The sequence below is a fragment of the Ruditapes philippinarum genome, unplaced genomic scaffold, assembly GCF_026571515.1.
Source record: "Ruditapes philippinarum isolate M1 unplaced genomic scaffold, ASM2657151v2 ctg1498_1_1_1_1, whole genome shotgun sequence".
NCBI lineage: Eukaryota > Metazoa > Mollusca > Bivalvia > Venerida > Veneridae > Ruditapes > Ruditapes philippinarum.
In genome coordinates this window covers 478-72,566 of record NW_026862112.1, presented here as the reverse complement: position 1 = coordinate 72,566, position 72,089 = coordinate 478, and the positions used below count along the sequence as shown (strand labels likewise).

The 72,089-nt window shown below is 33.3% G+C and overlaps 3 protein-coding genes across 3 annotated transcripts; 2 read left to right on the top strand and 1 right to left on the bottom strand.

Moving 5' to 3' along the window:
* Nucleotides 1-29,497: 29,497 nt before the first annotated feature.
* Nucleotides 29,498-43,264, top strand: LOC132717975 (uncharacterized). Its single transcript, XM_060701583.1, has 5 exons — nt 29,498-29,772; nt 32,015-32,191; nt 32,562-32,702; nt 36,538-36,736; nt 43,215-43,264. Exons 1-5 carry the CDS (start codon nt 29,770-29,772, stop codon nt 43,262-43,264), a joined length of 570 nt encoding a protein of 189 aa, XP_060557566.1. The 5' UTR covers nt 29,498-29,769.
* Nucleotides 43,265-44,357: 1,093 nt separating this feature from the next.
* LOC132717973 (uncharacterized) lies at nt 44,358-47,541 on the bottom strand. Its single transcript, XM_060701581.1, has 4 exons — nt 46,574-47,541; nt 45,831-45,867; nt 45,391-45,600; nt 44,358-45,100 (listed from the first exon to the last, which is right to left on the bottom strand). Exons 1-4 carry the CDS (start codon nt 47,162-47,164, stop codon nt 44,886-44,888), a joined length of 1,053 nt encoding a protein of 350 aa, XP_060557564.1. The 5' UTR covers nt 47,165-47,541; the 3' UTR covers nt 44,358-44,885.
* Nucleotides 47,542-69,115: 21,574 nt separating this feature from the next.
* LOC132717972 (zinc finger protein 454-like) lies at nt 69,116-70,188 on the top strand. The gene has a single exon (XM_060701580.1). It carries the CDS (start codon nt 69,124-69,126, stop codon nt 69,826-69,828), a length of 705 nt encoding a protein of 234 aa, XP_060557563.1. The 5' UTR covers nt 69,116-69,123; the 3' UTR covers nt 69,829-70,188.
* The last annotated feature ends 1,901 nt before the right edge of the window (nt 70,189-72,089 follow it).

The following is a 72,089-nucleotide window of genomic DNA, read 5'->3' as shown; positions in this document are numbered from 1 at the left end:
TGTGGTTGTTAATGTATGTTGCATTGTTTGAATGGCATAGATTAATTTTTGCTATACGCGAACTTCCGGTCTCCTTGCACCTGCTTTTAGCTATACGAAATAGGCGACGAAGATCGGTCTTCCTATCCGTGTTTTCCTTATTTTCGCTTTTTGTAGCGCAAAAATCTGGTTCCATTCATGCCTTTAGTAAACAAATGCTCAGGATATGTTGCTAAACTGTTCTATTTGGTATATTTGTTAAAAATCGTAACATGTGTCATCTCAAAATAGTCATGATACCTGATTGACCTGTTCACTGCGCCGCAAATTCTTAGAACGTCGTCATTTTAACATTCCTATTTTATACGAGATATTTTCATTTATTCGTCACTTTTTTGTTATTTAATTTATTTGACTAAAATTTTCTGAGATGATGTAAACATAGCAGCAGAGGAAGTCACGTGACATTGTGCAGACACATCATCAGATATTTGAAATATACGTAATTAATTTTAGCCTATTCATAACAAAATGCAAATTATTTGACGTGCGCCGGCAACTCAACCTTATGTCGTTAATACTGAAAAATTCTAAGTAACTCGAGTGAATATTTTGTAAATGATTTGTTGTAATGTTAAATAATAAAGTTAACGGTTATATGTGTGAATTATTTTCAATTGGCGTTAAAAATGAATCGTCTATAAAATTTGTCACGGACTTTTGGGACAACCCTCGTATATTAATTTATTGAAACACTATTTATATGAAATACGAGAAGAAGAATATTTGATGTTAATCATAAAGTGAATGAAATTGTTTACGAAGGTCGTGTTAACAATGAAAATCTTAATGATACAATGAATTTTTATGTAACAAATATATGTAAAAACAAAAATATATTCAAGCTTTTTTTTCTAGAATATATCGACCCTCCTTTAAAACTGACGAGATAAATGTCATTTATTATCCATCTTTAAGAAGTTCTAAAGTTTAAGCTTTATTGTTCTTTTACGTTTAACATATTAAGCTCTTTCAAATTTGAATATTCTTAATGTGTCAAAAATGAAAACAAGGATCTGTTTCAACATTGTATCGTATACGTACTGGATGGTGAAAATATTCAAAATGGACTCAAAGAAGACCTGACTGAAAAGATAGGACAGATAAAAGAACATATTAAGGACCTGTCATCAGGTAAACATATTTGGACAATCTTGTTCCTAAAATTGTGTATAACACAGTATTTTCTTTCAGCAGTTCTGTTATGCATATCAAGAACAGTCTTTAAGCTTCTAAATTATATCGTTTCCAGATTTTTGTACCATTTTTGGCCAAATAATTTGTGTGCAAACTTTCAGATCATTCGCTCACTCATTGCTTCGAATACATTTATACAATAAAAGAAATAAAGTACAACTCTTACAATATGATAACCAACAAGTGGATGTCTAAAATGTCTTAAATACTTACATATGTAACCAAATAAAATGAAAATGAATAAGGAGAGAAAAGTTTGGTGGAGCTGCATGTTGATATTGTTATGAATTAACTATGCTGTTTATGGATTTATTTCAGGTCCAAATCGAGTTGTTATTGTAACACATATAGATAATGTGTGCCCAGAAATTAAAGACGACCTTACGAAAGTTTTCAAAAGCGCAGCGGTTTATGAAGTGATTAAAAAAGCGCATAATGTAACTGGAGTTACAATTGGTAATATCTTCCCAGTAAAAAACTATACTGAAGAACAGGATTCCGTTGAATACGTGAATATACTTTTATTGCTGGCCTTGCAAAGAATTGTCGATTTTTCTATCGATGCAATTGAGAGGTCCAAAAATGACAATTATTCCACAAAAGGTTCTAAATCTATGGATTGAATACATTGAAGCGGCTGCTTTAAGTCATGGAACATTAAGCAGTATTTGATAATATTAGTGCACCCATAAACAATAAAAAAATAAAGAAATAAATTTAAAAGTTATAGATTTATTAGCTCAATTGTTTTCTTATTAAGAATAAAATACAAAAAGCCGATAAAGTAAAGCATCATGTTGTCGCATATCATATTTCAATTTCTGTTAAAACTACGTTTAATTTGACCATGACGTCTGCCTCCCAAAACAAGGAATGGTAGGTACAAGCTCCGATAGAATCATGACAATGTACCTAGTACAACACCAGTCATGTTCCCAAGAATGGTCGGTAGAGTAGTTCTTACAACCGAGCTGAAATAATAACGCATAACCTAAATTGATCTGATAACAACGAAATGAGTCTATTCCCCTTGTCAACAAAATGTTGCCTGAAATGGACCATCAACAGGTTAAAACTCAAATTTGTGTTTTTTGTTATTAACATTTCCAAGGCGTTGTCTTTTCCCTTTTTCTTCTTCTTTTGCTATTGCATGTCAATATATACGTATGTTATTTATCGGAGCCAAAATGTTTGATCACAAATTTTCCCGCTTCCTCCCCTCCCCCTCTCCTCTCCATCTATTATTCTCTCCTCCCTCATTCTTATAAGGTATGATCAAAACGTTCTCGACCCGATATACTTCTAGCCACTACACTGATATTTTCACACGATACGTCGATACCGATATCTTGTTGAAGATTACAGACCGAGTTACATGAGGGTTTACACAGATTAAGTAACATAAAACACATTTTGATCAGTTGAGGGTGTGTGTCATTTAGACCAAATGGACAAAGTTAAAATCAAAGCCGTAATTAAGTACCTCTGTAAGAACGGGTTGTCCCCCAAGAAAATCCATGAAGACTTCATGGATACATTTGGGAAGGTGTCCCCATCCTATAGCACTTTGAAAGAATGGGCTGCTGAATTTAAGAGGGACAGGGAGAGCATTGAAGATGATGAGCGGTCTGGGCGGCCAAAAGAGGCCTCCTCACATGAAAGAATCCAAAGTCCCTGTCGGATTTCGAGGGGCAAGTGGTTTGAAGTAAACGACGTTAACCATTCGGCCACAAAAATTAAGATTAGTAGCGCCTTATTTAAATAAGTAGTAAGTGAAGTCATGGGGGCAGTTAACTCGTTTAAATTATTCAAAAAATGTCTTAAAAGACACGTTCGTTTAAAACGAGCATGACCATGGACGGTTTCATAGTAGGTCCTTTGGAATGTAGACTGTCAGTTACGAAACTGGTTTATACTACGCAAATTTCAAAATTTCTAAAGATTTTCTCGACATATTTAAATTATTGATTTCGTATGCTTAGATTGTCTACACGTTTTCGATTTGCAATAATTGTGTTGTTGTTCTCAAAGGAAATTGTCTTCGTTACGACGGAGAACTATTTTCAAGACATGCAAGTTAAAAATAATGCATTAGCGTGTTTTGGTCACGTGACCAAATATGTTAACTGAATGAAATTACCGTCTGGTCTAGTTCATCAGAGAATTCACTTTTGGTTAATCTTTTATTGAAATTCAAATATCTTCATAAGTATATTACATTTTATATACGCAGTGGTATGTTTAAACTTTGTATACGCCCGAATATTGTTATGCCCCTGTTAGAAAGTCAGTCAGTACGTCCGTCCGTTTATTACCACATTTGTGCCCCGTCTTTATCTTTTGAACAGGTTTGAACTTCCTCAGTTCATGGTTAAGATCACATTTAGTCAGAATGTATTGATTTCAAAATTTCGTGTCCCCTGTATATCTGTTAAACCGATAAAAGGAAATCAAAACCTTATGACAAAAATATTTATATCAATAGAGTGATGTGCAGAACGCAGGTTTGCACTTTCATTGGTCAGTGTCAAAGCCACACTGAATCAGTAAAACTCCTTAAAAAGTATGATAAAATTAAAAAATATAATTATCATTTGTTCTAAATGATACATATAAAATATTAAATAATAAAGGCAGGTCTTCAATCGTTCCTACTTTTTCCTACTTTTTATAATCTTCCTACTTTTTCCTATTTTTTACCAAAACCTCCTACTACTCATACTTTTTGCGTGAAGAAATTAAAATAGATAAAAAATTTAATAAAATGGAATAAACAGAAAACAAGATATGTCCTAAGAAACAGACAATTGTCCCCCAAGTAGGGCCTGGTAGAGGAATCATGATCTTTGACTCACAACAAAGACATGATTACAATAAGAGGAGTGTTACAAGAATATAGAAAAAATAACAAATACTTGCTCATATTCTCAGTTTGCCAAATCAATCGTGGAATGACAGCATTGTTGACCGGGCATTCGTGTAATTTTATAAACATTCATATTATAACTTGACCTTTGAGCTGGGGACCTGATTCTGCATGTGACATATTTTCGTTATGTTGAATACATTTATGCATATAATTTTTTTCAATCCATCCAGAAATTGTTGATGGAGCACGAACATCATTTTAAAAAAAATCTCCTTTGAAGGGTGTGACATGTACCTTTAAAGTATAAACCTTGATTTTGCTCACAACACATCATGCCAATGTGATTTATATGTTATACAAAATTACTTTAAAATCTTTCCAAAACTGACAAAAAAATGGACAGGACACAAAGTTGAAATGGATGCTGCAAAAACTATTATGCCTCCCAATACTGGTGGACATTTAAATAAAATAATATATTTAAAGATAAGATCGTAATGCTGTCAAACTGAAAATTTGAGTGCAGCAAATGGTCATACATTTCACCTGCAGAAACTTTGCAAGTGACAAACTTTCTTTAATGGTGAGAACAACCACCAATCCAGGAAAGCATTTTGAACATGAAAAGTACATTACTTATTATGGTCCATTCATGTAAAATAGTTCCTATTATTTTTACTTTTTTACTGAATATATTCCTACTTTTTCCTACTTTGCTATGAAACTTTCCTATTTTTTCTAACTATTTTGATTCAGGCCAGTTGAAAGCCTCTAAAGGCAATATTAAATCAAAACATTTGACATGAAAAAAGGGATGTTTTGAGTACCGATAGTTGTTAATTTTGACAATACTGCCTATGTCTTGCTCTAATGGAAGTGCTGATCTTGGTTTATCGGCTGATATGAAATGGTTGTATCTGTTTTACTGTATATTTGCACAAAATGTATGTTCAAAAGAAGAAATACCAATATAATAAGTCACAATGACTTCCACAACCTTCTTGAAAGGCTGATTTTTAAAGGCTATCAAATAAAGGTAGGTGGCTGGAACATTTTACCATATGCCACAAAATATGTAAAATGTAAAAGCTTAGATACTTGGCATTAAGCAACACCTTCTTGACTTCTACAAAATCATATAAATCATGCTCCTTGGGTCAATATTGGCCCTGCCCCAGGTGTCACTTAGAAAAGAAAACTTGTGAACAGATATCATCCTTATTAAAGTAACAATGCCCATATCTAAGTTACCTTTCACTTCAGTGTTGTCATATTATTCCGCTCCTTTGGGATCATTGAGTTGAGTACTTTTAAGTGTTGAGAATTGAGTACCGCACAAGCCGGTGTTAGGGGGCGTGAGGGATGTTGCATCTTTTCATTATCCCTCATGTACAGACTCAATCAAACCGAGTCTGCAATTTTCACTGAAGTGGGGATTGCGTTTATTGAACGCCGCCTTTCCTTGTTGATCCTTTCCTTGTTTATTATATTTCATGTAATTTTGCTGTTTTAAGCTTCCAAGGGATCACTTTTTCCTAGATATTTATATATCACAACAGCAAGTGTTGTGTGAAAGCCGTACAAAGTTGCCCAGTACCTCACAGTGTCGTCTAGTGTTGTTAAATTTTCTGGTCCTTTGGGATCATTGAGTTCAGCACTTTAAAATTGTTGAGAATTGAGTACCGCGCAAGCTGGTGCTAGGGGGCGCGAGGGATATTGCATCTTTTCATTATCCCTCATGTACGGACTCAATCAAACCGAGTCTGCAATTTCTATGTAATTTTGCTGTTTTAAATGCTTCAAATGGATCACTTTTTTCCAGATATTTGTTAATTATTATTCTAGGAAAAGTCGGGGCATTTTATTTTTTTCGCTTTGGCTGCGGAAACACGTTTCCTTCTGTTTCTAGATTAAGTAAAAAAATAGAGAAAAACAGAATCCCTAAAGACAGTCCAACACAACAAAATTGAAATTGTTGCAGGCTTTGTTAAGCATTGGTCTTGCGGCTTGTTTCTGACAAAGAAAGATACACAATCGAAATGTAATGTACAACTTTATCTTTTCGTTAATCGTTTAGTTGCTTAACCTTAAAGCATTTTTTTTTCAATAATAACCATGAGGAACCATGTGGGACATACAATTTTAGATACATGTAGCAAATTGTGTAAAGCATAATAAATGGATATGATGCAAATACAGTTTAAGATATATTATATCATTGATATATGTATTTCTATGAATAGCTAATTGTTTTTTACAAGCTGTCAATTTGGCCATAAGTTGGTTTTCTTTCCTTGCACTAATTGTTTCACTAATCTATTTATTTCTAATTTGACCAGTTTAATATATTGGTATCAATATTTATCATAGTCAATGATACATATATACATACTCCTTCATATAACATTAAGAGTTGTTTACTGTTCATTATCTTTTTCTTTGATAAATGTTATTATTTCTTCTTTTTGTGCTATTATTTTTCTCTTTATTTTCCGTTTTGTAGAACCAATCAGTTATCAAACCCAGTTGTCTGTTTCTTTTCTTGTCTTGCGATTTTAAAGCTCTATCAGAATCACCAGGCTCCGAATAATCATCCACCTTTATATGCAAGGTAATTAAAGCAACTCGGCCCATGTCTTCACCTGAAATGTTACGTAACATATATTAAAGGTATTTCAATTGTGCTTAACATGGTATACAATTGAAGTAAAATTGGTAAATTCGTATCTTATCGTTAAACAAAGTAAATAATCAACGAGTTTTATTATTGGACAAGAATCTAGATAAAAAAAAGAAACTGCTTAACGTATTAGATCACAGACAAAGTCCGAAGAGTCTGCCAACAGCATGATATTATCATGTCTTTAGTTGCTTTAATTAAAAAAGCCAACTTAAAGGTTACGACATTCCTGTGAAAAGTAAAACAACATACGTTGTACTTTTCAAGAGAGTTATCAATATCCGTTAATAATCTGCTATCATTTAAACAAACAACTATCAACGGGTAGGAGTTGTACTCATTCTGATGATCCTCATTAATTGTGTGGACATTAATGTCAGATTCACAAAGAAAGCCACTCAATTTGGAAACGAACTCCTTAGAAATATCCGTTCTAGCGGTGTCTAGTAAAGCGACGTTATCTGAAATAATATCAAATGTTGATAAACATAATTATAATGGAAGATTAAATGAACATTAAATTTGCTTTGCACATATATAAATGATGTAATTTTGAAGCATTAATGAAATTGTCGTATATAATATTTTAGTATTACAAAGAGACAGTTATATTTCTTCAATATAATATTATTCAAAATTTTCTATCATCTAGTTCAATAAACACTTCAAGTGAAATAAAACGTATACTAACGTTGTGGCTTTCTCTTGTTTCCACATACACATAAGTTCTAAAATAAACAAAAACTGTAATATGTGTTTTTACTCATTAAATAAAAAACAGGCAGTTAGGTATAGTTTGCCGATAGTAAAATTTACACACACAGCAATGGAAATAAAGAATAATGTCAGTTTAGGATAATGTTAGTTTTAATTTAGCACATTATACATAGCAGATTGCTGATAACACTAGAAAATACGTGTACCATTGTTCACTTAGTGATAGTAATCTGTATATATATTTTATAGGCACTTCTTATGCACGTTGTTACTTTTGAGTATTACTTTCTATTTCAATTGGGTAAAATCAGTAAAGCCTTTTTATTGCTCCTGTGTTCAATATATCGTCGTAAGTATGTTCATGTTTAAATTCAGTTAGTAATAGAAAGAGCACCGAAAAACGGGGCTATCTAATTTGTGCCCCCGAGTATAAATCAGATTGCCGAGTGTTTGGGTGTTCTTTCTCTTTTTTATCATAGTCAAACATAAAAACAAGTTCCATAATGTCACAATATGAAACCCAAGAAAAAAGTAACAAATGAACGAGCATCTGAATATGATATTTCTCTCGCTATCCCTTTCTCTGTCGTTACAATATGTTAACCCCAGACAAAATGAACCAATCATTGGACATGCTCTGGAGTGCGGGTAACTATGATACAATTTAAATTTATAGTTCGGTATTCAAACAATAATGTTCATAAATCATGTAAATCAATGTCTTACCATTGCTTTCAAATTTTTATATCTTTCCACTGTCTATATTCACCAGGAATGAAGCTGGAGAGATCTTTGTTTAGAGTATTTTCTTGATTTCTTTAATTCATCCAGAAATTCCTTGTCAATTGCTTTTCCAGAATAACATTCAATATAAGCCATTAGTCTGAGGCATTTACTTTCCATTTTACAACAAGTTACTATTTTATCTTCTTCTTCTTGCGAAATAGACGGGGACAGTGCGGCATCTGTATTAAATATTAGACAGCTCTTATAATTTGACAAATCTAAAAGATATTGCTTGAGCTGCAAGTTTTCTTCTTCCGATAGCTCTACATTTTTGCACGCAAATTTACATTTAGCACAGTCATTTTTCATTTCGTAGTATTTTGTAACTGTTTCATTCTGAACGTTACAAGTACAAATTTCTTCCCCTTCATCGTCAGTTGCCTTTAGAACTGCATCGTCAAATATTCGTCCTAAAATACAAGCACACCGGTATTTATCCTGATCATACCGGAACATGACTGTCGACTTATTAGCTTTAACATGTTTAAGTTTGTTAATTACGTTGCTCATATTTGTCTTCTGTATTCATTTCATATATTATTCCCATAAAATATATATAACAGTTATTTTACAGCAACTAGACGTTGAAATACATGTGCTAATAATTATATCTGAATGTATTGACTTTTTTATCAAAACTTATCTAATACACTCAGTAGTATGGTCGTATTTAGTTTTCTTGTACATTGAGTGGCCAATCTTATCTCACTTAAACAAATCATTTCGTCAATAATCAGTTTTATACTCCGAGGAGTACAAAATAGAGATATAAAATATCATTGATGCTTTAATTTTGTCAACCAAAATAACATATCGCAAGTCAGGCGGACAAGGTTAGAGCACTTACTTTTCGCGGGAACCACTGTGATTACAATACATATAAATTCTGAAAGCCGGTCAGCGCAGACTCACTTTGATTGAGTTAATAAAAGAAAGTAATTAACAGATGCACCCTTTTCCAAGCCTTTATCATCCGCAAAACAATATTCAATCCACTACATTAGTGTTAAACTTTCAAAGATCTAATGTAAACTTAAGAAATACAAATGTATATTGCTGCGCTTTTTGATGTCTGTCTGTCGGTAAAATATTTCAAGCCATAAAGTCATATCCAATCTCTGTTAAAGTACATGCATATATTTTAGGGGGTAATATGCTGTCATTTCTTTCTGTTTTGAAGAAAAGATTACTAGTTCTATATAAGAGTAATATGTACAGTAAAAATTCACATCTTCAAAAAGGGCCAGTATTTAACACCACACACCACAAGAACTCATCTCTGTGCAACTCTTCCGACATATATATATCAGCTTTGCACAATGTCTCTGTTAATTTATAAAAGAAAAGCCTATTATTATTGGAGTATAACCTAGTTTTCGACACATCAAATGGCGAAATTACTTGACTGGTGGTCATGGTCGTTACATGGCACGATTCATTGAAAGAGCTCAATCAAACCGATCCTACTCTAGTTTTTGAACGTTTCTTTATAGATTCCTTTTCTCTCTGTTTTACAGTCTATACTACAAACATTATGAATCAGACCTTGAAACCTCTACACATAATTGTGTTTAAAAGTATTTTCAGATTTCTTTCATCTGATAGTAAGTAAATATATATTCTTGTCCTGCCACTGATTTCTATAATTGTAGTGTTGGGAAATGAATGCCGCTTAAGCTAGTGCCAGAGAAACAAGCACATGTTGCATTTTTCAATACCCTGGTGAAGCAGGATCTACTTTTAACAACTTCTTGAAGTTTCACACTTTGAGGGTATCAACTAATTATATGTATTACAAGGCATAAAGTGCCTTCATTAGTTATTAAATATCTTGCTTTGAATTCTGTTAAAATTCAGGAAATGAACACGTTATTAAAAAATGATTATATCAGTCTTAAGCTATGAAATCAGCTCTTCAGTTTAGATAAATAGAAATAAATGAAGTAAAATTAAAAGGTACATTATAGTTATTAAAATACAGTGCTTTCATATTACTTTGTATTTGATAACTGAAGCAATTAAAATATAACTATATATTTACAATTAATGTATTCAATTGCCCGGCTGTAGTGTGTATATCATTTTGATAACTTGAACACATACATGTACATATAAAGCAAAATAGTTTAGAATTTTTTTGTCCAGTATTGATTAAAAATTTAGAAATTTAGCAAACAAAGTATGTAACTTGTAAGCTATTATATGACAAAGATGCTGTTTCATAAGATCATACATGCAACAATTCTAAATTCAAAATAAGACACCAAATTTTACTTTTTAATCAGACTTATATTAGAATTAGAATAAACATTTTAACATTGAGCGGTTTTACATCGTATTACATTATTCATTTTCTTCTTTTTTCATAGTCTCAATCCGTGAAATCTATAGGGGTAGTATGATCATTGCTGTTATCTTGGTAATGGGCCTGTCTGTTATTCGTATTATATACAAACTGACTACAGGATGTGCAAATGGAATAGTTTAAAGCTTACTATTTGCCCCTTAATTGAAGTTGTAAACATACAATTATATCGTATTAGGCGATGTAACTCTAAACATTCGTATAAATAGACAATAAGGAATAACCCCCCTCCATTAGCGGGTAGGAATACGAAAATAAGTAATTTTCGTTAAAGTGTCAGGCAATATCATATGAGTGACCTGTTTAATTATTATAAACATTATTCCTTACTAAATGAAAATTTTACAAGACAATTAGAAAAAGATAAAAAATTGACTGAAGGTCAAATCGGCTTAATGAGAATAACAATAATATTTGAACACTTAAAAATCAGAAAGAGCATCGAAACACGATGATATCTGATATTTACGAGGGGGCGTAGCCCCCGAGTATTTAACAGATTGCCGAGTGTTTGATGTTATTTTTCTTTTGTATCATAGTCAAATATAAAAACACGTTCCCTGTTGTCACAATATGAAACCCCAGAAAAAAGGAACCAAACAACGAGCAACTGAATATGATATTTCTATTGATTTCACTTTCTCTACCGTCACAATAAGTAAACCCCAGCAAAAATGAACCAATCAATTGGCATTCTCTGAAGTGCGGGTAACTAATACCTGCACGCAGTTAACGCACTGTGCATGTATATGTATATATGTATACGATTTAACTCTGACATATTTTCAACAAAAAGGTCCCCAAACTATGATGTATATAAAGTTAGTTCCCTATTCCTTTTTGAATAAGGAATCAGTTCCTTATTCCTTTTTCGAATAAGGAATAGGGACCTTGTTCCTGATTCCTTATTCAAATCTTAAAAAGGAACAGCAGAACTAGTAATTACTAGTATATAAAATAAAATTATGGTTGATCAGAAAACTAGAACGGTTCTTTCTTTAATAAATCTGTTGAAAATTGCACAAATCAATCATCAAAATCATAGAATAAAATCTTTCTCTTTACGAAAACAGAATGGACCAAAAAATATCACTGGATATTTATTCAAAACAAAAGTTTTGCTTCCCTTGCTTAAAAGGAATTAATGTTTATACATGATGGAAAAATTAAAATATTCGAGATTTAATTAATGCATAATGTAACGTGATAAGTATTAAATAACAAATTGACGAAACTATAACCCTTGAGGTTTTATTGATTAGTACAATGTATATGAAGCACATTTTATAATATGACGTCGCTTGTGTTCTATGCAATTAAACCGTTAAGTAATTTTGTTTAATTACACACGTGTTACAGGCGGTCTCACAAATTCAATTTCAAAAGAAAACGGCGTTCAATAAAAAATGAGTTGTAAGTCAAAGCAATATTATTTTCATAAATTTCAAATTCATTTAGTACTGTGATTAAAAGAATCTTACATTGGTGTACCAAAGCACGCCCTCCAACTCCTCCCTAGCCTACATCTTATGCAGAACTCAATGTTAATATATGAAATAGAGAAAAACAGAATTCCTAAAGAAAGCCCAAAACGACAAAATTGAAAATGCAGGAAATCGTGTTATGTAAATAATTTATAGATATCAGTTAAAACGGTCTACCCAATAAAAATGGTGTATCTACAGCGATCTATACACATTATATTCAAAACACCATTGTATTTCTTATATTTTGTAATCTGGAATTCTAGGAGAAATTCCATCCTCGGTAATCCAGGCTATTTACCGTATACATGTATCGGTAAATGTAGTATATACGGAAAGTGTACCGTGGGTTCCAGCGATAAAGAAATTCATACAACACTTATTTGTAAGTTCATTAAATAGTGCATTCATAACAGCTCTCCTACACACAATAGAGGTACTGTAAAAAAGAGTGACGAGAAAAACGAGTGACTGTCCGTAAACAGCCACCGTATGCAATTTACAATTTACACCATCTAGCATCGGCTTTAGAATTTAAACATTTAAATAGAATAATGGTGGGAAAATGTATCAATATTTAACCGCAGATGTGTTTATATGGAACATTCTGCATATCAGTCATTCAATCGAAATTTGAAACTATTGGTTTTTCATGGCTACCAATATTATTAACAGTTATAAATAAATTATATATGGATGGTTCTCCTTTACACTCTCGTGTGTCCTTCCCATCTTGGCATCTGCACATTATTTCAATTTGATTGAAGAAATAGCCTTAAAAGAAATTCATATTAATACGAAATCATTAAAATGAAAAGAAAGACAATAAAGTTTTACACATTTTACAAGATTGCTTAATATGATCTAGCACCAAACAACTTTTCTTCTCTATTTCCGCTGTCGACAAATACTGCGAGATACAACTACGTCGGGCCCTTGTAGGTGATTTTCTTGTTGCTCTGTCTTCCTTTTAAGACATCGAGTACTTTTGTTATGGTCATTGGGTTTACTTTTATATGTTTCTACATGATCATTTTGGTGTTTTACTTATTTAACCTTTTGTAACCATAACAACTGTTAGAATTTCACTTGGCGGGGATTCATTTTATTTACACTGTCTCGTTTATAGGAACATGGTGGGGCTAAGAGCGAGGTTTGGTGCACCATTAACCGGTTTAAACTCCCCAGCAGTATTTATGCTGCTGACCGTTCCAAGGCGGCGCCCCTCTGTGTTCCTCAGATGTATGTCTATGTTGTTTTATACTGTTTTGGTGACACTTTTGTGTCTCTTGTTGTTTCTCGTCTACGGTAAGTATCTTCCCCTTTGCCCCTAGTTTTTATTTATTCCCCCCCCCCTTCCCCGGGTCTCATGTCCCCTTCCCCTGTGCCTTTTGACTTTATGGGTCTAATATTCAATCAATTAAATGTTTTTTTTTTAGTTCCTTATCAGTTACTAATTATTTATTCTTATGTAGTGGTTTGCCTGCCCGTGCTCTGCCTTATGCCCTGTCCTATTTTGTTTGGGGTCCTCCTGGGCTCCTTGCCACTGACGCTTGTTTTGTGTCGGGTAGGGGCTGCGTTCATTGAACGCCGCCTTTCCTTGTCGATCTTGTTTATCATATTTTACGCAATGCTGCTGACACTAAAACATTACAGACAAGAAAAACGCAAGTATTTAACTTCCCTTTTGCCGTCTAAAATACTGAACTATAATATTTTTTCAAGTTGAGATCAGCTCTACAATCTTAGTTGATTTTGATGAAATGGTGACAGAGGTATTTACCAGTGGTGAGGTCGTACAATCTTCGTAAGAAACACCTACCCGGTTTGACAACCTTGCAGGCAAAGTTTAGGTGGCCCAAAATGGACAGTTTAGGTGGCCCAAAATGGATTGAAACTCTTTAAGTCTGATCTTTCGTTTGTTTTGGTATTTCCTGAGTAAGGTACGCAAGAAAGAATTTTATCATTTGGAAGACTAGCAATTTGAGTTGAAGTGTCAAGGAGAATACCATGAACTTCGATTTAAGTGGAAGGAAGGACTGTCTTCTCATAAAATAGAGAAAAGCAGAATCCCTAAAGAAAGTTCAACACAACAAAATTGAAAATGTTGCAGGCTCGGTTTGATTGAGCCTGTTCATGGACGGTACTAGAAAGTGCTAGTTACCGTCCACGCCCCCTAGCACCGGCTCATGTTTGATAGGAATGCCTAATGCATAGATAGAAAGGCATTGAGGGCAGACTGACATTCATTACTGTTGGGAGCTCCAATGAATATAAAGCCATCTATGAAATGAGACACACATCTGATTTTAAGTTTGTTAAGAATCCATTGTAAACTAGATGAAAAGGATAAACAAGAGGGCCATGATGGCCCTGGATCGCTCACCTGACACAACCGCATCCAAGCAATGTCTTAAACAAGCATCATGACCAAGTTTGATGACAACTGAGTCAAACATGTGACCTCTAGTGTGTTATAAAGATTTTTCAATATTTGGGCAATGTGACCTAATTTTTGACCGGACACGACCCATATTCAAACTTGACCTAGAAATCATCAAATCAACCTTCCTGACCAATTTCCAGGAAATTTGGATGAAAACTGAAGCCCCTAGAGTGTTAAAAAGCTTTTTCTATTTTTAGCTCCTGTGGCCTAGTTTTTGACCGGACATGACCCATCTTCAAACTTGACTTTGATATAATCAAAACAACATTCTTGACAAATTTCCAGAATATTTGAATCAAAACTGCAGCCACTAGAGTGTAAACAAGCTTTTTCTGTTTTTAGCTCCTGTGACCTAGTTTTTGACCTGAGATGACCCATCTTCGAACTTGACCCAGAAATCATCAAAACAACCTTCCTGACAAATTTCCAGAATATTTGAATCAATACTGCAGCCACTAGAGTGTTAACAAGCTTTTTCTATTTTTAGCTCCTGTGACCTATTTTTTGACCGGAGATAACCCATCTTCGAACTTGACCTAGAAATCATCAAAACAACCTTCCTGACAAATTTCCAGAATATTTGGATGAAAACTGCAGCCCCTAATGTGCTAACAAGCTTTTTCTATTTTAAGCTCCTGTGACCTAGTTTTTGATCAGACATGACCCATCTTCAAACTGGACTTAGATATAATCAAAACAACCTTCTTGACAAATTTCCAGAATATTTAGATGAAAACTGCAGCCACTAGAGTGTTAACAAGCTTTTTCTATTTTTAGCTCCTGTGACCTAGTTTTTGACCTGAGATGACCCATCTTCGAACTTGACCTAGAAATCATCAAAACAACTTTTCTGACAAATTTCCAGAATGTTTGGATGAAAACTGCAACCATTAGTGTTAACAAGCTTTTTCTATTTTTAGCTCCTGTTACCTAGTTTTTGACCAGACATGACCCATCTTCGAACTTGACCTAGAAATTATCAAAACAACCTTCCTGACAAATTTCCAAAATATTTGAATCAAAACTGCAGCCACTAGAGTGTTAACAAGCTTTTTCTATTTTTAGCTCATGTGACCTAGTTTTTGACCGGAGATAACCCATCTTCGAACTTGACCTAGGTATCATCAAAACAACCTTCCTGACAAATTTCCAAAATATTTGGATGAAAACTGATAACCCATTTTCGAACTCGATCTGTATTTATTAGCGACAAACATTCTGACAAAGTTTGATGATTATCCAATCAAAACTGTGACTGCTAGACTGTTAACAACCAAATTGTTGACGACGCACGACGACGGACATAGCCCCATCTGTATTTCTGTTACGAGCCAGGCGTAACGAGAAAGAAAAGCCAGTATCACCGATAAGTGACACGGAACCGTCCGAAAGGAATGGTTCATAAATCTCCATTATAGAATCAGACTTGGGTTCTTTGACCTTCAAAATTGCATTGTTATCAATACAAGACTGAGGTTCAGACCTTGAAGTGGTAAGACCTGTGGTTTTGGCCTCATCACGTTGTTGTTGCCTCCTTTTTAAGGTAAAGCAATCAGAAATAAGATGTCCAGTTTTCTTGCAATAATTGCATGTAGGACGAGATAAGGGACTATGACCTTTATGTTCATCAGATGACTTTGGTTTGGGAGTATTTGACTGACTAGATAAGCCAGATAAATTACCAGAACTGAACTTGGAATTAAAATATGAGGGTGTGGACTTCCCTTTATTTATAAATGAGACTTTGTGGGTTAAAGAATAATCATCAGCTAGACGGGCAGCTTCTTCTAAAGTCTCTACCTGTTTTTCATCTAAGAAAGATTTAACATCAGAGTGAATACAACTTTTAAACTCTTCAACTAACATGAGCTGTCTGAGCTTTTCATGATTTTTATTTATTTTTTTAGATAAACACCACCGATCAAAAAGTTGTTCTTTTCTCTTGCAAATTCGACATGGGTTTGACCAATTTCTTTCTTAGAATTTCTGAATTTTTGCCTGTAGGCCCCTGGTACTAACTCATAACCTTTCAGAATTAATTCTTTTACATTATCATAATTAGAGCTTTGTTCAACAGTAAGTTGTGTATAGATTTCACGAGCTTTACCAGTTAAGACGCTCTGTAAAAGTAATGTCCAGTGCTCTCTTGGCCATTTTAAATTTTCAGCAACCTTTTCAAAATGAAGAAAATACTTATCAACTTCTTTTTCTTGGAAAGGTGGAACAAGCCTAATATTTTTAGTGACATCAAATTTTGAATTTATTCTATGTTCAAACTGATTTGCTCTCTCTTTGATTTCTAATTCTCTCATTTTTAACTGAAATTCTCTCTCTTCTCTTTCTTTTTCAAACTGCCTTTCCCTTTCTTTTTCTTCCCTTTCTTTTTCTAACTGTCTTTCTTCCCTTTCTTTTTTCTAACTGTAACTGCCTTTCTTCCTTTTCTTTTTCTAACTGTAACTGCCTTTTTCCCTTTTTTTTCTAACTGCCTGCCTTCTTCCCTTTCTTTTTTCTAACTGTAACTGCCTTTCTTCCCTTTCTTTTTCTAATTGCATTTTTTCTAGTTCAAATTTAAATTGAAGTTCAAGCTCTTTTATCTTAATTTCTGGGTTTGTTTCAACAATCAGAGAAAGTGCATCTTGTCCAAAAATATCTTCATCCACAAAATAATGAATCAGAAGATTTTTAATTTCTTGTTTACGCATTGAAGATTTAATTTCTGATAAATTATACTTTTTTGCAAGATCGAGCAAATCAGTTTTCTTAGCCAAATCTAATACCTCCTGGGAAGGTTCAGCTACAAACTTTTCTAAATTAAAAGACATGACTGCTTGTTGCTGGTTTTAAACTCAGAAAGTGATGTGTTTCAAAAATTTCAAAATGAAAGGTACACTTAATAGAACAACTATGATATCAACTCAGATGAGTAAATACGGTAATAATAAAATGTAAAATAAACAGTAATATTTTCCAATATTGTAGCCAAAAAGAAATATTCAAATCCCGGACGAGCCCCCAATTTCTGTTACGAGCCAGGCGTAACGAGAAAGAAAAGCCAGCAACAAACTTGTAACAATAACAAATTTATTACAGAAAAATTATTAAAGAAAAATAAAATAACAAATTATGTTAACAAATACCTGAAGTCCAAATGAAAATGAAAAATTACAAATGCCTAGTCTGATCCTGGAATGATCCTTTTTAATAGCACAGTTAAATCCAAGTTAAATCCAAGAACACTTTAGAATAAATTCCCACAATAAAATCCACGAGAATAATTTATTTTAAAATCCAAGCTCCAAAAATTCACTTAATATCCAAGTTGAATAATACTCCAAATATATTGATTTCTTAAAAGGTAACTGATGACTTAATAGATCACTGATGACTTAAAAGGTAAAAGAAAAGAAAAATATGCCGTAATATATATAAACTAGGAACATTCCAGAATAGTCTATTATGTTCTAGTGTAATCATAATCTAGCACTTTCAACAATAAAGAACAGTCCGGAAGTTTCTAACTAAATATAATGCATGAGTTTATCTACAACAATTAAGAAAGTTCTAGTACATACATGTAGTTTATGTTCTAAAAATAGAACAATGATAATATTGGAAATACCAACTGGTCAGATACAAACTATATACATGTAATATGTTGCATACATAACACATCACTATACCTCACCTTGACCACTTCGTGGTCAGGTGAGCTAAAAAAGGCCACTGAAGAACAGGCACCCATAGGTAAACGGTATCAAAGTAAAATGTCCTGGAAAATAAAACCTAGTTAAGAGAAATCAGTGGGAGGGACGGGGATAATACAGAACACCTCCTCTATGTCAGCCTTAGCAATGAGGGAATTGCGATCTGCTCTAAGCACCTAGTAACATGGTCAAAAGTTTCTAAAGTAACGGTAAAATTTTCAGAGGGAATTAAAGAATTTATTGACCCATGACCTTTAGGAAAAGAAAGGTTATGTATGAGGCGGAAACTATTTTGTGATTATTTTGGGACTACACCTAGAGGACTACAAATAAAGTTAACTGGAGGAGAGAAAGAGAAAGGACCATTGATGCGTTGTTAAGCAATCTCTGCATCAATTTTTGTACGGACAAAGTCATGATGGTAAGTGATTCAAGCATGATTTGGTGTAATGCTAGCAGGTATAGTGTCTGTAGAACCGAGAAAAAAATCTATAAAGAAACCTTTGATAAGTCTATCTGCCATTGCCTTTTCGTAACCTTGAATATAACAGACTAAGCGCTCTGGTGAAACAAGAGATGGAAGCAGAAATTAAGGTTTTCTTGTCTGTAGAATGTTTGGACTATCTTGATGTGTCCAGTTGTTGGCGTTCGATAACCGGTCTACGGCACCTTCCCGCCCCATGTGATTTATCTTCGCAGTTTGCACATTTGTGCAACACACTGCATTTTGATTTTCCACAGGAGTTGAAACGTTGGAAGTCCCAGCAGTATCCATTACGGAAGATAGTACTGGCAGGTACTCTGGAATTAGATCCTGATGTTTTAATACCATGTTAATGACGAAAAGTCTGTTAAGGTTGGGCAATACTACAGAAGAGGTAAAAACATTCTGGAAACAAAATGATCCCTCGCAAGCATCATACCAGTATAGTTGAGATTTGTTTAGGGGAATCTTTATGTATTGATGTAACCGTTCCTGAGTTGTTTTTAGAGATTGTATTAGTTAGTGTCAGTAGTTTTAGACGAGTCTTTATTAAAGTATAGGGAAGCTAAAATAGAGATAATATGCATCCTTAAAGAAAGCCAAATATGGCAAAATTGAAAATGTTGCAGGCTCGGTTTGATTGAGCCTGTTCATGGACGGTTCTGTCAAGTGCAAACAACCGTCCACGCACTCTAGCACCGGCTCAAATAGAATTCAACATTAAGCATGAACTGGTACAATTTGGAATTTTGAAACATCCGCAAATGTGTTCATATGGCGGTTATCATGGAACCTTCAATGTGACACGTAAGTGCCATTCCATGCAAAGCGGCATATGGTCCCCAAGTTAAACAAATGCATGTGCAAGTCAACAAATTGCATACTCCAGATTCTTTTCTTTGATTTTTTTGCTTACTGTTGGGTGGATGGCAGAGAAAGTCCCCAAATCAACAAGCTCCAGTTTGTTATGTGGTGGGTCATGAGTATTATTATCAGAGTCAGAAGCAGAAGTTTGGTCGGAGCCTGTTGAAACAGGGACTTTAACATCATCAGAATCCCCTCCTCTTTTGGGTACCTCTACGTGGTGAGGAGGAGTAACATATGTCCGTTATGGGGTGCGCTGCTGTGCGTCTGTATGACGGACATATGGCCAACACCCATACTGCCTGTTTGCCGTGGACAGCGTCCCGTAACCTAGATAAGAGAGTCCTGGTAGTTGAAGGATACCCAGGGATCTCCAGTACTCTTAACACACTGCTTTGGCTTCTGATTTAGTGTAGACGGGTGACCAAGTGAGCCCGGCTTTTTGATCAATCGGCTGGTCATGCCTTGCCCTTTGAAATAAATTTTTTAAATACTTGAAGATTTCATTGAACTTATACGGTCCCAAAATGAATACAATTCAATGCACATAAATTATTAAAAAAATCTGAGTAAATATTTTGATTCCTACTTGTGATTCTAGTATACCTTTAATTCCTACTGAAACTGTAATGATGGGTGCCGTTATTTTAAAACAATCTTTCATATATGCATTATTAATACAGAATAACATATCCAAGAAGGCGGTGGCTAATGGGCTAATTGTGTAAATTGTAAATATTTGCAATCTATACGAGTATATCTCTCTGGTATCCATGTTGTGCGGAGACTGGATATTCGTCTTCATCGCACATCCCCATGTTGGAGTCCGAGGTGGCTGGGGAACCCGGGAGACGAATTTTCATACTTTTAACATGGATACACACACAAAAAAAAACGAAAATCGCAAGAAGATTCTAGTTGTAACATTTCAGTTGATGGGAGTTTTCCCCGTTTCCTGATAATCAAATCAAAGAGCACCAAATCACTCACTGAACTTAGCCCCTTTATTATAGAAAAACAACTTTCGGCTTTAATTGGTACGCCTTAATCTGTCAAAAAACTCCGCAATGGTGGACTCTTGATAGAAATAGAGCGGAAACAACAAGCAGAAATTATTCTGCAATGTACCAGCTTTTTTAACATTGATACAACTGCCACACCATACCAGTCTCTAAACTCCAGCAAGGGTGTTATCAAATGTTCTGACCTTGCAGGAATGATATAGACAGATATTGCTGAAGAATTAAAATCACAACAGGTGTCTAATGTCAAGCGCATTCATTCTACAAGAGATGGTAATCGAGTGCCAACGAATGGCCTTATTTTAACATTCTCCACACCCATTCTCCCATCATCGATTCGAGTAGGTTACCTTAACGTTCGCGTTGCCGTTTACATTACAAACCCAATGCAATGTTACAAATGCTTCAAATTTGGTTACCATGAATCAAATTGCGTAAGGCAGACTGTTTGCCGCAGATGCAGCTCAAACCATGACAAAAATGAGGCTTGTAACTTTCCTGTTAAATGTGCAAACTGTGGAGGAAAGCATTACGCCACCTCCCGGTCATGCCCCTTTGAGGTTAAAGGTAAAAGAAATTCTTCGTCAGAAGTATACGCAAAATATTCCCTTTCAAGATGCACGAAAGCTTGGTGAATCACAAGGACCAAAACAACTGTCCTATTCAGCTGCAGTTACAAAGTCTGTTAAGATGGTTGACTCTGCAGTACAAGTCAACTTATGTCAATGCCTCCCCACTTAAGTTACCATTACATAAAAAGAATACAGATTCACAAAGTAAACAGTCTACCTCTGTGCAGACTCAGTCACCATCAAAGTCTTCACCAAAGAAGCAAACTGCAAACATTCAAATAGCATCGTCTGATAAAGTTTATCAAAAACAATCACCTAAAGAGCGAATTGTCATCACAGATCGAGTGAAAAAAACCATGCGGAACCCGATCAACACAGGAAATCGGTTCGACCTACTTCACGACACCGAATTGATGGAGGATGAGGATTTATACATCTCCCCTTCTCTAACTTCGAATGGCAGAAGTCCAATAAAGTTTCCTAAATAATATAAATATTTTTTGAAACGGATTATAGAAGTCATTCTACCCTACAATGGAATTGCCGTGGTCTAAAGTCAAATTATAATGATCTACTTCTACTTTTATCAAAATTCTCTCCAAATGTGTTATGTCTTCAGGAGACTATGTTATCTCCTAAAGATAATATCTCTATAAAAGATTATACACTTTATAACTATATATGCACTAGTAACGCCAGAACATCAGGTGGTACAAGCATTGCTATCGCAAATTGCGTTCCTCAAAAAGAACTAAAACTTAACACAAGATTTCAAGCTATAGCTGTGCAGGTGATCTTTCATCGACCTCTAACAATTTGTTCTCTATACCTTCCGGTAATAAGTGATGAACTTGAGAGTATTGTTCGACAATTACCATCACCTTTCCTTTTCTTAGGCGACTTTAATGCTCATAATCCTATGTGGGGCAGTATATCTACAATTAACAAGGGTGATATATCTGAAAAATTGATAGATAACTTCCAGCTTTGTATATTAAACAATCAGTCACCTACATATTTACATCCAGCTACAGGTACGTTTTCTTGCATCGACCTCTCGATTGTCCACTCTGCTATATACTTGGACTTCGATTGGAAAGTTTTAGATGACCAGTTCGACAGTGATCATTATCCATTGTTACTAACATCAAATGACTCTATACCAGATGAAAGAAGTCAATTTTTTTAATTTAAGAAAGGAGATTGGGAAACATTTACTAGGCTCTGTTCTATTGATCTAACAAAAATGAAATTGATTTCACTTCTGCTGATATAGCTGAAACGTTCTCTTCAGCATTACATACGAACCTGCAAAGTTATTCCATAAACAAAAAATAATAAAAGTAACAAAATAAAAAAAAACATGATGGTTTAACGATTAATGTACAAAAGCCGTTCGTATTCGTAAAGCTTCACTTAAAAAGTTTGAACATCGCCCTACAACAGAAAACCTTGAACATTATAGAAAAGCTAGAAGATCAATTCGTCAATCTAAACGCCAATCATTGCAATCATATGTTTCAAATATTAATTCAAATACTCCTATTAGGAAAGTCTGGAATGCAGTACGAAAAATAAGTGGTAAGTATAAAAAGAGTCAAACTGTTCACTTAAAACTGGTGATTGCCATTATGCCAAAACAAAAACGGATATTGCAGAAACTGTGACTAAAACTTTTGAAAAGAACTCTTCTTCAAGCATTTAAATGAATTTCAACAACATAAATGTAAAGCTGAGAAAGAGCTTATTAATTTTACTTCAACAAACGATGAAGACTATAATTCCCTTTTCTCTATTGATGACCTAATTTATTCAATCAAAACTGCAAAAGATAGTGCTGCAGGCCCGGACGAAATTTACTACCAGTTTCTTAAACATTTACCGTCCCAATCTCTTGACTTGCTTCTTGAAATTTTTAACAAAATTTGGGTATCTGGTAAATTTCCCAACACTTGGAAAAATGCGTTGGTTATTCCTATCCCTAAACCTGGAAAAGATTCAACTGACCGTACAAACTATCATTCAATTTCACTAACAAGCTGCCTCTGCAAAACATTCGAGAGAATGATAAATAATCGGTTAGTTTGGTATCTAGGAAATAATGGAATAATCACTAATTTTCAGTCAGGTTTTCGTAAACAGAGAAGTACAAACGATCATCTTGTACGACTTGAAACTTTTATTAGAGAAGCCTTTGTAAATAAACAACACCTGGTATCAATTTTCCTTGATCTTGAGAAGGCTTACGATACTATCTTGAAATATGGTATCCTAAAAGATCTAAAGGATGCTGGACTTAAAGGAAGACTTCTTCTTTTCATTTCTGGATTTCTAAAGTTCACTTTAAAGTTAGACTTGGTTCAACTTTTTTTGAGGACCACCAACAAGAACAAGGTGTTCCTCAAGGAAGCATACTTTCTGTTACACTGTTTGGCCTTAAAATAAACAATATTGCTAGCGCTCTTACACCAGGCATAGATTGTTCTCTATATGTAGACGATTTTCTTATCTGCCATCGATCGAAAAGTATGAGAATAATTGAAAGGCAACTTCAACAAAATTTAGATAAAATTCAAAAGCGGGCAATAGAAAATGGTTTTAAATTTTCAAAGTCAAAAACTCAATGTGTTCATTTTTGTCGATTGCGGAAACACCATAATGACCCTGAACTTTACATATCTGGTTCTAAAATTCCAGTAGTTGATGAAGCTAAGTTTTTAGGAATCATATTTGATAAAAAAAACTTTCTTTTATACCACATATTAAACATTTGACAACTAAATGTCTAAAAGCTTTAAATTTACTAATGTTTTTATCATGTACAAATTGGGGATCAAATTCTTCCACATTACTGAAATTATACAGAAGTCTTATCCGATCAAAATTAGATTATGTTTCTCTAGTATATGGGTCTGCAAGAAAATCATATCTTCAGATGATAGATACCATACATCACCAGGGTTTACGTTTAGCTTTAGGTGCTTTTCGAAGCTGGGGTACCATCGCTTCATCTTCGTCGAAAAAAGCTATCACTTCAATATGCAACTAGAATTTCATCTAATAGCAAAGATCCAGCTAAAATTATTATTTTCAAACCAAGTTATACTGAAAAATTACAGTACAGCATACCCATGATAAATTTGTGATTTTTTCTGACTCGCTTTCTGTTTTAACATCCATTAAAGATAAAAAAAATCTGACAATATCATGATAAGGAAACTTCTTTTACGATTTCATGATATACTTAAAACAAAATCTGTTAAATTATATTGGATTCAAAGTCATGTAGGTATAAGAGATACGAGGAAATGAAAAAAGTAGATGCCTTAGCTAAACAATCATTCAATTTTCAAAACACTGACTTACTGTTACCTGCTTGTGATTTTAGACCGGCTATAAATAAACTCGTATCATCTGAATGGAAAGCAAATTGGGACAATGCCGTTTTTAATAAACTTCACGATATAATCCCATCTCTTGATGTGTCACCATCTCTATCTCTGTTAAACCGCCATGATCAAACAGTTCTTCTTCGATGCCGAATTGGACACACTAAAATTACCCACTCTCATCTCCTCACGAATGACAATGCCCCTTTCTGTGTAGGTTGTAATGAAAATTTTACTGTCAAGCATTTTCTTCTTGAATGTCATGATTTTTCACAGGCCCGTAATAGATTTTATTGTGTTAATTCACTCAAAGAACTCTTTGATTCAATTCCATCAAAAAATATCATTGATTATTTGAAAGAGATAAACTTGTATTCTAGGATCTAATTGGCTCATTTTCATTGTCATTTACAAAGTTTTACATAACATTTTAAGCCTATTATAGCATTCGGCATGATAAGGCCAATTATGTGTTAACGTGCCGTAAAAATTCAAATAATTAAACAAAATCATCAGAATCTGAGGATGATGGGACATAATCATGCTCTGGGTGAAGTGTACCATCTTCATTTTCTGGCTCGACTGATGGTTCTTCGTTTATGAAGTCCTTCAACTCTTTCATAAGAGTGTCATCCTGCGAGATTGCTGATGCAAGGAGTTCCGCCATCCTACTCTTGTTTTCTCTTTGATGGAGATTCTGCCTTACGCTTTGAAAAGGTGGCAGTTGACGGTTTCCGCTTAGGCATTTCTAGATGATAAAAAGGGTTGTATAGTCATAATTACAAAGTATTTGCCTAAATGGACAAATTGACAGATGTCAAAGGATTTCCATTCCCTAAACAGATTAGTTCAATAATTTTAAAACCTATGCCATAATATGCCCATATGAAAAAATGAAACTTAAAACAGTTAATGCAGCCTGTAATAGGCGGTGTTAAACTTTCAATAAAATAAATGTGCCAAAAATTGAACATATGAATGTAATACACAAATATTTTAGACTTTAGATGAAAAGTAGATGAAGCATTTCGCATTAATGCAAAATAAAATGTCTACGCTCACGGTGTGTCTTTAAAAGGCGAAATAAAATTGATCACAAGGCTTGTAAGCTTAAGTAGAAAAGAATTCCTACACAATGTCGCTCAATGGCGAAGCACGTTTACGCCAAATGCGTGTCGCACAATGCGAAATATAGAAAATATACACCAAAAGATGTGTTGCACAATGCGAACTAAATAAAAGTAAAAAGCCTACACCAAAAGCGTGTCGCACAATGCGAAATATAGACAGTATACACATAAAGGTGTATCGCACAGTGCAAACTAAATAAAAACTACGACCAGAGCGTGTCGCAAAGCGCGAAGTCAACTGAAAAGCTTATCACACCGAGAGTGACGTTTTGTGCACCATTAACCGGTTTAAACTCCCAAGCAGTATTTATACTACTGACCGTTCAAAGGCGGCGCCCCTCTGTGTTCCTCAGATGTATGTCTATGTTGTTTTATACTGTTTTGGTGAAACTTTTATGTCTCTTGTTGTTTTCACGTCTACAGTAAGTATCTTCCCCTTTGCAACTAGTTTTTTATTTACCCCCCCCCCCTTCCCCGGGTCTCATGTCCCCTTCCCTTGTGCCTTTTGACTTTATGGGCCTAATATTCAATCATTTATTTGTTTTCTTTCAGTTCTTTATCAGTTGCTAATTATTTATTCTTATGTAGTGGTATGCCTGCCCGTGCTCTGCCTTTGTGCCCTGTCATGTTTTTGTTTGGGGTGCTCCGGGGCTCCTTGCCACTGGCTCTTATTGCTGGGTCGAACGCCGCCTTTCCTTGTTGATCTTGTTTATCATATTTAATGCAAGTGTCCGCATACAGTAGGGCACCTCTGACTGAACTATAGTAACGCGGCATGCCTTTAACGGTCAATATGAACCCAATCATATGCAACATAGTCTGAAAGGAAACGCCTGTTGAAATTGTTTATGAATGGTTCCAAAAATATAGATTTGACGTTTGTTTGCAAGCTGAATAATTCATGGAATAAGTGCGATCTACATTGACATTGTATACCCCTGGCGTCTACCAAAGGAGTAATTCTGAAATCATGACAATCTTACAACCGTGTGAGGTGAGTAACTTTGTATATTCAAGCAACTGCTTGACAAGATCTTCAGGTTGAATTAATAGGCCACATAAATCATTGCCGCCAATATCTAAGAAAACAATGTCAACTTCTAAATCCAAAACAATATGTGCTTCCGCCCAAAGAGATTTAGGATGGTGTGCCTTCTTCAGATTTTGCCCACTTATTACCTGTTATGGTCAAGATTCATATTAATGCGATGATTTACAACACACCATTTCTGCCGTCTTTAGGTGAAAAAATGATCTCAAATAAGAATATTACATGGAACAGCCATCCTAATAACTTGGGAAGCCGCTAGCACTACAGAAATGTAAATTACGCAAATAGTCATTTGTCAGAGAAAGGTGGTTACAAAGGTCAACAATATCAACAGAATGTGCTTATAACTGTGAAATTAAATTATTGTATATTAATTAACTTTAAAGAATTAGATGAAAATACTATGTCATGTATCACGCCAAAAGAAATAAACCCACGCTAAAATGGCGGATGCCCGAAACTAGGTCAAATACGTTTTCCTTTGTGAAGTACAACTATATGCAGCGACAATTCAGAATAAATAACTCGTGAATGCGTTTAAGTGTATAAAAGAAATCTTTAAATAAGTAAAATGCAGAATTAAGTCACTGATACTTTATACAAAACGAGAATGAAAAAAAAAACTTCTGTCAGCGTCTAGTTGCTTTGTTCACTTGTTAGCAGATGAAAAACCACATAAATATAAGTAATTAATCCAAAGGGAGAAAGAAACCAACAAGAACTAAAACCAAAGAACAGCCAGTGGTCCTAAATCCTGTGACAGCCCCAAGAATTAAACGAAAATAACATCTAGCAAATATAAACTTCTTTATATCATTACAATCTATAAATTGTTGTTACTAACAATATTACCCATTTCCACTTAAGGCATATTTCATGTAACATATGCTGTACAACTACCTTTAATTAACTAGGAGTGAGGAAGCTATCCAGCTAGCTTACGGAACGTCGGTGGTTCTACTCAGGTGCCCGCTCACGAGTGCCTGAAATAATGCATGGAAGGGCACCTGAGGTCTTCCTCCACCAGTAAAGCTTGAACGTCGCGATATGACCTATTCTGTGTCGATGTGACGTAAAACACAAAAACAAACAAACTTAATTAACTAGGAATACATATAAGGCCGTGATGTACCTTTAAATAAATTATACAAGCGCAGAATTTCTATCATATTACATACATATAATTTAAGATTTTCTGTTTTTAATAGTATGTTTACATGTTTGAATGTGTGGAATTGTAAGATTGAATTCTGCTTAAATGGCACTAATGTTATACTTATTGCTATGTAATAATATCCCTTTAAGTAAAAATCTCACTTATAAAATTTGAAGTTATTTAAAAAGTTCCCGTTGATTAAAGAATAAACACTTCTATTGCTGTAAATGGTAACATATAATCACATGAAATGCTCAGTATCACCACTTTTTTGTATAGACATTGATGTACATTAAGTGTGTCGTTCGGAAGGGATTTTTGGTTGATACTTTATTAAATCTAATCACATCATATCATATAAAATAATTGTTATCTTATGTAGGTAACAAAGTCAGTACATGATGTTATCTCTGTAGTTCAAACTACAGAATGGGACCTTGTAAGTAAAGACTTTAAATCTATTTTGAATATTATTTAAAAATTTTCTTTACTACTAATAGTTTCAATTTATTATATACTTATAAATGAAATATTGAGAAATATTGATGACATATAATGTGTCTGTTTAATTTCCGTATTTCCACTGTAAAATATTTTTCACTGCATTGAAATATATTTCTCGTATTTTCTCTGGTATCTTGTCGGACTACTTTTTGTTCTAAATTAAGCCATTACACAAAAGTGTAGGGGAAAAGTTGTGAATCTTAAGGTTAAAAAAAGAGAAAGTATATACGAAACAGAAAAAGCGAGTTTTTCTATGAATACGGGATTCATTTTATCTAATGGTATGAAAATTATCATATTTCACTCGTGGCTACCACCATCCATGAAACCTTCATACAACTCGATGAAAAGAAATCCCGTATTTGAAGTATATGCTCTATATTTTCATTCAGAAAGTTTTGATAGGGCATATTATCTATTTTCATATTTTGTTGAACATTGATTACTAATATCTTATATTTTTCAACACATTCTTTTGAAAATTGAGATTTTCTATCTATGACAAAATTAAATTAACTATATATTTATACAGAGGATAATGCCTAAGAAGTAAATTTAAAACTAATAGATATGCAAGTATTTTTCAATCGGGATAAGCCATTACGTACATTTAAAGATGCATTTAATTTACATTTGATTAATAGTGATTAATTATACTATCATATACATCTTATTTCTAATAATTTTGCTGTGGTACTCTTGCTTGAATATTACTTCATAACCCTTGTTGTCCTATATGTAATTTTGCCCAGTGTTACCTAGCTTATCCACATATTGATGTGTGATTTTGAGTTTGTTTATACTCAGCGCTGGAATAAGCATATGTCACCCTCCAGAGTTAGGCACGACAGGTCAACCAATAATCTCTGGTACTTGAGATGACTTGACCTTGACCTGCTATGTGCCTTCTCCGCGACTTGCACGTCTCTGGAGGGTTGTTGAGAAGCTACATTTTGAAAACCACATACTGATGTTTATGTAATAACATAGGAGCGTTGCATTGAAAGTTACGTGATCATGGGGGAATGAACACATCCATTCATGAATTCTTCTAAATCAAAAAGGAACAAGCAGTTTTTGATGAACAGTTGTTTAATTCTGCTGTTTGAATTAATGTGGTTTCTTTTTTATCAAACAATGAATAGATAAGTTGTCGATTACATGTTCTACAAATAACTTCACTACTTTGAACTTTTAAATATATAGATTCATCTAAAACACCAACGCCACCAAAACAGGAAGAACGATTACCGGTACTCGCAAAACCATGGCGCAATCATGAGATACTGTTAAGAAATGGCTGGACTAAGATGGTGATACATTTTTTCCTAATTTACAATGATTGTTTCATATAAGTACTATTACAACTCATTTTAGTATACATAACATATTAATATGACTTTTTAATGATGTCAAAATGCCTTAAACATATCAAATTGAAATTTTTACAACGCCCTAGTCAAGCTTTTAAAATTGAAATGACAAACAATATGCTAAGAATTAAATCTAAAGTCAATAGGAAGTGCAATTCTAAAACCCAGTCTGAGTGATCAGAGTTGCAGCACTTCTCATTTGAAGGCCATTTTTGCTAATTTCAATGATTATTTTGAAAACTGAAGACAGGGTCAGGGAACAATCTGAAACTTTAAATACAAGTTATTGTTTAAGACTTACATTGTAGGAAAATCTAGAAAAAGTATTTCCAGACCCGTTATGTCAAAAAGCCTTAGTGGTGTTCGTTTAATGATATTTAATTTTACAAAATACGTTTTTATTGCTAAGAATATTTAATAAATATAGTTAATCATTGACTTATATTATGATTTCACAATATTTCAGTCTGAGCGTTTTGTCTTCGAATAATTAATTAAAAATTTAATAACACGCTTGTTGTGTTTTATTCAGCGTGACAGGATAAACTGCATACTTTATTTGTATTGTTACATACAATTGTGCGACGTGATTTTAATTGGGCATTGTAAAGGCATATTTGGCACATTTATCACAAAAGTGTGACAAATGTATTCTTTTTTTTTTTAAATATTTGTCAAGATTAAAATATGTATTAGTTGTAGACAGTTGTATCACATTCGTTCAGAGAACTCTAGTTCAATCGAGACATGGACAAAGTGAGTTGTTTCTAATATCTTTCACATTATCCCCTTTCTTTAGTTTTCATAACTTTAGTGAGATCTTATTTGTGGCCTTATAGATACATTTATAGCGCACTGAAATTACTATTGAAGGGTCAAGCTTTGACGAAAAATCTTATATGTGACAATAGACGATGTGACGCTTATTTCATTTTATAAATTAATGACTCTCGTAATTTTGTTAGAACCAAAAGCTAAATTTCAGGTAGGCTTCCTGAACGTCACAGTGTTCTGTGCATAAAAAATGCCCTTACAGGGACATTGTTTTTTAAACAACTTTAAAGTAAAACAGTGTGCCTTCGTGGTCGAGGGGTTAGAGTCGATGACTTCTAATCCAGTTACCTCTCTGGTGTGGGTTCCATCCCCGGGAGATGCTTTGGTAGTTTAGAGCGAAGGAAGGTAGTCTGGTACTGGTGTAACTCTCCAGGAACGATGGTTAGGAAACTACCCGCATATATATATATGATTGAAATACTGGTGGGAAAAGGCGTAAAATGAAACAAACAAACAAACAAAACAGTGTGCGACACATATGCTTGAGAAAAGAGATGAGATGTGACATAATATTATGATATTCTATGAAGCCTAAAAAAAGCTTAATTAAGGCAAAAACTTCACGTCAGTTGCGAACAAAATGTTCGTGCAATGTGTCATATACAACCACAAAAGTCACAGGTGTCTCTTGTTGTCTTACTATTTACACTGTCACATGTGACACTTTGGATCAATTATGATCCCTGCCAAATGTCCTTCTAAATAACTTTATACATAGTATATAACAGACAATATTAACATAATTTCAAAAAATATATATATAAATTTGATATTTAAAAGTTTGAACACAGTATATGTTCGGACCTATCAAGAAAAAAAATCTGGTTTGTCTTCGTAATTCGGTCGTAAAATTAGTAAAGCGTCACACACGCAAATCACAATTAAATAAATGAAGTCTCGGAATATCATTATAATAGTGGTTGTGTCTACATAATTTTTTTATTTTCATAATAATATGTTTTATAAGTAATCTGGTCCAAAAATAGTTTACAATATAACGTGATTTGTTCTGAAATACATGTATGTACAAAGTTAAGGATTAAACTAAATTTAATGTGTCTAAATTATTTAAAATAAAATGAACGAATAAGTGAATGAAAGAATGGTGGTATGAAGCTGTTTTATCGAGATGAGAACATTTTATCTTTCTTACACAAGTTATATCAAGCAACTTTTCTATTTAGGTCATACGTAACCGATTTTTTTACAATGTCTGTATTCGGAAACCTGTTGAGAAAATGTTCAACATATTTGTAATTATTAAGCACTATCAAACTATTTAAATTATATTTTTCATTCATTTTTGTAAACACTGATTATTTATCACTAAGATTATACTTATTTACAGGTGCAAGAAGATCTTCTTGATGCTTTTTCTAACAAACTGAAAGACAAGAATATAAATGTTGCCCTTATTGGCCCGACGGCAAGCGGAAAATCAAGTCTAGTTAATTCGTATTCCTCAATTGTATCAAATCAAATTTCCTGTAGAAGTCACACTAGTTATGAATCACCTACGTTGCGTGTAAGTATTCTTAAAATTGTGTAGTTCAATGTTGGTATACTTAAACATAACTAAACATTTTCCTTGAAACTTGAAACCAAAGCACTGTTTTTATTATTATTGTTGTTGTTGTAAATCATTTAAACTGAAACTTTATTAAAAATCACTCCAATGGATTGACAATGAATCGAAATGAAGAAATGCCCTATATAACGATTACAACTATTATAGCTTTTATAAAAGCGAGTCAAAGAAATTGGATTCTTTTGCACAGGATACGATATCAGTTCGAATTAATGTTTACTGACTTCCAACTTTTCATTCTTACTTTAAAGTAACAAAAGTACCAATGAAAGACAGGTTGTACAAATGGTTTTGTTTTCCTTAACAGTTTCTGCAAATAAAATTAGAGCGGCAACTTGAAAACATCACTTTATATGACACGATGGGGATAGAAGAAGGGCATTGTGGGGCTTTTCAAATGAAACATGCAAAGGCGACTGCTACAGGAGAAATAAAGCCAGGTAGAAGGGTATGTAATATAGCTCTTTAAATTAAATGATTTTTTTTAGATTTTTGAGTTATTATCTGCATTGAACGAATGAGTCTTAACAATTAATTAAGAGGACTTAAAGATTTATCAAAGTTAAAAACAACAGTTTTACAATTATGAATTTCAAAAAAAAAAGAAAAAAAAGAAAAGAAATTGTAAAATAAGATATTTAAAATTCAGTTGTTGATTGCTGCTGATCAAAACCAGGATTTTTTAAAGCTTTCATAAAACATAGGAGAAGAAATGACAAGTAAAAAGAAGTATGAAGATTACATATTCATCTCAAATTAGATTTGAAAGTAGCAGATCTGCAATATCAGCAACTACCTCATGCAAAATGAGAAAATAAACAATATAATATTAAATATCACATTGGCTAAAGATCAAAGTGACATTTTTATAAGTATATGAATGTGTTTTTGAATTAATGAAAACTAGAAATACATGTTTAACTTTCCATGAAAAGAAATAATCAAAGGCTTTGAATGCCATTTATACGTTAAACGAATGCGGAATAAGAGGTTTACATAATTCAAAATGAGTTACATGTACGGTCTGTTTCTAGAAATTACCGACTAGAATAAGTACTGTTTTGACTGGGTTTAAATATTTCCTCATTGTGTGTTACTTTGAGAATATAAGTAAAACACCTAGAGTAAAATTTGAATCCTGGTGAACTAACAATTGTTCAACTTGGATAGTGTGTCCTCGCATTTGGATTTACATCTTTCTATATTTAAAGGTATCTTCCAGATAAGGAAATGTTTTTTTATATTGATTTAATTAATTTACCATGGAAGATTTACACAATGCTCCATCTTAATGATTTCTAAATTTATAAGGTTTGCTTAAGCTTCACGTACCGTATAATCTCTTCATTTACAGCAGATTTACAATTATTATAGATTATGCATTTGCTTTTCTTAGTTGTCCGAAGGGAAAAAAGGTTATTTGATTAAAGTAGGTCAGTGGTTGGGCGGGAATCAACATTTTTTTCCGTGCGCAACTCCTACATTTCTCAAAGGAGTTTGACCAACATTTCACAGAACATTTGTCATCAAGTGCCCTGGTGCATATTGTCGGGATTTATAATTAAATGATAATGATTTGATATTTTTTGACCTAATTATGGCCTTTTTGTGTTTTCCTTATATGAATATATATATATCGAACAATTTCTTTTGTGCCCAATATCTCCTACATTTTTCAAGGGATTTTGTTTAACCTTGCTCATAAGCTTTGTCATCAAGTGCCCCTACGCATATGTTAGTAGTTTAGTGATCCGATAAGTTTTGACCTTATTAACCATCTCGTTAGACGCACTCCTGCTAGCTGATTTCTGTCAAATATTTATTTAAGCTTGATTGCAAGACAAGTTTTTGCAACTTATATTAATCACTTCCGAGTCCGCTTCCTGGAACCAACCAGTACTGGTGTCATATGAAAAACAAAACTTGACCTGATTAGAGTTCGAACTCATGATCCACAAGTTGATAGGCAGACGACTTAACCACTAGGCCACCGCTCTGCCTACTCTTAGCTACGGTAGATCAAGTTCAAGTTTTCTGTTACTAAAATACTAAAAATAGAAAATTTGTTTCAGGTCAATAACTAGCTTCGAAAGGGATATTTCTGTAAAAACATGCGTAAAGTAAGCTTTTGTATTTTGGTATTGCTTTCGGGCATCAAGATAAAGGTCAATGCCACTAAAATTGAAAATTGGCTTCCACTCAATAAGTAGAGTTTTGAATGAGATATTTCAATGAAACTTTGTATAAGTTAAGCTTATGTAAAACCCGCGATTCATATAGTTTTTGTACCCATGAGATCAATGTAACTGTTACTTAAAAAAGTAAATCGGTTTCGGGTCAATAACTAAATTTATAAATGCGATATATTTATTATACTTTGTTGTATAAGCCTCATTTTGACTTGCTCTTGCTCCATATGATCAAAGTCACTAAAATAGAAAAATGATTTCGGTTTTTAATGATTGATGCAGGTTGATAAGTAAAGTTACAAGTGAGATTTTCTTTTTAAGAAAAATTGGTATATAGCAAATAAAGCAAGCTTATGTGAATGCCTCGTTTGGGATTGGTTAAGCGAACCCCCGCCAACCAGGATGAAGGTCAATACAAAATTAATTTGTACATCTGCTTTTATAACAAAATACATGTACATGATTATCTATTTTGTTTCTTCCTCATTATTTATCATTAACATTGCACATAGCACATTGTTACAATTTACGTTGCTTGTTTTGCTTTTCAACTCCAACAACACGTTCTACAATGGTGATAATTGAAAACCTGGTTTCGCGGCAATACCATGTTTCTTGTTTTATATAAATAACGTGAAAGGTTATCAATATCATAGGGTCTGAATTATCTTAGTTTTCGTCTTCTGTCCTATTTGGGTGATTTTCTTGCTGCTATACCTTCCTTTAAGATACTGATTTAACTGCTGTTTTGACCCTTCGGTTTTTCGTTGTATTTTTTTACAGAAGCATTTCCGTACTATATTTTAGTAACCACAGCAACTCACGGTAGTGCTTTTTTATTGTAAACCGGTTCAAGGTTGTGCTCTTGGTGTTTCTTTAAAGAATTGCGTGTTACTATTTATATGTGGTGTCACTTGAGTCACACACACACACACGCACGCACGCTAGCACGCGCACACGGGCGCGCACATACACAGTGCCAGCTACATTAGGACACCGATACACGAATGCTTGTTTATATATGTCAGCTTTGTAATAACTCTTATGAAACCACATAAGAAAAGATAAAATTATTGAATTGCAATAAAAGTGTCACAGATTTTTTACATCCTTTAATACCTTCTTGCATGTCCAGGGCTTTGTGATATAAAGATTTAAGCAACATTAGGTACATTTCTTGTTTGTTTTCATCTGTTATATAGAAGAGAAAATGTGCAACTCTTCCTTCATTGCTTACAAGATTTCAACCAATTCCTCACACAACAATTTCATTAACTTTCACTGTGCATATACAAAGGGAAAATAGATACATTTTGTTCTGTGAATTAGGCTTTCAAAACGTTGGAATACTTGATTGGCGGGAAATGTTTTGTTATGATTGTAAAGTCACTCGTGTATTTAAGTGTACCATTGCAAGGCTGATCTATACATTTCATTTTCTTTCTATCAGTTGGTTTATTCAAAATATATTTTAGTTCGATTGTGTAGGAAGCTATAAGCTTATAGACACACTTTCGAATCCGTTCCTGGAAACAACCAGTACTGAGCAATGAGTGTAAAGTTGCATGCTTAAGGAAACAACGACATGCCCCTGACGGGGTTTGAACATATGCGGCTAGCGATCATTAGATTACTAGTCCGATGCGTTAACCAATTGGCTTTGCCGCCACACACTTTCTATCCGTTAATTCATTATTTCCTATAACTTGGGGTTGCCTTAGTATCTGCTGCGCTGTATGATCATCACTTGAGAATGGGATTCCTTCTATGTGCTATCATATTATCCAGTCTGGAAATGAGGCCGCGGATACTGAAAATGTGTAGGCAATTTGTATCATTTTGAGTTGGCAAATGATAGCCGCCTCACATGAAATGAACTTAGGTGCCTATCGGGATTCAAACCAATAGGGGTAAGGGGCAAAGTGTTTGCAAACAACGGCTTTACAACTTTGCCACTGACGCATTTTCATATCTCAACAAAATCTATTTAAGCTATTTTTCTTCTAGAAATTTATCGTAAATTTATCATATAAAAGAGATCATTATGAAAATTTGCTATTTTTTTTATTAAACTTTCTGTTTTTATACATTTAGAATGAAGTGATTTCAATTTTAAATTTTCTTGATCCTTCCTACATTGGCGAAGATATAGATGACAAATTTGAACACAAGAAACCATTTCAACATTGTGTCGTTTTTGTACTGGATGGTGAAAAAGTCCTACATGGACTAAAGGATGAGCTAATTAGTACGATAGGTGAAATAATGCATAAGCTAAAGAGCATTGAAAAAGGTAAATATATTTGGAAACAAGAAAATTATAAAAACGACCTTTATCAGAGTTATTTATATATGCCTGATTATACATTTCTTTGAGTAATCATAATTAATATTTTAATTGGAGACCCAATCAAGTTTACTTGTCTAAAAAAATGTTTTTATTTTCTTAATTATCCTTAACATATTATATGACCCCCAAGTTGGAGGCATTTTATTCCCTAGGTGCATGATTCATAAACTTTTTATAGAGTTCTAGGCAAGGCTATATCCTAAATATCGAGGCATATAGTATTTATTTACAAAAAAATATGTGTTTTTTCTATACATTAGTATACAAAAAGCAATTTTGACTTTGAATTTTGATATAATGTCTATGTTTCGGGTACTGTACGTTTAGAGAAAACAAAATTTATTACAGCATATTCTGTGTAAATTAAGGGGGAAACCCATGGGCAAAGGGGGATTTTTGACTGCAGAAAACCAAATTTTATCATCCCAAACACTTTTGGGGGGTGGGTCTGCCCCTAAAAATTTTATAAAATTTTCACAGAGTTAAAAAAATGTCACTTTAGTTTGTATGATAATATTGTTGGCGATGCTTTATGAGAGCATTATACATCATCTTTGGCATTTTTGCCTTTTTCAAAACAGCTTTCAAAATCACAATTTTTTAAACAATCTATCATTGGGGTGAATAGTTAGTGTAATTCTTTATCAAAATGCCTACACTTGCTGCGACAAGAGAAACTATCAACGAATTATAACCCTTTTCCAGCAGTGGATTTAAGGCACGTGATCTAGGAGGGAAAATAAAGTATGAATAGTCTTTAAAATACATTTAGTTTATATTCAAAATCATTAGCAACGTCATGTGGGTCAACCTATATTATTGATACCTATTTCACTACACATAGATGATATGATGTATCTGTCGCCTTAATTTTGCTTTGTATCTTTTGAAAATATCATGTATGAAAAGAAGTTTATAGAAATGAACAGTGCTAATTCACTAATACCTTATTATAATGATATTAAAGAAAATATAACTTTGAATCATTCTGTTACAAGGCTTTAGCAAGACTATGATACCAAATCGAAAATTCATTGTATTAGCTTTAAGGCAATTTTTATCAGTTCATAAAGAATCGTGCAGGAATTAATTGTATTTGTTGTTTTTTTTCTGATTTGTATAAACACTTTTATATCGTCAATCTGTTTGACACAGCATTGCCAATCCACTTATTCAAAGGAAGTATACAATGAAAATTGTGTAATACTATGTAATACAGGGGTAATAATATTTCATCTTGAACAATTTGCTGATTCAATTTAAAGGACTGATTAAAAAGGGGACTTTGAAGATGTCAGTAGTGTTAGTATTCTTCTTTGCGATTTTCGATCATTTTTTCCTATTTCTCAAAAAATATCAATTCACATTTTATGTACTGACAGCTATATTTCATACCAAAATTATTGTTTTCACGGTGACATAACATGAAGTTTAGATTCACCTCTTTTAAAACGTTTAACTATTATTAATTGTAGTCTCGTTATTGCTTTCCTGTGCTACGCAGAATGCGCAAAATGCAACATTCGTTACTACGGACAAATCGTATTGTAAGATGATCTATACACTTACGTGCATTCACGATAAACTAAATATAAATTTGCAAAAACCCAATTAAATCATGATTAATCTGCAAATCACATTATTTAAAAGGTTTAAAAAAAAAATGAAGGGCACTTGAATATTTTTGCGATTTCGGAAACGAAGAGGAATGTAAAAAAATATTTTCAAATTAAAAAGTTTGATTTGCAAGTCACAAGTGTGTTGAGATCAAAATTCTCTTCATAATGAAATAAATTAATACAATGAAAAATAAATTACAATAATATGATACCATTATACAACGGTTGGATGACAAACATTTTTCAAATAGTTACATATTTCGCAAAAAAGAAAATGTCGAATAACAGTTTAACGTAGCTGAAATTTGGGGGGAATTGTTTTTTTTCAATAAAAAAGTGCAAAGGGTTTTTTAAATTTAAAGGCCCAAAATTAGTATTTTATTTTTTAAAAAAAAACAAAAATAGATATTTTTGTCCCCGGGAAAGGTTAAAAGGACGACTTTTCCCAAAATTTTTGGGAAAGTGCAGCGGTTTAAATTAAGTGGGTAAAAACAAAGCGAGTCAAATTGGAAATTTTTCAATGGGTTAAATTTTTTTTCCCGGGGTTTAAAAAATATTTTGAGAAACTGATGTCGGGGGAACATGTTAAATTTCTTTTTTTTTGTTTGGCCTTGCAAAAATTTGTTTAATTTTTTTCTCGTCGATACGTGCTATTCGAGGGCCAGCAAAACAGTACCAACTGGTGAAAATTGGTTTATTAAAAACTATGGGTTTGGAAGTACATTTGTACACATTCATGCAGAAGCTTTAGGGCATGAAAGAAATCAGTATTTAAGAATACTTTATGTCGAAACAATTATTAAATATATAAATAAATACATAACTTCAAAAAGAAAGTTATTTGATTTTCCTCAACTGTTTTCGCAATTTAAATGAATCACCAAAATGCCGAAACAGTAAAGCATCATATTGTAGCATGTCATATTTAAATGTTTTTAAAAATATGTTCAATTTTCATCGCATTATTAATTAAAGTTCTGACATAATAGCCATTACGTCTGCCTCCCGAAGCAATGAATAAGCTTTTATTACAACTGAGTGGAAATTATATCGCATCGCGATTACATCGACATGTGCCTACTCCTTTTATTAACAAACGGTTGCCTGGAATGGACCATCAACAAGTTCAAACTCAAGTTGTGTTTTGTTATTTACATTTCTCAGGCGTTGTCTTTTCTTCTTCCTTTTATAATCATTTCATGTCAATATATGTATGAAATGTATCGGAGCCAAAATATTTGATCACAAGTTTTCCCGCTTCCTCCCCCCCTCTCTCTCTCTCTCTCTCTCTCTCCTCCCCATCTATTATACTCTCTCCTTCCACATTCTTAATCCTCTTTCCCATACATGTATCACAAAAATTGAACTAAAGCTCTATGTTTGGTATTAATAGTCAAATTAACCGCTCCTCTGTCACGTTTGCATGTTCCTGTCCACTTGTGTACCGTTTCTACATGTTTCAAATAAATATCTGCACTGATTTACTGCTGAACATAGCAGGAATTTGTAACAGAGAGACCATGAAGAACACCAATCGTAAAACATCGGCTTTTCCCGTATACATCAGATAAGAAGCATCGTACTTAAAATACGAATAATAAAACAATTCAATTACAATTCGAATCCAAGACTTTTTGTTATTTCATACAAGCTTCCAGTCAACCTTACAAAATATTGTTGTACAGGCGCCGATGATAAGAATTCATTAGAAATAACTGGAAAAATTGGAGGGAAGCGTGAAGAGCCATTTCGAAAAAAAAATACAATATGAGCACAAATGGTACACAGTGTATACATGCATAAACTTTGATCAGGTAGAGGGTTGTATGTTTGTGTGTCATATATCGGGTTTGTTAGGATCCACCTGGTTTAGTTGGCAAAGTATTGTCAAATCATGCATTTAAACAGGCCAGGATATACCACAAATTGAACGATTTTAACTGGCAAAGGTAATAAAGGCTTCTTTGCCCACTCAACTCGGTTGTATTTTTTACAAGTTGACATTGATAAATAAATATTGGTTTATAGATTTAAAGAATTTGGTTCAGTTCGATTGTTTTGGACAGCTGTAAGCAATGAACATAATCGTATAAACTCAATTGACCAACCGGTTCTAAGCATTTCTAGGTGTAAAAATGATTTTGGAAAAAGTGATCGCTCGGGAGTATTAAATTATAAATCTTTACCAGCTCACTGAAATGGTGTTAAGGCTTGTCCTTGACGGGGGTTCGAATCCACTTGACCAGCAAACATAAGAATACTAGTCCAATGCGTTAACCACTCAGCCATGCCGACGTAACATATTTGTAATATTAAATATACCGATAGATTTTTCCGCGTTTTACGTTTCAACAAATTATTTTTAATAATTCCCCAATGTAAACGTTGAATAAATGTTTTAGTGTTTTAAAATTTTTAAAAGCTTGCACATCTGATTTTAATAGGCCCAAAAATAACTTTTTTCTGTTTTTTATGGGATTTAATGAAAAGTAATTACAAAGTCTTAAAAATATCAAAAGGGTGAAGGTCCAAAAAGTTTACCTCAAAAGAAATTTTCCTTTAAACCAAAGTTATTTGATCAAATGGGGGGTATTTTCGGGTAGTCAAAAATTTAAAAAATTTGTCATACCAAGGTTTTAAATTTCAAAATAAATTTTAAAAAAAATTAAGATGGTTTGTTTGTTTGTTTGTTTGTGTGTTTGTTTGTTTAATAGGGTTTTACGTCACGCCGAATAATTAAAGATCATTTGGCGACATTTGCAGCTTAACTGGTGAAGGAAGACCTCAGGTGCACTTCCGTGCATTATTTCAGGAACGAACAACCACCGACGTTCCGTAAGCTAGCTGGATAGCTTCCTTACATGAATTTCGAGGGGCTAGACCTTAACCACTCGGCCACGAAAAACTAAGATTAGTAGCGCCTTATTTAAAACAGGTAATAAGTGAAGTCATGGGGGCAGTTAACTCGTTTGAATTATTCAACAAATGTCTTAAAAGACACGTTCGTTTGAAACGAGCATGACCAAGAACGGTTTTATAGTAGGTCCTTTGGAATGTAGACTGTCAGTTACGAAACTGGTTTATACTACGCAAATTTCCAATTTTCTAAAGATTATCTCGACATATTTAAATTATTGATTTCGTATCCTATGCTTAGATTGTCTACACGTTTTCGATTTGCAATAATTGTGTTGTTGTTCTCAAAGGAAATTGTCTTCGTTACGACGGAGAACTATTTTCTCGACATGCAAGTTAAAAATTATGCATTAGCGTGTTTCGGTCACGTGACCAAATATGTTAACTGAATGAAATTACCGTCTGGTCTAGTTCATCAGAGAATTCATTTTTGGTTAATCTATTATTTCTATTCAAATATCATCATATGTATATTACATTTTATATACGCAGTGGCATGTTTAAACTTTGTATACGCCCGAATATTGTTATGCACCTGGTAGAAAGTCAGTCAGTACGTCCGTCCGTCCGTCTATTAGCAACTTTGTACCCCGTCTTTATCTTTTGAACAGGTTTGAACTTCCTCAGTTCATGGTTAAGGTCACATTTAGTCAGAATGTATTGATTTCAAAATTTCGTGTCCCCTGTATATCTGTTAAACCGATAAAAGGAAATCAAAACCTTATGGCAAAAATATTTATATCAATAGAGTGATGTGCAGAACGCAGGTTTGCACTTTCATTAGTCAGTGTCAAAGCCACACTGAATCATTAAAACTCCTTAAAAAGTTAATATGATAAAATTAAAATATATAATTAACATTTGTTCTAAAGATTCATATAAAATAATAAAGGCAGGTCTTCAATCGTTCCTACTTTTTCCTACTTTTTATAATCTTCCTACTTTTTCCTATTTTTTACCAAAACCTCCTACTACTCATACTTTTTGCGTGAAGAAATTAAAATAGATAAAAAATTTAATAAAATGGAATAAACAGAAAACAAGATATGTCCTAAGAAACAGACAATTGTCCCCCAAGAAGGGCCTGGTAGAGGAATCATGATCTTTGACTCACAACAAAGACATGATTACAATAAGAGGAGTGTTACAAGAATATAGAAAAAATAACAAATACTTGCTCATATTCTCAGTTTGCCAAATCAATCGTGGAATGACAGCATTGTTGACCGGGCATTCGTGTAATTTTATAAACATTCATATTATAACTTGACCTTTGAGCTGGGGACCTGATTCTGCATGTGACATATTTTCGTTATGTTGAATACATTTATGCATATAATTTTTTTCAATCCATCCAGAAATTGTTGATGGAGCACGAACATCATTTTAAAAAAAAAATCTCCTTTGAAGGGTGTGACATGTACCTTTAAAGTATAAACCTTGATTTTGCTCACAACACATCATGCCAATGTGATTTATATGTTATACAAAATTACTTTAAAATCTTTCCAAAACTGACAAAAAAATGGACAGGACACAAAGTTGAAATGGATGCTGCAAAAACTATTATGCCTCCCAATACTGGTGGACATTTAAATAAAATAATATATTAAAGATAAGATCGTAATGCTGTCAAACTGAAAATTTGAGTGCAGCAAATGGTCATACATTTCACCTGCAGAAACTTTGCAAGTGACAAACTTTCTTTAATGGTGAGAACAACCACCAATCCAGGAAAGCATTTTGAACATGAAAAGTACATTACTTATTATGGTCCATTCATGTAAAATAGTTCCTATTATTTTTACTTTTTTACTGAATTATATTCCTACTTTTTCCTACTTTGCTATGAAACTTTCCTATTTTTTCTAACTATTTTGATTCAGGCCAGTTGAAAGCCTCTAAAGGCAATATTAAATCAAAACATTTGACATGAAAAAAGGGATGTTTTGAGTACCGATAGTTGTTAATTTTGACAATACTGCCTATGTCTTGCTCTAATGGAAGTGCTGATCTTGGTTTATCGGCTGATATGAAATGGTTGTATCTGTTTTACTGTATATTTGCACAAAATGTATGTTTCAAAAGAAGAAATACCAATATAATAAGTCACAATGACTTTCCACAACCTTCTTGAAAGGCTGATTTTTTAAGGCTATCAAATAAAGGTAGGTGGCTGGAACATTTTACCATATGCCACAAAATATGTAAAATGTAAAAGCTTAGATACTTGGCATTAAGCAACACCTTCTTGACTTCTACAAAATCATATAAATCATGCTCCTTGGGTCAATATTGGCCCTGCCCAGGTGTCACTTAGAAAAGAAAACTTGTGAACAGATATCATCCTTATTAAAGTAACAATGCCCATATCTAAGTTACCTTTCACTTCAGTGTTGTCATATTATTCCGCTCCTTTGGGATCATTGAGTTGAGTACTTTTAAGTGTTGAGAATTGAGTACCGCACAAGCCGGTGTTAGGGGGCGTGAGGGATGTTGCATCTTTTCATTATCCCTCATGTACAGACTCAATCAAACCGAGTCTGCAATTTTCACTGAAGTGGGGATTGCGTTTATTGAACGCCGCCTTTCCTTGTTGATCCTTTCCTTGTTTATTATATTTCATGTAATTTTGCTGTTTTAAGCTTCCAAGGGATCACTTTTTCCTAGATATTTATATATCACAACAGCAAGTGTTGTGTGAAAGCCGTACAAAGTTGCCCAGTACCTCACAGTGTCGTCTAGTGTTGTTAAATTTTCTGGTCCTTTGGATCATTGAGTTCAGCACTTTAAAATTGTTGAGAATTGAGTACCGCGCAAGCTGGTGCTAGGGGGCGCGAGGGATATTGCATCTTTTCATTATCCCTCATGTACGGACTCAATCAAACCGAGTCTGCAATTTCTATGTAATTTTTGCTGTTTTAAATGCTTCAAATGGATCACTTTTTTCCAGATATTTGTTAATTATTATTCTAGGAAAAGTCGGGGCATTTTATTTTTTTCGCTTTGGCTGCGGAAACACGTTTCCTTCTGTTTCTAGATTAAGTAAAAAAATAGAGAAAAACAGAATCCCTAAAGACAGTCCAACACAACAAAATTGAAATTGTTGCAGGCTTTGTTAAGCATTGGTCTTGCGGCTTGTTTCTGACAAAGAAAGATACACAATCGAAATGTAATGTACAACTTTATCTTTTCGTTAATCGTTTAGTTGCTTAACCTTAAAGCATTTTTTTTTCAATAATAACCATGAGGAACCATGTGGGACATACAATTTTAGATACATGTAGCAAATTGTGTAAAGCATAATAAATGGATATGATGCAAATACAGTTTAAGATATATTATATCATTGATATATGTATTTCTATGAATAGCTAATTGTTTTTTACAAGCTGTCAATTTGGCCATAAGTTGGTTTCTTTCCTTGCACTAATTGTTTCACTAATCTATTTATTTCTAATTTGACCAGTTTAATATATTGGTATCAATATTTATCATAGTCAATGATACATATATACATACTCCTTCATATAACATTAAGAGTTGTTTACTGTTCATTATCTTTTTCTTTTGATAAATGTTATTATTTCTTCTTTTGTGCTATTATTTTTCTCTTTATTTTCCGTTTTGTAGAACCAATCAGTTATCAAACCCAGTTGTCTGTTTCTTTTCTTGTCTTGCGATTTTAAAGCTCTATCAGAATCACCAGGCTCCGAATAATCATCCACCTTTATATGCAAGGTAATTAAAGCAACTCGGCCCATGTCTTCACCTGAAATGTTACGTAACATATATTAAAGGTATTTCAATTGTGCTTAACATGGTATACAATTGAAGTAAAATTGGTAAATTCGTATCTTATCGTTAAACAAAGTAAATAATCAACGAGTTTTATTATTGGACAAGAATCTAGATAAAAAAGAAACTGCTTAATGTATTTGATTACAAAGAAAAAGTCAGAAGAGTCTGTCAACAGCATGATATTATCATGTCTTAAGTTGCTTTAATTAAAAACGCCAACTTAAAGGTTACGACATTCCTGTGAAAAGTAAAACAACATACGTTGTACTTTTTCAAGAGAGTTATCAATATCCGTTAATAATCTGCTATCATTTAAACAAACAACTATCAACGGGTAGGAGTTGTACTCATTCTGATGATCCTCATTAATTGTGTGGACATTAATGTCAGATTCACAAAGAAAGCCACTCAATTTGGAAACGAACTCCTTAGAAATATCCGTTCTAGCGGTGTCTAGTAAAGCGACGTTATCTGAAATAATATCAAATGTTGATAAACATAATTATAATGGAAGATTAAATGAACATTAAATTTGCTTTGCACATATATAAATGATGTAATTTTGAAGCATTAATGAAATTGTCGCATATAATATTTTAGTATTACAAAGAGACAGTTATATTTCTTCAATATAATATTATTCAAAATTTTCTATCATCTAGTTCAATAAACACTTCAAGTGAAATAAAACGTATACTAACGTTGTGGCTTTCTCTTGTTTCCACATACACATAAGTTCTAAAATAAGCAAAAACTGTATACATGTAATATGTGTTTTTACTCATTAAATAAAAAACAGGCAGTTAGGTATAGTTTGCCGATAGTAAAATTTACACACACAGCAATGGAAATAAAGAATAATGTCAGTTTAGGATAATGTTAGTTTTAATTTAGCACATTATACATAGCAGATTGCTGATAACACTAGAAAATACGTGTACCATTGTTCACTTAGTGATAGTATAGGCACTTCTTATGCACGTTGTTACTTTTGAGTATTACTTTCTATTTCAATTGGGTAAAATCAGTAAAGCCTTTTTATTGCTCCTGTGTTCAATATATCGTCGTAAGTATGTTCATGTTTAAATTCAGTTAGTAATAGAAAGAGCACCGAAAACGGGGCTATCTAATTTGTGCCCCGAGTATAAATCAGATTGCCGAGTGTTTGGGTGTTCTTTCTCTTTTTTTATGCATAGTCAAACATAAAAACACGTTCCATAAGTGTCACAATATGAAACCCAAGAAAAAAGTAACAAATGAACGAGCATCTGAATATGATATTTCTCTCGCTATCCCTTTCTCTGTCGTTACAATATGTTAACCCCAGACAAAATGAACCAATCATTGGACATGCTCTGGAGTGCGGGTAACTATGATACAATTTAAATTTATAGTTCGGTATTCAAACAATAATGTTCATAAATCATGTAAATCAATGTCTTACCATTGCTTCAAATTTTATATCTTTCCACTGTCTATATTCACCAGGAATGAAGCTGGAGAGATCTTTGTTTAGAGTATTTCTTGATTTCTTTAATTCATCCAGAAATTCCTTGTCAATTGCTTTTCCAGAATAACATTCAATATAAGCCATTAGTCTGAGGCATTTACTTTCCATTTTACAACAAGTTACTATTTTATCTTCTTCTTCTTGCGAAATAGACGGGGACAGTGCGGCATCTGTATTAAATATTAGACAGCTCTTATAATTTGACAAATCTAAAAGATATTGCTTGAGCTGCAAGTTTTCTTCTTCCGATAGCTCTACATTTTTGCACGCAAATTTACATTTAGCACAGTCATTTTTCATTTCGTAGTATTTTGTAACTGTTTCATTCTGAACGTTACAAGTACAAATTTCTTCCCCTTCATCGTCAGCTGCCTTTAGAACTGCATCGTCAAATCTTCGCCCTAAAATACAACCACACCGGTATTTATCCTGATCATACCGGAACATTACTGTCGACTTATTCGCTTTAACATGTTTAAGTTTGTTAAATACGTTGCTTATATTTGTCTCCATTATTCTTTTCATATATTATTCCCATGAAATATATATAACAGTTATTTTACAGCAACTAGACCTTCAAATACATGTGTTAATAATTATATCTAAATGTATTGACTTTTTTTATCAAAACTTATCAAATACACTCAGTAGTATGGTCGTATTTAGTTTTCTTGTACATTGAGTGGCCAATCTTATCTCACTAAAACAAACCATTTCGTTAATATTCAGTTTTATAGTCCGAGGAGTACAAAATAGAGATATAAAATTTGATATAAAATCATTGACGCTTTAATTTTGTCAACCAAAATAACATATCGCAAGTCAGGTGGACAAGGTTAGAGCACTTACTTTTCGCGGGAACCACTGTGATTACATATAAATTTTGAAAAGTGTCCCAGAGATAAATCATTTACCTTAAGCGTTGCTTTAGTATGCTTGAAAGCCGGTCAGCGCAGGTTCACTTTGATTGAGTTAATAAAAGAAAATACAAATGTATATTGCTGCGCTTTTTGGTGTCTGTCTGTCGGTAAAATATTTCAAGCCATATAGTCATATCCAATCCTTGTTAAAGAACATGCATATATTATAGGGGATAAAATGCTGACATCATTTTCTAGTTTAAAGAAAAGATTACTAGTCCTATGAAATGAAGAGTATTCTGTTACAATAACAGGGAATACATCTTCAATTTAAACACCACAAAAACTATTTCTTTTATATTTATTTTTATTTTATTGTATATTTGAATTTGCTTTTTATTCATTTTATTTTTTAGATAAAACTCATCTGTGTGCTACTCTTCCTTCTATCCTATGAAGTTTCGAACAATTTTTTATCTAACTAGTTGAAGGGATTTATGATTTAGTAATGTGACGGAGGTTTATCATAATGGCCCATTCCTGTTTACCCTGGCGCACACCCTCCGAAGAAATTCAAAAGGTTGCCATCAGCAGGGAATATGATGGCTTTATTTTTAGGGATAGTCAGGGGATAAAAATCATGATTGACTATCTTGAGCAAGGTCGTACCATAAACGGTACTAACTATGCAGACGAATTGATATGTCTGCGTCAAGAAATCGCGCGTAAAAGGCGGGGCAAACTGATTCAAGGCGTTCTGCTCCTGCACGACAATGCGCCAGCTCACACATCCCAAGTTGCAATGGCTGCTGCAACTGACTGCGGCTTTGAAAGTCTTCCCCATTCCCCGTATTCCCCGGACTTGGCCCCCCTCTGACTTCCGGTTTCCGAAACTGAAAATCAAGCTTCGTGGTAGACGTTTTGTAAGCAATGAATGTGTCATGGAGGCGGTCAATGAATTCTTTAAAGACCAAAAAAGAAAGTTCTATTTTGAAAGGTTAAACAAGTCGGAGCACACGTGGGCAAAATGCATTGATGTAGAGAGCGATTTTATTGAAAAGTAAGACCATTAGTTGGATTCTGTCACTACCGGAAGTGCATCGGGCCAAGAACTTTTTTATCAATCCTCGTATGTGGTCATTATTTTTATTTCGGTAATGAACCTACTTGTGTTTCGTATACAAACTGACTACAGGAGTTGCATTCAGATCAAATGGGATATTTTATGGCTTACAATTTGTCCCTTAATCGAAGGTTTAAAAATATGGAGCAAAATGTATGCATGCAATTCTATCATAATTGGCGATGTAACTCTGAAGATTTCGTATTAATAGTCAATAAGGAATAACTTCCCTTCCAGTAGCAGGTAGGAATACGAAAAGATGTTCTTTTGGAGACTTGTAAATGTTTATTAATTGTAATTCCCTACAGGATGAAAATTTCTACAAGCAAATTAGAAAAAGTTTAATTATTGTTTTGAAGGTCCAAATGTAGGCTTTAGGAGAATAGGAAATATAATTATGACCATTTTATCTTATAAACACTCGCCAATATCATCAAGACTAGAAAAAAGATAACTTTTTTTTGGTGTTTGTTGTTTTTGTTTAGGGGGTGTTGTGTTTTTGTTTATTCATTGATACCTCATGTATATGATCTCGTAAGTGGTCAGATAAAATGGTAGAGCACCAAATGTTTGTCTAAGCAGTCCTGTTAATCAGGGTAATCAGGTCTGTTTTATGAAAAGGTGTTATGTTTCAGTTAAAAATTAATGGTTTAAGCAAGTTGCTCATTGCCATCGATGCTGTTAAATGTTTACATTAAATGATTTAGCAACAAAAATTGCATGAGGTCCTCGATAATGCCTTATGATTTTAAGCAATGTGTATTTGCAATCAAAGCATTTGCAGATGGTTTAGTGTTAATAGCATAAAATACTGAAATTTAAAATGTATTATGGATTAACTTAAGTGGCGCATTAATAACAATAATATTGTGTATCAACAGTAAAAATTTATTTACTTTAGAAAAGACATAGTTGTAAAATGTCGGTTTTTTTTATTGCTTGTAAAACAGTATTAGAATAAGATGCACAACATTTGCGCTTAGGTAATACTATCATTCTTACCTTATACTTAATGCATGCATTACAGATTGTTGCCGAGTCAACCAAGAGATCGTTGTTGCTAAATCCAAATCACTCAGGAGATTTCCCTACCAAAAATTACCAAACATTTTCGTTCAAAGGGTTCTAGTGTTTGGTGATGGTGGACATATATATTAATTAAACGTTTTGTTAATGTTGGTACATATATGCCAATTTCCGCTATAAATCGTGATATTGGCTGACTACTAAAGTGTCGTTAAAAACAGTATAATGTATTGATAGTGGTGTATACTTGTCAATATTTAAAAAAATCATCTGCTATGTCGAAAATAATGTTTTGAAGAATATATGACAATGTACATCATATCCAGAATATTTACATTAAAATTTACAAATTAACAAATACACTTCTTATGTTAAGAAAATGTAAGTATTGTGACAGTATAAGCACAGATATTGTTGAAAATGCAATGTATAAACCAGGCTCTCCCTTACAATATGACGAGACAAGCTTTTGACTGTGGTTCAAACTTAACATGTACTTTTCTTTTTAAGCTTTTCTTTTCACCTTTTACTAACATCTGACGGGTAAACACGAAAAAGGGGTTTGGGAGTATTCAGAGATAAAGATGTTTCTTTTCAAAAAGTAAAAATTTATAATTTATACAAATAAAAGAAAAATTTTTTTTACTTTTACTTTTTTTAAAAAACTTTTCTGGAAAACAAAATATTTGAAGTTAATAAAAATTATGTTGTTATGAAAAAATCTTAATAGAAATGTGTCCATCAACTTCATTTTCCTCTAGATTATTGGGCCAGTACCTTTACTCTATATGTTTGGATTAAATATTCTGTCTCTGGCATTTATATTTTGACAATTCTTTGACACTGAAAATTGTACTTTGGAATTTTTTCTGAAAACTGAATGAATGTATGCGGACAGGTGTTGGCGCGATGAATAAGACCATAAAGAAGTTATTTAACCTATTGTGTTTTACATTTTGCATACATAACATATTGACTTCAAAAGTTATGTGTTATGAAAAAGGGGTAATAACTCTCACAAAAGTGGTAGTAGCCAAATATTTTTCGTTCTGTTTATGTCAAATATTATTCTCATAAACAAAGTTTAAAAAAAAAAAATCTTGTCTAGAAATGTTTTTTTTTTATGTTATAAGCCCGATCGGGCATTTTCACCAGCCTGTATATATGAGGTTCCTTCAATTTTCTTTAGTGTATTATATACAATTATTGTTTCTGAAATATACCTAGGGGATTGTACTTTTAATAATAGGAAAAAAGAATTGTTTTATTTACTTTTTGTTTTTGGTCGTGCATTTGAGGATACATGTAAGTGGGATGGGGTAAGGGAAACAGTTTAATTAAACAAAATGAAAATATTACCTCTTTTTTTTTTAGAAATTTCCACAAAACGACAAAATAACGATCTGAAATAGATCTAAGATTTATTGATATAATTACGACAAATTATCAATAAATCAGATAATCAAATGTGCACACACAAATTTCATGATTTTCGTGCAAAACCATTGATGCACACCCGCATTAATTGCTCACTGACCCGTACCCCATCTATAACCACCACCTGTGTGGACAGTTAGACTATATTGCTTTCGATATCACTGAACTAACTATCTACACTGAACTAACTATCTACACTGAACTAACTATCTACACTGAACTAACTATCTACACTGAACTATCTACAGTTTTTACGAAGTGATTCCTGACAGAGGGTTGCTGCACCTTTGTCGTGCATTAAAATCCGCAGACGAGACAACCATTGGGGCACCACATGGGGCAAAGCACAGGGACTCGGCACAGTGAGTATTAAGTAATTCTAGAAAAAAATATAATATACTGTATATATTTTTCTCGAATTACTTTTTTTATTAATCTGTTTCCTACATGAAAAACTGAAACTGCTGCCCGAACAGCCAGCCGATCTTGGGCTTCTGAAAACCCACTTCTAAATTGTACATTATTTTGATAAAATCTTCGAGTCTGCAAAGTATAAGTTCTAGCCCAGGGGAATATTTCTGATAAATTCATGCACAGGAACCCGAAATTCTATCCATGTATATACCATATTATATATGGGATTTTTTTTAATCGTTATTTTTTTGTTTTGGATAGAATTTCGGGTTCCTGTGATTCATGCTAGTGATAAATCTTGTCGGGTTAAAATAAGTAACAATTATTTGAAGTTTGAAGAAATTAAGAAGTTAAGTAGTAAAAAAGTAGCATCTTTTAGCATAAAAACTATGTTCAAGGGTGGACAATTCTGACAAAACAAGAGCTGTCGGTTGGACAGTAACGCTCGAATATTCTTAGTGCTTGTTAGTAAAAAAAGCCTTGATAAAGAAAAGAAAAGGGCAAGATATTTATTTAAATCCATATTACAGTCATAGGCCTTGGAGAGAGTCCTATTATGCTGTCAAAGAAAAGTATAAAATTTCAACTTGTTTCAAAGCCATATCTTAGAAAATATTTGAGGTATATCGTAAATTTTTAGTCGAAAAAGGGGCATAATTCTGTCAAAATGCTTGATACAGTTACCTTTTCCTGTCTTCAGGTTGGGGTCATGATGGTGAACATGGGTGCAAAGTTTCAAAGCTATATGCCAGTGGACTTCGAAATATTTGTGGTATTACAAAAACTTTAACATAAGTGGTTACGCCGACGCCGACGCTCGGGTGACAACAATAGCTCTACTTATTCTTATCGAATAGTCGAGCTAAAAATGTGTGCTAGAGTTATGAACCTTGTCATACATCATGTGGGTGATGATATAGAACATATATTTAAAGTTTGAAGTACACATGAATGTACAAACCATATTATGGTATAAAAACTAACATTTTACACTCCTTAGAAATATGTAAAATTCTATAAGATATATTTATAATCATCGTGAATAAATTGATTTTAAAACATGTTTGCCAAGTATAATTTCAAATTACATGCACTAATTATATTAAGCTGAAATAACACTATTATTCAATATGTGATAATGTAATATTCATATACGATAATTGAGTCGTGACATGGCATTTCCAACATAATGGTCAAATTTGACATTTTCCTGCTTTTAAAGATTCACAATATGCGATCTTTTCAGAATCATTCATGACAAACGTTATTGTTATTGAACAATGGGAACTTAATTCATCACGCTTTTGAACATTATTGTTGACGTCATGTTATTTGACGTTACTGGCGACGTCGATCCAAAAAGCTACGTCACATGGATTAAACCGAAACATTGTTTTGTACATGTATCTAACTACGTAAAACGCATGCAAATTTAATATTGAAATTATTAACAACGTAGTTCACATTTCTATTTTTATAATCAGTTTAGTTCACAAACTTTGTTTCATTGTAACTAGCTAAAGAGACTTCAGCGAACAGGTTTTATATTACTGCGAGACCTTCAATGTCAAAATAAAAGCGACATAAAAAGTTCTGGAAGCCAGAACGACATTGTAACGTAGCAATTGCATGTAACGACTTGTTGCACGAGCGGAGAAATACCACCGTGTATATCACTTTATTTTCAATTTTCTATATCACAAAAAGTTTTAAGTTTATGTCACTTGCCTACTGAAAATCTAAATTATAAGCCTACGGAACAATATGCATTGTTGTACTTATATGAGCTGACAAAAAGCCAAAATCTCGCTCAAAACGGTGGTCAATGCATCATTTTCACGATAGATCTTGAAAAGTAAACAATTTCGTTGAAATAATCTTGATGGGGGATAAAGAGTTATGTCTTTGCAGTGGTATGCAGCTTTTCATTGTTAACAGCTCGGTTAAATAAAAAAATATATAGGCCAATTTACTTATCGCGTTGAAAAATTTTGTCAGGGAGCCGCCATTTATTGCACAATTTTGCCATATTTATTGCACGAATCGTGCGTCATATTCACATTCCGGCGTTACATGATATACATGGTGAATACACCTAGCCATAAAAGTACAAATGAGACGCCACGTGGTGTTTAAAAAAGATAATTGTATATTGAGAACAATATTGTGTAGACAGATATATATGATGCTGATGCCGTAGCAATTGTTCAACAAACTGGGCTTCAAAAGTTAAAAACATTCATCAGTCAGAAGGATTTAATGAAGTCTGGTTATATCCCGATTCTGTGAATATATAAAGCTATTTGTACCTATTTTTTAGGAATAGATTACAGGATATTTATATAAGTTGTTGGAAAGAGGGTATTCAATCTTCATCATTGTTAGCTGTATATAGGGAATATAAGATCACATTTGAACAATCGTTATATTAAATTTATTGAAAATGTTAAATATAGAAATGTTTTGGCCAAAATTAGACTTTCCTCACACAAACTTAATATAGAGAAAATAAAAATCCCTAAAGAAAGCCCAACACGGCATTATTGAAAAGGAAGACATAATAATGTACCAAGGAATGAACGAAAGGTCACTTAATGTTACATGAATGATAGAAGACGAATTTCACTTTATTCTTAAACATCCGATATATTCTGAGTTAAGAAAACAATACATTCCAAGATACTATTGTGTTTTAATTCTTTTCATTAATGCAAAGTGTTCGCAAGAAAGAACTGAAAATCTAGCTATATTCTGTGATAAAACTTTCAAATTGAAGGATAGTTTTATAATAATATTGACGTGTAAGCTTTGCTCTCTTTCTCTGTTTTTATTCTATTTTTTTCTGTAATTTTAAGGATTTTTTTTTTAAATGAAAAAAGTAACATTGTCACTGTTAGATGCGCATTGTATATTCATCATGTAGATTTTTTAAGTTATAGGTGAATATGATATTGTTCCCTTATTTTTTATATATTTATCCGTATTTGTATCTTTTCAAATAAAACATACAGTATACATGTTTATGTGTGTCTGTCTGTTTTTTTCCAACATATAACAAAATATAAATACCATGATAAAATGTTTTGTTATAATTAAGTCAAGTTCTGTTTAAATTTAGTTTTGTTTGTTTCGCTTATTTGTCGGTTTTGTGTAACACGTAGAAAATCAGTAAAATCATACAGAAAAAATAGTATATTGATCATCAATTATTGAAGGGAAGTAAATGCTAAAACACTTGTTATGTAAAGTTACATAAGTTATTCCCCTTCATTTGTCACAATCACTATTTGTGGATTCTATTAGTAGGCATTACCGAATTTTTCAAACATAAAAGAAAATGTATTGTAACTTAATTTGATAATGCTATGTAAAGATAGACAGATTCTTGTGTATTATATTATACATGTATTCATATGCTTTTTATATGTATATGTCATGTGTCATTTATGTATTATATGTTGTATTTGTATATGTAATATGGTGATGAGCTTTTATTGCTTAAACCAAGAAATAAGATTTCTGTTCTGTTCTGAAAACGTTTTTGGTCGATATTCTACTTTCTCTTATTAATTTTACTTAATTTTTATTACAATGTTTCTTGCATTGTAGTCCTCCATGAAATCATAATGTTTTTGTAGCTCACCAGAGCCGAAGGCTCAGGGTGAGCTAATAGTATCAAAGGGGGATGCTCCGGCGTTCATAGTCCGTCGTCCGTCGTCATGCGTCAACAATCGTCTTCTTCTCTGAAACTACCAAGCAGATTTACTTCAAATTTGGTCTGTAGCATCCTTTTAACAGTCACACTTGAATTTGCTCATGTCATTCCAATTGGCCCCTTTTAGGGGTCAGCAGAGCTAAAAATAGAAAAACCTTTAAACATCTTCTACAGAACTAATTGATGGATGATCACCAAACTTTGTCTGTAGCATTTTTGGGTAGTCTTTTATCAAGTTTGATCATACGATTTTGATTGGCCCCTTTTAGGGACCGCTAAAGCTAAAAATAGAAAAACCTTTAAATGTCTATTTCTGCAGAATTAATTAATTGATGATCATCAAATTTTGTCTGTAGCATTCTTAGGTAGTCTTTTATCAAGTTTGCTAATAATATTTTGATTGGCCCCTTTTAGGGGTCTCTCGGGCTAAAAATAGAAAAACCTTTAAACATCTTCTCCTACAGAACTAATTGATGGATGATCACCAAACTTTGTCTATAGTATTCTTGGGTAGTATTTAATCAAGTTTGCTCATATTAATTTGATTGGCCCCTTTTAGGGGCCGCTAAAGCTAAAAATAGAAATACCGTTAAATATCTATTTCTAGAGAACTAATCGATGGATGATCACCAAGCTTTGTCTGTAGCATTCTTGGGTAGTCTTTTATCAAGTTTGCTAAGATTATTTTGATTGGCCCCTTTAAGGGGTCTTTAGGGCTAAAAATAGAAAAACCTTTAAACATCTTCTCCTACAGAACTAATTGATGGATGATCACCAAATTTTGTCGATAGCATTCTCGGGAAGTGTTTTATCAAGTTTGCTCATATTAATTTGATTGGCCCCTTTTAGGGGCCGCAAAAGCTAAAAATAGAAATACCTTTAAATGTGAATTTCTAGAGAAATTATTTATGGATGATCACCAAACTTTGTCTGTAGCATTCTTACAAATGAAGGTAGTATTTTATCAAGTTTCCTTATATTATTTTGATTGGCCCCTTTTAGGGGCGGCAAAAGCTAAAAATAGAAATACCTTTAAATGTCTATTTCTAGAGAACTAATTGATGGAAGATCACCAAACTTTGTCTGCAGCATTCTTTAATAGTGTTTTATCAAGTTTGCTCATATAAATTTGATTAGTCCCTTTTAGGGGTCTCTATAGCTAAAATAGAAATACCGTTAAATGTCTATTTCTAGAGAACTAATTGATGGATGATCACCAAACTTTGTCTGTAGCATTCTTGGGTAGTCTTTTATCAAGTTTGCTCACATGAATTTGATTTGCCCCTTTTAGGGTCCACTTAAGCTAAAAATGAAAAATACCTTTAAATGTCTTTTCCTACAGAACTAATGGATGGATGATCACCAAACTTTGTCTGAAGCATTGTTGGGTAGTCTTTTACAAGTTTGCTCATATTATTTTGATTGGCCCCTTTTAGGGGCCACTTAAATTAAAAATAGATATACATTATAACGTCTATTGCTATAGAACTAATTGATGGATGATCACCAAACTTTGTCTGTAGCATTATTGGGTAGTCTTTTATCAAGTTTGTTCATATTAATTTGATAAGCCCCTTTTAGGGGCCACTAACATTAAAAAAAGGATTACGTTTAAACTTCTTCTCCTACAGAACTAATTAATGGATGATCACCAAACTTTGTCTGTAGCATTTTTGGGTAATCTTTTATCAAGTTTGCTCATATTAATTTGATAAGCCCCTTTTAGGGTCCGCTAAAGCTAAAAATAGAAAAACCTTTAAACATCTTCTACTTCAGAACCAATTGATGGATGATCACCAAACTTTGTCTGTAGCATTCTTGGGTACTCTTTTATCAAGTTTGTTCATATTAATTTGATTAGCCCCTTTTAGGGGCCACTAAAATTAAAAATAGAAATACGTTTTAACATCGTCTCCTACAGAACTAATTAATTGATGATCACCAAACTTTGTCTGTAGCATTTTTGGGGTAATCTTTTATCAAGTTAGCTCATATTACTTTGATTAGCCCCTTTAAGGGGCCGCTAAAGCTAAAAATAGAAAAAGCCTTCGAACATAATTTCCTACTGAAATAATTGATAGATGATCTTCAAACTTTGTAGCATTCTTAGGTAGTCTTTTATCAAGTTTGCTCATATTAATTTGACTAGCCCCGTTTAAGCTAAAGTTTAAATGCCCCAGGTCATGGCATTTCTTCAAATTATTGTTTAAACATATTCTATGCTCAAATTTTATATTAGAATATATTGACATTCCAACACTGAAAAGCAGTTGTTTCTGGTGAGCGACTCAGGGCCATCATGGCCCTCTTGTTTTATTGATCAGTCTGCGTGATTATATTATTGCGCATTTGAACTCGAATCGTGCATTATTCTACAACGCACTCAAAATTGATACTTATATACTAAATGAAAGTCTGTTTTCTAAATATTTCTTTCACATTTACACCTTGTAAATAAAGAAATAAGGAAGGGAACCAAGAAAAGAACGATAAAGTGTGAAGACGTGCAGACCTATTTGAGTACGATGAGCGGTAGCGTAACGTTGATATCTTGAAAAAAGTGATACCTAGATACATTTAAACGCTTTTTTGTTCCAAGAGCGGAAACGAAAAACCTTTTAAAATGCATATTTTTCACCTCTTAAGCTTTTACCCTTAAAGATAGGAAACCTCTAAACAATTTGAAATTAATGGTAACAAAGCTTTCACTATTATGGAAAAAAAAGATCATTATCATTATATTTTTTCCCTCAATTTGAACTTTAACACTCTTTATTCATCAGCTGAAATTGAGCTGTATAGTATCTTATCATTTTAAGTGATCGATACATGTGAAATGTTGGTTTATAAAAGAGGTTGTTTACCTCCGTTCATATTCTTGATTTAAAAGATCTAAAACAAGAGGGCCAAGATGGCCCTAGATCGCTCACCTGACCCATCGAACTCATCCGGGCAATTACCTAGACAAGCATTCTGACCAAGTTTCATGACAGGTGAGTCAAAAATGTGACCACTAGGGTGTTAACAAGGATTTTCCATATTTGAGCAGTGTGACCTAGTTTTTGACCCAAGGTGACCCATATTGAAACTGGTAGCTCAGGTGAGCTAAAAACCTAAAAATATTAAACAAAGGGTAACTTTTATTGATGATGAGTTATGAAAATGGTTTAGGTTTTCATGTCATCTCTTTGTAAGCACAATAAGAATTTGGAAGATGTTGTCAATCTATCCTACATTGATACACCAGAACATGGTATTGAATCGTTTAAGACGTGTTTAGACAAACTAGGTGAACGTGAGGACTTAAAGATTTTTTCTTTTCCACAGATGTGGTCTTATAGATAGTGATTGATCATGTTATTTACGTATGATACAAAACTTTACCAACAACTATGATAAAGAAGTAATAATTTTAGCTTACAACAGTCTCTAATTATTATTACCTTTATTACAACTTAAAGATAGAAACTAAGGACATAAAGTACTAACTTGATTTTATTTAATAACAATAATTGCAAATGATGAACGTTGTTATGCATATCTTGTTGTGGAATTTATATCAATAAAAGTTACTAGCTACACGAAAATGATTAAAGTTAAGATATTTTGACTTATTAGAGCTTTTCAAACCCCGAAGACATAATTTTTTAAGTAAAAGGTACAAACGTTTACAGCTGTCATTTTTTTCTATTCATAACTTTATACAAATTATAGATCATCTACCCATACTTTGTTGGTCAAGTACACATTATATTATTAAGCTTCAAAAAAAAAACCAGACCATAAATTCATTTATCAGTTAGTTTATCAACCTACTTTCAGTCAGAACCTACGTACATATCTGAGGGAACAAAGTTTGGCATGGCTGTAAATGAACATTATTATTACAGACAGCTGGAAATACAAATGTAGTGTAAGATTGATAATTACATGTACCTGGGACTTATGTCCCAGCATGTATATAGTATTAACTGACTAAAGCCCAATTATGGCTTATATCAGGATTATGTTAGGACTTTTAAAGGGAGTGAACTGGTATAAATGTGACATTAGCCAGGGCTGTCTCCCTTGTAACAGTATAAATATGATGCCTATTATGAATCGGCAAGCATATTTTGTACAAGCTTATTAAAGAGGTAAAATTTAAAATAATTTTCTTGAACATGCTTTTTGAATAAACACTGTAAAGTTAGTAATAGATTGGTTTTGATGATTAACATAATTATATCCAGTGCACTAGTCTAAGGAAAATATATGCTTTCCACGGAATATAATTATGATCTTCTTAAGTAGATCAGCAGTCTCGAAGATTTTATCAAAGTAATGTCCATTTAGAAGTGATTATTCAGACTGTTCAGTGCGAAAATCCCTAGATTAACTGTTCACTTATTTAGCAAAAATATTAGTAAAAAGAAATTTCTGTGCCCCGTGTGTAGCCCCAATGTTTATTCAATTCCGTTTCTCAAAATATAAATAGCCCATATTTTCCACAATTGAAAACTGAATAAATTTTCACACAGTCATGTATACCACAGAAAATGCAAAAGAAAATCAGGATTAACAAGGGGGGTTACTATGTGTATTCTACAGAACAATGAGAAAAATATTTACAGTTCCAAATCAATATTTCTTAATAATATCTTAGTCATCTTACTCAAATATACAAACTGATGATTTAAAACAATCTTTATATAATAAATATATCAGAAAAGATTTTTTTTTTAAATTTCACCTAAAACAGTTTATCCCCTGATTAACTGCAATGCCATTAAACACAAGAGCCATGTCAACATGGCCATCCCCCGCCGAATGTGTTTGCTCATTGGAAGAATGTATATGTAGTAGAGCAGAATAATTCCATTTTAAGAGGTCTTTTGGTAATGAAAACTGATGGCTATAGTGATTACAGATTTGAAACCTATGTGAATACTGATGGCTGAAAATAAACAAAGGGCAATAACTGAAAAATAATGCAGGGTAGGTTATCATTCTTGTGTGCTGCATCCCTCCTCAGTAAAATCTATCCACCTATGAAGTTTCAAGTTGATACCTCAAATACTTTTTGAGAAAAAAATTGAATTGAAAAAATTAAGTATGAAAAATAACAAAGGGCAATAACTCAAAAATTATAAAAGGTAGAGTTATCATTCTTGTGCACTTCACACCTCCTGAGTTAGATCTATGCACCTATGAAGTTTCATAATGATATCTCAAAGGCCTTTTTGAGTTATGCTCTGGACAAAAAATTAATTTTGAAAAATAAACAAGAGGGCCATTGATGGCCCTGAGGTCGCTCACCTGTATATGCCCCCCCCCCCCCCAACTTAACACAAGGGGCTTTTATTTGCACAAACTTGGTAGAGCTCTAGCTCATTTGGCTTTTTAAAAGAAGATTTTTATACACATATAGTTAAAAACAATGACACCCCTGGGGCCCGGCCAGTTTTGACCCCAGGGCTTTTATTTGAACAAACTTTGTAGAAACTTACTAGAAGATGTTTCATGCTTAATATCTTAACTCTAGCTATTTGGGTTTTTTCAAAGAAGATTTTAAGTTTTTGCTATACACATATAAAGACAAGAGGGCCATGATGGCCCTGAGGTCGCTCACCTGTATATAGGCCCCCCCACCCCGGGCCAATTTTTACCCAAGGGCTTTTATTTGTTTATTTGAACAGACTTGGTAGACACCCATAAGAAGATGTTTCATGCTAAACATCTAAGTTCTAGCTCATTGGGTTTTTTAAAAAGATTTTTAAAGTTTTTTACTATACACATATAGTTAAAAACAATGACACCCCTGGGGCAGGGCCAGTTTTGACCCCCGGCCTTTATTTGAACAAACTTTGTAGATATTTACTTAAAGATGTTTCATGCTTAATATCTTAACTCTAGCTATTTGGGTTTTTTCAAAGAAGATTTTTAAGTTTTGCTATACACAGATAAGGAAAATCAATGACCCCCCCCCCAGGCGGGGCCAGTTTTGACCCCAGGGCTTTTATTTGAACATACTTGGTAGACACCGATTAGAACATGTTTCATGCTAAATATCTTAGGCTCTAGCTTATTGAGTTTCTTTAAAAGAAGATTTTTTAAGTTTTTACTACATGCATATAGGGAAAATCAATGACCCCCTGGGGCGGGGCCAATTTTGACCCCAGGCTTTTATTTGAACAAACTTGGTAGACACTCATTAGAAGATGTTTCATGCTAAATATCTTAGCTCTAGCACTTTGGGTTCTTTAAAGAAATTTTTTTAAGTTTTTACTATATGCATATAGGGAAAATCTATGACCCCCCTGGGCGGGGTCAATTTTGACCCCAGGGCTTTTATTTGAACAAACTTGGTAGACATTCACTAGAAGATGTTTCATGCCAAATATCTAAGCTCTAGCTCTTATGGTTCTTTAAAAAGAAGATTTTTTAAGTTTTTTACTATATGCATATAGGGAAAATCAATGACCCCCCGGGGCGGGGCCAATTTTCACCCCAGGGCTTTTATTTGAACAAACTTGGTAGACACTCACTAGAAGATGTTTCATGCCAAATATCTTAGCTCTAGCTCTTTGGGTTCTTTAAAAGAAGATTTTTTAAGTTTTTACAATATGCATATAGGGAAAATCAATGACCTCCTTGGGCGGGGCCAATTTTGACCCCAGGGCTTTTTTTTGAACAAACTTGGTAGACACTCACTAGAATATGTTTCATGCCAAATATCTAAGCTCTAGCTCTTATGGTTGTTTAAAAGAAGATATTTAAAGATTTTTCTTTCGGTTGCCATGGCAACCAGAGTTCTGCATGGAATTAAATTCTTTGAACAATTTTTAAAGGTGACCACCAAAGGAACATTCCTGTGAAGTTTGGATGAAATTGGCTCAGTGGTTTATGAGGAGATGTCATTTAAAGCAAAAGTTTACGGACGGACGACGGACGACAGACGGACGCCGGACGGACGGACGCCGGACGAAAAGCGATCACAAAAGCTCACCCTGTCACTTTGTGACAGGTGAGCTAAAAAAGGGCAATACCTAAACAATTATGCAGGGTAGAGTTATCGTTCTTGTGCACTGCACTCTTCCTCAATGAGATCCATCCACCTATGAAGTTTCAAGTTGATACCTCAAATACTTTTCGAGATAAGCTTTGGACAAAATAGTATGAAATAGAACAAAGGGCAATAACTAAAAAATTGTACAGGGAAGAGTTATCATTCTTTTGCACAGCATTCCTCCTCAATAAATTATATCCACCTATGACATTTCATGTTGACATCTCAAACACTTTTGAGTTATGCTCCACTCGGGTGAAAAATTATGTATGAAAAATAACAAAGGGCAATAACTCAAAAATTATAAAAGGTAGAGTTATCATTCTTGTGCAGTGCACACCTCCTGAGTGAGATCTATGCACCTATGAAGTTTCATTTTGATATCTCAAAGGCTTTTTGAGTTATGCTCTGGACAAAAATCAATTTTGAAAAATAACAAAGGGCAATAACTCAAAAATAATGCAGGGTAGAGTTATCATTCTTAAGCACTGCACTCCTCCTCAATGAGATCCATCCACCTTTGAAGTTTCAAGTTGATACCTCAAATACTTTTTGAGATAAGCTCTGGACAAAATAGCATGAAAAAGAACAAAGGGCAATAACTCAACAAGAGCACCGCTAGGCGGAGCATTATATGCCCGAAAGTATTTTTTTTTTTTAGTAAGGATGACCTTACCGTTGACCTTTTGACCCCAAAATCATAGGGGTCTTCTACCCAATATGGACAATCATCCTATGAAGTTTGAACATTGTGGGCCAAAATGGAACTTAACATATGCTCCGGCAACTGTTTTCAGTATCAAGGTAATAGTGACCTTCACCTTTGACCTTTTGACCCCAAAATCAACAGGGGTCTTCTACCCAATATGGACAATCATCCTATGAAGTTTGAACATTGTGGGTTAAATGGAACTTAAGTTATGCGTGGAAACATATTTTTCAGTATCAATGTCATAGTGACCTTAACCTTTGACCTTGTGACCCCAAAATCAATAGGGGTCTTCTACCCAATATGGACAATCATCATATGAAGTTTGAACATTGTGGGTCGAATGGAACTAATGTTATGCTCTGGAAACTGTTTTCAGTTATAAGGTAATAGTGACCTTGACCCCAAAATCAAAAGGGGTCTTCTACCCAATATGGACAATCATCCTATGTAGTTTGAACATTGTGGGCCAATTGGAACTTAAGTTATGCTCCGGAAACTGTTTTCAGTTATAAGGTAATAGTGACCTTGACCTTTGACCTTTTGACCCCAAAATCAATAGGGGTCTTCTACCCTATAAGGACAATCATCCTATGTAGTTTGAACATTGTGGGCCAATTGGAACTTAAGTTATGCTCCGGAAACTGTTTTCAGTATCAAGGTCATAGTGACCTTGACCTTTGACCTTTTGACCCCCCAAATCAATAGGGTCTTCTTCCCCAATATGGACAATCATGCCTATGAAGTTTGAACATTGTGGGGTTAAATGGAACTTTAAGTTATGCTCCGGAAACCGTTTTCAGTTTTAAGGTAATAGTGACCTTGACCTTTGACCTTTTGACCCAAAATCAATAGGGGTCTTCTACCCAATAATGGACAATCATCCTATGAAGTTTGAACATTGTGGGCCAATTGGAACTTAAGTTATGCTCCGGAAACTGTTTTCAGTATCAAGGTCATAGTGACCTTGACCTTTGACCTTGTGACCCCAAAATCAATAGGGGTCTTCTTCCCAATATGGACAATCATCCTGTGAAGTTTGAACATTGTAGGTCGAATGGAACTTAAGTTATGCTCCGGAAACCGTTTTCAGTTTTAAGGTAATAGTGACCTTGACCTTTGACCTTTTGACCCCAAAATCAATAGGGATCTTCTCCCCAATATGGACAATCATCCTATGAAGTTTTAACATTGTGGGCCAAATGGAACTTCAGTTATGCTCCGGAAACCAAATTGCTAACGGACGGACGGACGGACGGACGGACGGACGGACAGACAGACAGACGGACGCCAGGGGGTATAACATAATATGCCCTTTCGGGCATATAAAAATTGTATAGGGAAGAGTTATCATTCTTGCGCACAACATTCCTCCTCAATAAGATCTATCCACCTATGACATTTCATGTTGATATCTCAAACACTTTTTGAGTTATGCTCCACTCAGGTGAAAAATTAAGTATGAAAAATAACAAAAGGCAATAACTCAAAAATTATGAAAGGTAAGTTATCATTCTTGTGCACTGCACACCTCCTGAGTGAGATCTATGCACCTATGAAGTTTCATGTTGATATCTCATAGGCTTTTGGAGTTATGCTCTGGACAAAAATCAATTTTGAAAAATAACAAAGGGCAATAACTCAAAAATCATGCAAGGTAGAGTTATCATTCTTGTGCACTGCACTCCTCCTCAATAAGGTCTATCCACCTATGAAGTTTCAAGTTGATAACTCAAATACTTTTAGAGATATGCGCCGGACAAAAATGTTGGATGGACGGAAGGTCGGACAGACAGAGACTATTTCTATATCCCCCGCCGGCTTTTCGGCGGGGGATAATAATGCGCACTCTAACCTGGTCACAATTTTGTCTAGTACACTTCTAGCTGTAATGTGTGGTACAAGCTTAGGGCATTTAGTGTGACCTCAACTGTATGTAAAACTGCATTTCAATATCACCCATTTTGCATGTTTTTGTGGCATAAGACTTATTGAAACAAAACCTTTCACACATACAACATTTATCATATTTCTTGTATTTATCAATTAATAACAATTATTACAAATGCAACAATCATTTATTTCCGAAATTTTATTTCTAATTTATGAACATTAATCACATCACATTTTTTATGTACAATAATTTATTTTCTAAAGTTTATTAATAATCTATGAACATTAATCACATCAAATTTGCTATAAATTCATTTCTCAGTGTGTGTTGTGTTTTTATATATGTCGCATAAAACCGAAATCTTATAAAGAAACGGCTTTATCATATTCACTAAAAAAAATAAACATAATGTGCCACTCTTTTTTACCGCTGGTCACAATTTGATCTAGTACACCCTTCTAGCTGTAATTGGTTCTAGGTTAGGAGGGCAGATTAGGAGCAGTATGGACTGCATGATTCAATATAGTATAGTACATCTGAACGGATGTTGCATTCAAGACGTGCAATCAAGTTGTCAATGACCCCAGGAATTACTTTGCATGTTTTTGACGTGCATATATAGGTACAGTAATGTTACTTATTGAACTGTGTTGACAGTAAACCTTTTACGCAACCGCACATCCAACATTTATCATATTATCTTGTATTCTATCAATTAATAACAATTATTACAAATGCAACAATCATTTATTTCCGAAATTTTATTTCTACTATAATGAAGACATTAATCACATCACATTTTTTATGTACACATAATTTATTTTCTATAGTTTATTAATAATCTATGAACATTAATCACATCAAAATTTGCTATACATTTCATTTCATCAGTGTGTGTGTGTTTTATATATGTCGCAACCCCAAAGAAATCTTATAAAGAAACGCTTGATCACATTCACTACAAAAAAAATCTTTTCTCACCAGTGTGTATTCTCATATGTCCTACCAAACTGGCATTTTTAAAGAAAACGACCTTTCACACACACTACAGATATAGTTTTTCTCACCCTGTATGTATCAACATATGTGTATTTCAAACCATGCTTGGAAACATAGTTCTTGCGTCACAAATGTCAACATTTAAATTTTCCTCTCAGGGTCTGTATGCACTAATCATGATGTCTTTTTAAACTACCCTTTAATCATATTACCTTTTTAACAATATTCACATTTATGGATCACTTTTCCTTATAATGAATTTCACCATATGAACATCTAGATTATTCTTTGAATAAATGCTTTCTCACATACATCACATTTACAAAGTCTTCTCATGAACATGCAAGTGCCTTTTCATAGAACTCTTGAAAAAATGCTTTTTTTGCAGATACTGCACTCAAAATTCTTTCCACGACTGTGCATTTCCATGATATGTTTTCTTGAGCAAATAATCCATTATACATAGAAACACAAATGAATTTCTTCCTTCGCTAGTGGGAACTTTCAAATGTCTTCCAAAGTATCATAAGATCATTTCATTTGAATATGTTTACATTGCGAAATTTTCCAGTTCGCTATTCATTTTACATATTTTTGATAATCAAACACTCATACCAATCAGAATGTTCGGCTATTATGGTTGACGAAAAGGCTGGAGAAGTTGCAATAGCCCTTTCACAAAATCTGATTTCAAATTCCATAAGGGCGTACTGCTTCGGCGTGGACGCCAACAATCTGTTTCTATTTGAGTAATCTGTAAGTACATTGTAGTTTTATATTCCTTTTTCCAGACTGATCTTTTGTGATTGTAATATTCCTAGGAAACCTGAAACAAAATTAACAGTCTGCTTAGAATGGGTTCCGTTGCCACAAAATTAAGTAATAACACACTTTAATTTTGTCTAATCTATATGATCATTATATCAACTAATAAGACAAAATATTGGTAATTTAAAACTATCTATTTTTAGCATGACTGTCACATAAAAATACACAATATAATTTATTTTTATCATTAACAAAATCATCAACTAAGAAACCTTAATACCATGTACAGTTGATAACAACACTTGAAATCCAAATCAGAGTTCTTTACGATAACGTCACTGTGTTCATTAATGTTCTCTGACTGAAAATAGAAATAAAACATCATCATTAAACTTTTAAAATGCATTAAATGTATATGCATGTATTTAAATGTGAAAGGTAATGTATTCAATTAGAGATTGTATAATGTTAGTTATAATTTCATTTGGTTTGTGTTTTATCTTACACCAAGACAGTATAGATCATATGCCGACGCCCAAAAAAAAAAATAAAAAAAAATCTACCTTAACCTTTCATTTTCTTACATACAAATCCTGGTTAAATATAAACAACATTAAATTTTCTGCAATTACACTTTATATTGGCACCCCTTGCTCTTGAATTGCCAACCCCCCCCCCCCCCAATCCTCTTCCTCAGTATTTCTATCAGGAATAATTGACCCCTATTATTGAATTTCTAGAAAACACACTGTATAATATAGTCAATCATGACTTTAATAACAGGCATGTGAGCAGTTCTACTACAGAAGCAGTACCCATATTTTCACGTTTAAACGCTTCATCTTAAAAAATTGATATTAATTCAAGCAAATGTAAGTATGAACGAAACAAAATCTAAGTGTCAGTGTGGTTGTATGTTTATTAACTGTTAAAGGCAAAATAATTTTTTACAGTTTATTTTAGTAAACAGGTAAAGTTTTACGATTTTAATTTTTAGTAGCAAGCACTGCTCGCATGCCAGTAAAGTCGTGAGTAAATAAGCATAGTTAACAATCACTCTATTTAATGTTATACCTGTCTCCATTGTTTTAAAACCCAAACAAGTCTGTTTCTTTCTAATAATTAATTGCATACTGTGTACAGTTCTATTTTCTAGATCATGGCGAATATATAATAAAGGGCGACAACTTTACAGTAACTTATTCACTATCGGGATATTTCAATATTATTGGAGTAGTCAATTTAAAATATCTTATTATCAGACTTGTAATACAAAATTTGCACGACTTATGTCCATTATGATCCTGTACAGTACCGTGGATAAATGAAAACAAAATTTAACGCAGTGTTTTATGGTACATACTTTCTTGATCATGATGCTCTGTCCGTCATACAACAGTAACCTCACTTTGAAAGATGAACACCCAATGGGTTGAATGGAGTTAAATTTATATATCCTGTGCAATCAATCATGAAAATTTATTATCTTTTTAGGACAGTGTGTGTTCGCTTTTATATACTTTCATCGTGTTAGATCTACTTGAGGTTTACATTTTTAAAAGGTAAGTTTATTATCATGATACTATTTTTTGTTAATTTAATAGAATATGCCTAATCGTGTTTTGAATGCATTATCATATAGCTAAAACGGCCACTTTTATCATTTATAAAATGCACTGGTTTGTATCTAACTTTGTTATACAAAAGTCATATCAGTGGCGGGAAAAGACCTGTGCTTGTGGCCTTGTTATTTATAGTTTAAGTCAAATCAATGCCACTAGTGCACCGTTGGTGGCGGACAGGAGATACCGAATATTCCTCGTTATTTTAAACTTGTAATTTGCATACATTAAATATATATGCTTTTTTGTTTTTTTCCTCGATCTCTTCTTTTCTAAACAATCTATTTATTTTCAGTGTGGATGTTCAACTTTAGGAAATTTGAAATTCACCATCAAGATGAATGCATAGGAAATTAACTGAATATTAAAATAAGCAGTTAGAGGAATTAGAACGAAACATGTCTAAATGTGATATATGTGATAAAACATTCAGTCGTATATACAATCTTAAGATACATATGAGAATACATACTGGAGATAAACCATTTAAATGTGATAATTGCGACAATTCCTTTAATTATCAATGTGAACTAGAAAGACATGAGAGATTACATACAGGGGAGAAACCATTCAAGTGCAATGCATGTGATAGCACATTCAGGCTTAGTGGTGACCTTAAGACACATATAAGGATTCATACTGGAGAAAAACCTTACAAATGTGCCGTTTGTGACATGTCATTTTCCTTGAATACTAATCTTAAAAGACATCAACGAAAACATATTGGGAAAAAAACATTTAAGTGTGATGTATGTGATAACACATTCAGAGAAAAAAGTGACCTTAAGTCACATATGACAGTACATACAGAAGAAAAATCATTCTTATGTGATGTTTGTAACATTTCCCTCAAGACTCTGCGCAGGCATATGACAGAAGTACATGTAGGAGAAAAACTTTTTAAATGTGATGTATGTGAAATGTCATTTGTTTCCAAACAATATCTTACAAGACATCAGACAGCACATACAGATGTAAAAACATTTAAATGTGGTATTTGTGATCATGCATTTAGAGAAAAGAATGATCTTCAGGTACATATGAGTGTACACACAGGTAATAAACCATTCAGATGCAATTTTTGTGGCAGTTCATTCAGTCTTAATAAATATCTTACAGATCATAAAAGAACACATACTGGAGAGAAGCCTTTTAAATGTGATGTTTGTGACAAGTCATTCAGTCATAGAACTAATCTTAAAAGACATAAGAGGATACATACTGGAGAAAAACAATTTAAATGTAGTATATGTGATAGTGTGTTTAGAGACAAGGGCTATCTTACTAAACATAAAATAATTCATACAGGAGAAATGCCGTTTAAATGTAATATTTGTGATGCATCATTTCGTTTTGAACCAAATCTTGTAAGGCACATGAGAATCCATACAGGAGAAAAGCCATATAAATGTAATATTTGTGACTACTCATTTAGTATCAGCTCTAATCTTACAAGGCATTTAAAAACACATGTACACGCAGCAAAGGGAGGCAAATTTAAATGTGATTTATGTGACCGTACATTCCGAGCAAAGAGTTATCTTATAAAACATGTAAGCGGGCATTTAGAATAAATACCATTTCAGCTGGATTTATGTCAAGGAATATTGAGGAAAAAAAAACACTTAGAATTACTATGATATTTCTTCCTGTTTTATATTCAGGATAAAACATTTCTTCACAGATTTAAAGATCCGTATCAATGCCATAGATTTGCATCCAATTTTTTGCAGTGATTAAACCTCTAACATTCTTGCATTGTCCTTGTTTTACTATCAAGAACTGTGGCCCTCAATGTTTTCAAACTGTCAAGAACTGTGGCCCCTGTTTTCAAGCAATCAAGAATACATGTGGCCATTGTTTTCAAACTATTTCAAGAACTGTGGCCCTTGTTTTCAAGCTATCAAGAACTGTGGCCCTTGTTTTCAAGCTATCAAGAACTGGTGGCCCTTGTTTTCAAGCTATCAAGAACTGTGGCCCTTGTTTTCAAGCTATCAAGAACTGTGGCCCTTGTTTTTCAAGCTATCAAGAACTGTGGCCATTGTTTTCAAACTATTTCAAGAACTGTGGCCCTTGTTTTCAAGCTATCAAGAACTGTGGCCCTTGTTTTCAAGCTATCAAGAACTACATGTGGCCCTTGTTTTCAAACTATCAAGAACTACATGTGGCCCTTGTTTTCAAACTATCAAGAACTACATGTGGCCCTTGTTTTCAAACTATCAAGAACTACATGTGGCCCTTGTTTTCAAACTATTTCAAGAACTGTTGCCCTTGTTTTCAAACTATCAATTAAGTACTGTGACCCTTGTTTTCAAGCAATCAAGAACTGTGGCCCTTGTTTCCTGTAACATTGTTTTCAGGCTATCAAGAACTGAAACACTTGTTTTTCTATCAAGAATTGTAACCTTATGTCATATATTGCCATGGTATCAATTACTTTGTATGACTATTAAATTTTATTTAAACATATTTACAGGTCATTTACTAAAATTTTGTATTTGCTTCTTTTTTTTATAGATCTATATTATGTTTAAAATGTTTGAAAAAAGGTATATCAATACAACAATTTCGTTAAATTTAATTGTATTACCTTTATACCATATTAAACATCATAAGCCTACACTGTCTAGTCCATGATGTTCAAGGGATGCAAGCCAAGTTCTTTCTGCAAGACTGTTGCATTTGAACAAGGGGACTTCTATTAAGAATCGTAACAGTGGAAAAACTTTAGTATCTAATTGTCTGAAATATTTGAATTTGAATTCAAAAGGCTGTAAGTTAAAGCAGTTGTTGTATTTTATAAAACACCTTAAAGACCAACAGAGAAGATCTTTTATTAAGTAAAGGGCAAATACTACAATTACTGAATAAATCCACAAGAAAACCCCAGGGTGCATAAGTACACATGCTTATGCAACATTCTTGTAAACTTTCAGGTCAAATACCTAATGAGTTACATGCGACACAAGTTGAATATTGTAAATTTTTACTAAGTCAAGGGCAATAACTCTAAAAATACTAAATATATCCATTCAAAAATACTCAGGTGCACAGCTACACATGCTGAGCAACATTCTTGTAAGGTTTCATGACGCTAGGTCAAATACTTTTTTAGTTACGTGCGACACAAGTTGAAATTGGAAATTTTTAATAATTCAAGGGCAATTACTCTAAAAAAACTAAATATATCCACACAAAAATACCCAGGTCACAACTACTCATGCTAATCAACATTCCAGTAAGGTTTCATGACTGTAGGTCAAATAGTTTTTGAGTTACGTGTGACACAAGTTGAAAATTTGGAAGTTTTACTAAGTCAAGGGCAATAACTCTAAAAATACTAAATATATCCACACAAAAATACCCAGGTGCACAACTACACATGCTGATCAACATTCCTGTAAGGTTTCATGACTCTAGGTCAATCACTTTTTTAGCTACGTGTGACACAAAAAGAGAATGGACGGACGGATGGGCCACTTAAATGGACTAAAGGGCTATTTCTTTTGTTATTTTTTTTTTTGTTTAATAGAGGGCAATGGCCCCTTATTGTTTTGTTACGGAATGAACTCTAATTGTTCTCTTTTGTTCTGTTTACAGTTAGATGGCCCCTACTTCTCTTAAATTATAGCCCGGAAAGTTGGACGGACGAACGGACAAGGGTAAATCTAAATGCCCCCCCCCCCCCCATAATGGGGGCACAAAAATATATATATTCATATAGTATTGATATACATGTACTTGAAACAATTACGTATAATATTCCAGGTACACATGTTATTATTAAAAATATTTAAAGAGATGAATTCACACAATCATGTTTATCTGTTTTAAG

Coding starts and splice junctions, on each gene's coding strand:
- LOC132717975 (XM_060701583.1), top strand. Junction 32,192..32,561: donor ATGAATCACCTACGTTGCGT/GTAAGTATTCTT, acceptor TTTCCTTAACAG/TTTCTGCAAATAAAATTAGA. Junction 36,737..43,214: donor GCTAAAGAGCATTGAAAAAG/GTAAATATATTT, acceptor ATTTTGATTCAG/GCCAGTTGAAAGCCTCTAAA.
- LOC132717973 (XM_060701581.1), bottom strand. CDS start 47,164: ATGAAAAGAATAATGGAGACAAATATAAGCAACGTATTTAACAAACTT. Junction 45,868..46,573: donor ATATAAAATTTGAAGCAATG/GTAAGACATTGA, acceptor TGCTTATTTTAG/AACTTATGTGTATGTGGAAA. Junction 45,101..45,390: donor CTCTCTTGAAAAAGTACAAC/GTATGTTGTTTT, acceptor GTAACATTTCAG/GTGAAGACATGGGCCGAGTT.
- LOC132717972 (XM_060701580.1), top strand. CDS start 69,124: ATGACAGAAGTACATGTAGGAGAAAAACTTTTTAAATGTGATGTATGT.